Source organism: Zonotrichia leucophrys, chromosome 4, assembly GCF_028769735.1.
Source record: "Zonotrichia leucophrys gambelii isolate GWCS_2022_RI chromosome 4, RI_Zleu_2.0, whole genome shotgun sequence".
Taxonomy (NCBI): domain Eukaryota; kingdom Metazoa; phylum Chordata; class Aves; order Passeriformes; family Passerellidae; genus Zonotrichia; species Zonotrichia leucophrys.
Window position 1 is genome coordinate 46,837,176 of NC_088173.1, and position 60,948 is coordinate 46,898,123.

Consider the following 60,948-nt stretch of genomic DNA (forward strand, 5'->3'; position numbering starts at 1 on the left):
AATGTCTATTGAATTCATTTGGCCCATGACTTTGGGCTGCTTCTGTTGTGGTCATTGCTGTGGGCACACACAAATGCCCACAAAATGTCTGTTGAAATAATTTAGCCCATGACTTTGGGCTGCTTCTGTTGTGGTGGTCACTCAGGACAGGACAGGGGTGTGTGACATGGGGTTACTGGGCACCAAAGCCAGCTCAGCTCACCAAAGTCACTACTGCACTGCAGCTGCTCCTTGTAAGGTTCTCCTCCATGGGTTTTTGTGGCTTCTGTCGCAGTAATTCCTCTAACAGACAACTCAGATCATGGCTTGCAACAATTTCAAGCTACCTTCATAACAGTCTTCACCCCTGGTCCATTTGGGCCGTGTTAATCTGGTGTAATGTTGCAATGAACTGGTCTTCTTCTCCCCAGCCTGGCTGCAGCCAAGGGTTCCTGCTGAAGCCCCCCAGAATCGTCCACATCAGTGTCTTCCATGGGCTGCAGGAGGAAAGCTGCTTCCCCATGGCCTTTACCACAGGCTGGAAGGGAATCTTTGCTTCCCCTGCTCCAGCCTGGTGTCCCAGACACCAGGGACAGTCCTCCTTGCACTTGTCCAGCATTCGTCCTTCCCAAAGGCTGCAGTTCTTCACAAACTGCTCCAGCGTGCGTCCCCCATGAAGTCACAAGTGCTGCCAGCAAATCTGCTCCATCACAGGCATCTCATGGGGTCACATCCTCCTTCAGGCATCCAGCTGCTCTGGCATAGAGTTTCCAGGTGGGTCTCCTCCATTGTCTGCTCATTCACAAGTCACAATCCCTTCAAGTCAAGCTGGGACCCAAGTGCCAGCCTGTCCAGCACAGCAGCCATACCCTGGCCACCTGCCAGGGCAGGCACATCCCTGGCTGTCATCAAACATCCCCAGGCACAATTCAGCGAGGTGACAAGAGGTACAGCACCACAGCAAGGAGTGACAGCCACTAATAAGCACGAGGCTCTCACTGACACTCATGGGAACAAGCCCCATGGCAAGCACAGGAGCCTGCTCATTACTGCCAGACAGAAATTCAATCTGGTACATCCCAGCAGATCTGTCATCTCAAACCCTTCACTGGGCACCAAATAAGGCTGTTGGGGTTTTGGAACAGAATCCCCCAATTCAGTGTCCCCACTGAGATTGTCCCCCACAGCTCGGTCCCCTCCTCTCCCCTGTGACAGGATGGAGAGAACTGGAAGCACAAAAGCAAAGAACAAGGGTTGAGATAAGAACAATTGACTGGAAATAGCTATGGGATAAGAAAAAATAAGCAGTCACATCAACACTGCTAATGAGAGAGGGTAAAAGATACAATCCACACATAAAAACCCCCTGATAATAGACAGTACCAGTGGCTCCCTGCATCACGTTTTCTTGACCGGAAGGAACCCCTTCTTCCCAGAAAACAGTCCCAGCCCCCTGCCAATAATGTAAAGGGCTATAGAAAAACCACTGGGTCCTAGCCATGTCCACTCCCAGCTACTGAAAAAAAAAAAAAAAAACCCTGTCCTGGCCAGAACCAGGGCAGTTATTGCCACCAATTGCCAACATTCCTTCACTAACACAATCGGATTGTTACTTTTTATTGAAAGTTAGTGTTAGCATTTACTTGAGCCTCTTTCTAGACTATATCTCTTTTACTGTTCACTTGATCCCAAACTTTGTCTGCTCATATTTGGAAATTGGAGGAATTCTAAATCTCTTTTGAAAAACTGTCATGTTTGAACAAATAGGAAGATTGAATGCCTTTCCCTGCAGGAATATAGCAGGGGTGTAAATACCACAGCTGTGACACTAGCTAGCTAATTCTTGAACCAAAAAAAAAAAAAAGTTACCTTGTGCTTGGTACCCAGGTCACTGCAGCTTGTGTTATGGTATAATTGCTGATGGGCAGACTGAGATTTCCAGTTGTATCAGTGGAAGATGATTTATCCAGCAAGTCATGCCATAGTCCATACATATTCCAGGAGACCTGGATATTTGTCTCGTGTCTTTCAGAACAAAAAAAGTACACACAGATTTAAGAAATCATTTCTCTGTTTCCACAGAAAAGATCTGCAAATGTTCTCCTTCCTACCTTTCTCCATACCATGAACGCTTTCCAGTTGTGCAGCCACTGCAGATCCTGATGCTATCAGCAGATATTCCAAAAAATTAGGGCCTCTACAGTACCTAGACCGTAGAAGAATCACAAAAATCTGTAACTACAGTTTGTAAGTCACAAAATCAGAGCAACTCTATGATCAGGATGATAAACTGATGCTACCTAAGAGATGACAGATTTCTCATTTCTCCAGGCAATAAATGTACTGTGTTCAATGTTTTCTAGACTAATTTGATGCATTTTTCAGATTGATTTTTATTGCTAACATCACACAGTATCAGAACTCCTGCATTTCACAAATCATCAGCAGCATCCCTCGCATGTGCAGCGCTGTCCACAGACCTTCTCTGAAACGGAATCCTGGGAACAGACAGGGGCTGAGGTCCAGGCAGTGCCTCTGCTTGACCTTCTGGAGCAAGAGGGCCACAAAGGAGCTGGGGAGAGCATCCAGAACCCTGCCTCTGACCCATCCATCTCCCACATTTTAAATGAACCTCTCAATAGATCACAACGCGTTACAAAGGTTCGGGATTGACAGGAGGGGGGGAAAAAAAGAAGCACAAGTGTAGCAGCCTCATTAGGATTCTGCTCTCAGAGACTGCACACAGCTTTGTCTTTTGAAGAGTAAAAGCTGCTTAACAAGTCAGCAATGGCCTGGTCCCCCCCAGAACAGCTATGGTAACAGTGTTCATTGCACAAACACGTTTCTTGAGCTACTTTCCCAAGTCCCTGCTAATGCAAACCTGCGGAGGGAAATAAATGCAAGGCAGCTCTTTTGTCTCCCTGGGTTTTTTAAACACTCCACATGACAAGTATGTCACTCCTGCTTCCTGTCTTTTGCCTTTCTGTTAGAAATTATTCATCAAAATACACATTTCTGAGATTAGGGATGAATAGTTCATGCAGCTAAATCCACAGAATCAGTTGCACAACTGCAGTCAAAGTCAAGCAAAGATTTCAGAGATTTCTGTTCTAGTAAAGACATTTGGCAGTGCACTTTGAGATGTACTTGCTCAAGCCCTTGGAAAAAACTTTTTACAGTTAACAAGAATGCATTAGGGTGGTTACACAATTATGTTAATCAGGGGCCATAACAAAATCAATTTACCCACCCAAAAAAAAAATTTTTTTGGTAGCTCTTTTCATTTTTAGAGGCTGGCAGGCAGAAGTGTTGATTTTCCTCTTCATTCCGATTTTTTCTAAAAATCTGGACACAAACCTCTCCCATCACTTATCTGTCCTTACCTGCAGGGGAGTGCTCTCAGTGCCACATCTGGACTGGGCAGCCACTGCTGCTGCTTCAGCAACTTCATGGCTACTGCATCGAGCCTGAAAAAAATTAATATTTATATTTATTATAAATATTTATAGTTAATATAATACTTATATTAATTTATTTTTATTTTAGATATTATAATTTTATAATTCATATTAATTTAATATTTATTAAATATAATATAATATTATTAAATATAATATATTTAATATTACCATTTAATATAAATATTTATATTTAAATAAAACCAGAGAAACATAACATGTATAATAGATATAATGATGATATATAATAATATATCATTAATATAATGACCAGATAAATCAAATTACTTAAGCACCGTCATAGAGATGTTTAATACCAAAAACTATTTGGACTGCTACTCTTTTGCCTTTCCTAGCCTGAAGGAAAAATTGGGATTGTGTATAAGCAAGGTGCAAGGGGCAGGCTACCTCAGGCCCTTTCTCAGCAGCAGGTTGTGTAATCCTCCATGGGGATTTGATCCCTTCTGTACAACTTTCAGCTACCAAGCTTCAGGGTTCTAATGCTAAAATCACTAAGGCATTAAGCATTTGCTTTAAAACCTTTCTGCTGTATCCTCCTGAAACATGAACCCTGGCCATGAGGGGCAGGAAGCATGAACTTATTAACAAAATGTCTAACAAAAACAAATGCATTTTTGATTAATAAATCAAAATAGAAGCATTAATCTCAAGAGTAAATGAATGAAAAGCACAAAGAAAAGGTCAGTTTTTGAGATTTCTACTGATAAAACTGTATGCTAGTTGTTTTAGGGTATTGATTGTCCCAATCTTTATACATACCCAAGTTGCTAAAATGTGGAATCAGAGACGAAAGTAAAGTGCTTTAAAATAAATTCACACTTGCTTCATACACAATTCTAAACACGGGGCAAATTCAGCCTTTTTAAAAGGGCTGATAATGCCAGTACTGTTCCCCTTCTCCCTGCTCCATCCCTTTGCCCTGGTGAGAAATTTGAATTGAAGAAGCAGAAACTTACTATCCTGTACTATCCTCCCAAAAGCACAACACTGACATAGCTGGTATAGCTTCCATATATAAAACCACACATTTTATTTATAAAGCACTGGAAGACCTAAGCATTTTAGAAAGTCTCAAAATGACAAAAAGTCAAATAAATATACATGCTTAGGGTAGCATTCACAGTGCTGCGTTCATTTGAAAGGTGCTCAGGGACTCACCACTTCAAGAAATCCATGAATTTCTAAAACACATCATCCTTGCCCTTTGAACAGAGACAGAGAGGGAGATGAGCTCATGGCAGAAAGGCTTTCCTGATGAAGTGAAGGGAGACGACCATCCGATTGATGAGCATCGAACTCCGATTTATTGATCAACCATGCACATTTTTATAACTGTGTTAATTAAGTTCATACATATTGCAAAGCCCAAGCTCATCATTGGTTACAGATTAAACAGCAACCCCTCCTTTTGTTTTCAATACCTGTGGTTTGTTATTGAAACCAAGATTTGTGTTCTCACCCTGATATGAAAGGTTCTCAAGGCCTTCATGTTTGTCACTTTTTCTTTCCCATACTTTATCCAAGGACAAGGTATTTACTTGTTATTGAAGACAGGCTTGAGAACTCTTGCTGTTTACAGAAACATGCCTGGGAAACAGGCTTGAGAATTAGTTGCTTACAGCTGCCTTTTACTTCTCCATCAGCTGTATATTTTCAAGGCCTTTTTTCCTTCAAGCCATGTCTGAGCAAAATTCTCCAACACTTTCCACACCCCTGGAAGGAAGAGCACCATTTAGAAGCAGTGGCTGGAGAGCCCCAAGCGCAGGACCCAGCAGTAGCACCAAATTCCCTGAGCAGCACAGAGCTCTTTTGAAAGGAACTACAGGATTAACAAGCCTGATTTCTCATGATTTCATTACTATCTGCTTATATTTAGGAAATGCAGATAGAGGCCTATACACCCCAGGGGTGAGAACAAATTACAGCATAAAAACCTTCACTCAGAATGGCTTGAAGCTCAACATAATTAGTGAAAAGCATGTCTATTTCTTTCTTCCCTTCTCTTTACTTTATAAGCAGAATACATAAAAATAATAAAAAATAACCAAACCACTAACCTGAAACAATGATGTGTTTTCTATCAGACACTGACAAATTGACAGGGAAGGGAGAACAGTCACATTTCTAAGATCACTTTGTGTTATTTTTATATGTACAAGAGAAACATGAGTGATCTGAAAGTATTCTACAGGATATGACTGATTTGACTGGGTGCTGCCTATGCAAAGAAAATAAAACACCTTGCATACTCAGTGAGTCATTCTAGGTACAAATCAAGGAGTGCTTTGGTTTTTTTGGCATCTGATCAGGGCAGGAGAGCCAAAGGTGAACAGTGGTGCTACAGGTCAGCAGCACAACTACAGGGGCATAAATGAGAATGTGTCTACACCTCTAATTAATTAACTTCAGTGTGTTAATTAGTTAGGAAAAAAAATTTGTGTAACCAAGTATGACTATGGAAAGTATTTTCAGTGGAACAGTTCTGATATTTAAAAAGAAAGGGGAGAAAACTGTTCCTGCAAAGACCCATTTTGCAAGTGCTACAGTTTTATGTTGCCCTTTCAGAGTAGACAAGAGAAGGGAAGAAGAAAACCTGTGATTCAGAAATAAGTCTGAATCATTTTTCCTTGGAAGTATGCTTAGAGGACAGTATTCAGCCTGCTAGATAACATCACACTGTGACTCCTACACACAAATATTTCTAATTTGTCACCTAAATTCTCTAATTCAAACATTTATGGTGCCATTATTCCCAATCAATTGAATATCACCATAACAATCTAGTGGAGAATATGATATGCAGACCAACTAGAAATACGCACTAAACTGTGTGTGTATACATATAAATACATATATAAATATATAAATATACTTGGACACATAAGCAACTACACCTGCCCCAGTACATTTTGCTATTTGATGATTCATTAACACAAAGCATAATCATAAGAATATTTTTCTCTCAATTATACATACTTATATTTAATTTCTAAATATTTAAACCCAGATTTTTTTCCTCACTTAGAGCATCTAACACATTTTTCCCTTCACTCGTATGGAAGAAAAATGTTCATAGCCATAAAAATTGATATGTCTTTAGTAATCAGAACATTTCCAGGTAATTGGCAAATACGGAGTCTGTTATTCAGATTTTAGTAAGCCTAAATTAAATGAGCATGAGAGGGGAGATTTGGTTTTGGACCAGGTTAACATTCTACTGAACAGAAAGTGAGTAATGGACTACAGAATTCAGCCTTTGAGTAGCCCAGTGAAAGACCTACGAACAACTATTGTGTCAAAATTTTATTTGGAGAAAGCCCTAAAGCTTCTTTCTGTGTAATTCATGTAAGTCTTGAACTTCTGACATTCATCAACGCAGTGCTTACATACCCTACAAAACAAAATCTTATGTCATGCATCATTAGATGATTTCACACTGCTCCTCCAGTCTGGCTCACTGATGTCAAACACTGTCTTGGAAAATCTCTTAGTACAATTTGGCAGTCTCAATATCACTTTTGTAGTGCAATGAGTCAAAGATAACTTATGCTGTAGTCCAAAAAATTTTAAACTATACCTTTCTTGGTTTGGGTTTTATTCTCAATTTGCTTTTCATATTTAATTTACAATTATTTTGTGCAGAGTCACAGACTCAGCATAGGAGAGGTTATGTGCCCTGCCCACCTATTCAGCCAAAAAGGGCAAGCAGGCTCCACCAAACTTCATATAAGTCCCAAAACCAGTGTATTTGGCTGGTTTCTTCCTCAAGTCACCAGAATCCTAATCCCAAACCAGTTCACACTTAAGGGGGGGATGCTTGATAAGCCACTTGCTGCTCCTCATCAGGAACGGCTCCATAAAAGTGAAGGGCAACCTACTGAGGGAAGGGGGCCAGAATTTCCATTCTAAACAAGTTTAAAAAAGCATTCACGATTTCCACTAGCTCAAAAGTATGGCCATGATTCTTATATGTTATGGAATTTTATTCTGCCCAAAGCTGCCACTCCATTTGAGAGATGGAGGAAAATCTCCACAATGGCCTGTTCTTACTGATAGGAAAATCATTTATAACACAAATCACCCCAAAAGTTCATCTTCTGCAACAGATAGTGCAACAATGCAATTAAAGATGAGTAAACTGAGAGCAGAAGACATTGTTTTTGAACCACAGAAAACCACGTAACTTTTTTTTTTTTTTTTTTTTTTGCTATATTCCTACACAAGGCTTTACATCATGTCTAGTGTAAGTCACAGCTTGGCTTTCCCCATTTCAACTGTCCTGCTTTATAAAATATTCAAATTCAGGAGGACAAAGTATTTTGGGAGTTTGGCTAGAATAAAGGAATGCTCAGAAATTCACAGAAACAATGAAACTATGTTCCTTAACTAATTCCTTATAAACTAATTTCCTTAATTCAACTTTGCTAACTTCAACTTACTTTGCTAAATTCTACTTTACCAAATTCAACTTAACTGAATTCAACTTACTTTACTAAATTCAACTTAACTAAGTCCAGCTTAACTAAGTTCAACTTTACTAAATTCTACTTAACTAAATTTAACTTACTTTACTAAATTCTACTCACTTTACTAAATTCAACTTTACTAAATTCTACTTTACTAAATTCAGCTTACTTTACTAAATTCTACTTAAGTAAATTCAACTTAACTAAATTCAACTTAACTTCTTCACACAGAAGGTATGATTCCCTTTTTTTCCTAGATTTAGTGCGCGACATTCCTTGGCTTGAATTGTTGTAGGGTTTTGTATGTTTTTCTCCTTCGAACACAAAAGTGACAGCAACTCCCAGGACGTACATGGTCGAGTATAAATCTCTCTCCCATATCCCCACCCACTCTTCATTATGACCAGAGCACAGATTTTCTGACCCTGCTAAGAGGATCTCTGCCTTCAGTAATTAAAGTAGTTAATGAGCAGGTCTTTCATTGAGTAGTGTATAATGGGTGGATAAAGCTCACTACTCTTTTAAGTTACATGCTCACTACTCTTTTAACTTAACATGTTCATGTTAAGTTACATCTAAATCATCTACATTTAGATGAATTTGATTTTTTTTCCTTCTATCTTTCATTCTTGTTTCAGTTTAGAATTACAACTGAGCCCACACACGTTTCCTAACTATTTTAATGAGGATGGGTAGCCAGTGAATTATCAAAAGGCTTCAGAAATTGTTCTTGGCTCAATTTTATCCCTCACACTCACATTTGTGTTCAAAGCACAAGTATTTGTCACAGTTCCACAACCTTCATGACACATTTTTGGTGACAGTGCCCGTGCTTCTTCCATCCATGCAAAGAAAAATTCAAATGCCTACTGAGAGACCAAAGGAACCTTACACATCCTTATTGGGATTCTCTGTACTTCAAGAATTGATGATAACCCCTTGAGTACTGGCTGTTCCCTAGTCCTTCATTAGGAAGCTCTGTAGCCAGAAGACATCTTTTTTTTTTTTTTTTACACTGACTAGTAATATGCAGAGATTCTATATTTTTGAGCTAATCTGAGACAATTTAAGATGAATTAACCCAAAAAAGAATTATTTCTTTGACCGCAATTTGAAGAGGCCTTTCAAACACTGAAATGTAAATTTACCACTGGTTAACTCTGACAATTTAAAACAATACATTTTGTTTTGTTGCTCAAATTTAAATTATTCCACAGGGTACAGTTCATCAACCTTAAAATTCTTTAAAGTAAAATCAATATTATCACAGCAGCCCAGCAATGTATTTTATCTTCTGCAGTAGCCTCTTCAAAGAAGCAGCAGTCACCAGGTTAAGACTGGAGGAGGAGCCAGTCCTTCCTGGAGCACATTTTACATTTAATCTGCAGAGATGCACAAAACTGTGGATGTATTCAAACTGAATTACTCTACTGACAGCTAAGGTATTCATATAGTTTATACTTTGTTATTCTTTTCATTTTTAAGATTTTTTTTTCTTAAGTCTTCTATGTTTTCTTTAGCTCCTGTCATCTTCCTAGCCCAGCCCAGTTACACATTCGAGATTCACAAGTGTGCAGAAAAGTCTAAACACCTTCAGCAAATGGCTCCCATGGCATTAATGCATTAGGCACACTAATTTCTCTCTGTTGGTTCACTCCTGTACTGACAGAAAGAAAACCATTCTTTGCTCTTTGCAGAGGTTACTCTGTGTTGTCACAGTAAGTATGCCAACCTACACCGGTGCTTTTCTGCCAGCTCCAACACATTAACAGAGTGTGATGGTTAAATTCTATGTTTCATTGGCTGTTCAGAATCAAATAAGAATCAAATAAAATACAGCACAGCTATATTTGAAATTGTTCTATACACACCATGCATTTTCCTTTTCAGAACACATTGCTCAGCAAACGATGAACATTGGTGCTTATTTGAGAAGTGCAGCATCATGAAGGAAAACTGTGCCCTCATGGTGGTAGATAACCATGAGGAGGAAATGAGAGCAGTCTACACATACTTGGGTAGATGTTATTCCCAAGCCTGAAAAGAGTAGAAGAAATGTTTTCAGACTTCATCAAGAAAAGTGGAATCAACTTCCACTAAAAGCAGGCAAGATATTCAAACATCTTGAGCAGAAGCACTAATAATTCATGAAGATGCAGCTTTCAGCAGCATCCTATGCCTCTGAAGCTACAGCATTTCCACAAACTGCTCTTATGGGGCTTCTAACGTTTATGCAAACATTTTAGACAAATAATTGCATGGCTTCATCCAGTTGTCATGACTCCCCTGACACTGAAATTTTAAAGGTCAAGTATGGTGTGTCTAAACAGTTCAGGTTTTGAAGCACACCAAGAAGAAATTAAAATTTAGAGAAGAAGCAGGGGTGCATGATCTTCCTTTGAGCTCAGTCATGTGGAATTCAGTGATTAGAACCAAGTTAATATACTGAAGAATAAATTAAACTTAAGTTTGTTTGCAAGCAGTTCAAATGATGTCCATCTCCATCTTAAAATAATTTTCAAACAGTTATATTTGCAGACTTCTTAGCATTAAAGGAAATGTATAGCAAAAATAGAATCCCAAGAAAAAGCATTGCTACTTTGCCAATCCCCAGCATGCCTCGTGCTAACTTCAAATTATTTTTCCTGCAAATTCTTCTTCATCCCTATTCTTTTCCAACACATACTTCTAGCTAAGATAGAACAGTGCATTGTTTAAGGACTGGAGAATCAAGGACATACTTCAAGCTGACTAACAGTTGCTAAAACAGGAACAGTTATAAAGAAAAATAATCTTTTTTTTCAAGTGTTTCCAGAATAACACCTGTTTTCCAAGACACGTGGTTCATATATAGATAATTGCTTGATTGCTTGCTTTCATGTCCATGCCAGGAAATACTGGGAATTTATCTTTGACATGATAGAAAAGCACAGCTTTGTTGATATTAGCAATTTTTCTATTTAGTCTTGTTAGAAGACATTCTTAACCTACTAGGGAAAAAAAAAAGCCTCATCAAAACTCACTAATTAAATTACAAGCAAGGTAAGAGTGCATTGCATGAGTTTATTCTGCAACATTTCCATGTGACAGTGTTTACAGGGGTCTGAGAATGAGGGAAGAGATGAGGATCTGACTCCATGTTTCACAAGGCTTGATTCATTATTTTATTATATATATTATATTAAAACTCTGCTAAAAGAATAGGAGAAGGGATTTCATGAGAAGGACAGCTAAGAATAGAAAAAGAAGGAATGATAACAAAGGTTTGTGGCTGGGCTCTCTGAGCCAGCTGGGCTGTGATTGGCCATTAATTAGAAACAATCACTTGAGAGCAATCACAGATGCACCTGTTGCGTTCCACAGCAGCAGATAATCAATGTTTGCATTTTGTTCCTGAGGCCTCTCAGCTTGTCAGGAGGAAAAATCCTAAGGAAAGGATTTTTCATAAAACATGTCTGTGACATTTCCAAGTTATTAACACTTCAGCATTGCTACTCAGTGTCAAACATCTACTTATTTTCAAGTGAGGTCTTAGGTAAAATTGTTGTTTTGTGGGGAAACGTGTTGTCCCTTGGAGATTGACTGTCTCCTTCCAAAGCTGTCATCCTCAGGTTCAGAAAGCACAGCTACATCTCCTCTCACCCACAGCTAGCAGCAATCCCATTGTGTTAATATCATCTCTTTAGAGCATCCCTGCACGTTCATCAATGTGCCCATGGATACAGGCATTGACTAAAGTGCTAAGTGGGGGTAGGCAGGCCAGAGGATGAACTTCACTGATCTGACTGCTGGTCGTGGCCTCTGGGCTGCTCTGCCAGGGTTGGCATCTCCAAAAGCAGCACACTGGCCTCTCGTTTGTCAGGGCTTTGAAGCATCTCTCACTTCCATAAAATCAGTGAGCCTCGGAGGAAGAGCGGGTTGAAATTGAACCCAAGGAAGCCTTCAAGTGAGTTCCTGAAGCAGTTTAGAATTTACCAAAGGGAAATTTTCTCTACGAGATACACTCCAGCACTCTGGTCAGGGAGGCAGGTCAGGAGGTCAGGGAAATGCAGGTAGAGAGAGTAATCTTTCCAACTTTACTTCTGTGTAGAAATGCTTTCCTTATTTATCCACCAAAGTCTAAAAACATTAGCACCCATATTATCTGTTTTGGATGCTGTGAGTAGTTCCATTTGTATTTTCACCTAATCTGTTCTGAATGAAAGGTAATTTCCAGGTGAAAATCTAATTGTTTACCAAAGGATGAAGTATCTGCCTATCAGGGATTAAATAACATGCATTCACATCCCACGTGCAGCATTTCAGCTGATAAATGGGTAGTAAGATGTGCTTCAACAAAAGTAGTGCTGAACTCTGAAAGTTGAAGAGAAGGAAGCATCTGCCAACAATAAATGAAATCCAGGGTCTGTCTTTCCCAATTGTCAGGGAAAAGACCTTGTGGGGTTTGGTTGGGTTATTTCCAAAGGAGCTGATAGCAGCTTCCTTTAAGGAAAAGACTACTGGGCTCATCCAGTTCCACTTGGAGCAGTTTCTGCCTTCACAGTGCTGGCTGCAACGTGCCCAGTCAAGACATGTCTCTGACAAGGAAATGGAAATTGGCCCCAAGCAAATGGAAGCACAGAGCCAATCCTGGGATCCATCTCACACTGCCCAAGCATTAGGGGATATCAAGGGGCAGTTGCAAACTTCCAACATCACCCACGGCAACACACAAAGCCAGGCCACTGGTATCCCTTTGATTCAGCTCTGAATAAGGTTCAAGAAGCCACTTAAAAAAAAAAAAAATCAATGTAGAAAAATTGAGCGTTACCTCCATCCTTCGCTGAAATAGATAAAATCTCTTGCACAAAATCCTTCTCTGATCTACCTATGGGCACTGTCATAATTATTTATGTTTTATGGAATTGATTAAAAGTTCAATAGCAGAAAATTACTCTTGCCCTTAGAATTAAGGACCACCTGAAAATAGTAGGAGACATTGGAAGTTTAATAGATGCATTTTGTCATGACAACACTTCAGTAAACAAGCTGTAACTTAAAAATGAAGGGCTTTCATTTTAAAAAAGGTACCAATTTTCAACTAGCAAGATGATTAATTAACAGAACAGACTGAAAGCTACCAAGGAGTTATCCATATTCAGTATCCAAGGCATATACTTTGAGTCAAACGTGCTACTCTGATCAACCCACACACATTCTGCATCTGTAGAGAAATTGAGAATGCTAGATATTATTCACTATGGAATTAATTGATGAATTTATGCCTTGCTGGATTTAAGGTTATATTTTGCTAAAAGATTTTACTAAAATATTTTACTTAAAGGTGATGTAAGTGACTTCACTGCAGGCAGAGGGGAGAAGGATTGTTTCTCTGGCTGTCTCAGGAGTGCAGGTTGCTGTTAAAGAAAAAGGGCCTTTAACAGTCAGCTAAAACAATATATATATATATATGCTACCACTTCACAATTCACAGACTGTTCCTGTCACCAATAGTCAGTATTTTTACAGTGAGTGAAGCTACTGGTGTAGCAGGCTTCATAATTATTCCAGCTTATAATATTAGAGGCATGCTCTTCTATTCCCTAGAAAAACACTTTAGCCAAAAATAAAGGGAGGAATAACCTTGTTCTAGGGCAGCATAAAGCTTAATTTCCTTCATCTATAGAATGTTTTTCCAAGGTCCAGACATGGAAAAGCATCCTATAAATGAAGGAAATTAAGCTGAAATTAACATGGCTGAGAGATAATTGAGACATTTTTGAAATGAGAAACAGGGTGAATCTTGTGTGTCAACATCAGATATATAAAACAGATCAACAGAACATGCTATATTTTTTTTTTTCTGACAAAGGTGATGATCCTCAGAAAAAAAAGTGCATGATCATCATGCACCAACTTCACCTGTATTAAATTAGATGCCATCTGATAGAAGATTCAACAACTCTGCCTTGCTCTTCTGCACTTAAGGTAACAGAAGTTTTGGTACCATTTGGGTAGTAGTTCTACAGTTAAAAAATTTTGGTTTGTTAAAGGTAAGCAACCTGTTAACTATTTTTTGCAGGTAGATTAAACAGGCTCATTTAACACAAATTTACTTTGTTAGGTTACTGTAAATAATACACTAAAAATTACAGGAGGATGTAGTTACAACAGAATTCAAGAAAACATTAATATCTTCAAAGGGAACTGACTGTGATTGCCAGCCTGCAAACAGAGTCACAGAATATTCTGAGTTGGAGTGGACCCACAAGGGTCATTGAGTCAACTCCAGAAAATGGCCCAGATGGGGCTGAAACCCACAACCTTTGCCTTATTAACACCATGCTCTACCCAGCTGAGCTTTTGTTCTCATGTACTGCATGCGTTCATCTTCCAGACTGCAAAGAAATCAGTGTTTTACATGAATCAGTAATTCTTCTGGCTACACAACAGCACCTTAATCTTTCATCAGCATTCATGCTCTTGCAATTGTATTCAAAACATATTTTTGCTCATGACTAATACCTAAGAATACTCTAATGATCAGAAGATTGTGTCCTAAAAAATATGCCAGGTCTCCTCTTTCATTTTGGAGTGATAGATCTCTATAATCTTTTCAGATAATAATTTAACTATAATGTAATAACATATTTGCAACACAGTTCACCTCTATGAAGCAAATTATTTAGATTATGCTTTTTTTATTTATGCTTCTTTGGATCAAGACACATCTTAGTAAGATTTTGGTCAAGCAAGTGGACTACCTTGATATCATCCTGAATGTTTTTTCTTGCTCTAAAGGAAGTCCATTAATATAATAAGGATACATATTCTTTATGTGAAATTATTTATGTGATTTCCCATGCTCATTTTTAGAAGACGGGTAACACTATAAAGAGGTTTCTTTTAAAGCTTATTTTATCATCTTCTAGTACACAAGTTGTTTTTTTTTTTTTTTTTAGATAAATTTGACCAGAGCAAGCAATTGTTATGAACTGATGCTTTTAACAGTTATGGACAGCTACGGCCTTTAGCATCAACCCCTGCTGCTTTGCAGGTTTGAATGATGTACTTCAATACTTCCCTGCTCTATTTTGTGACAGGAAGAAACTTACCAAGTAGTAAAAAGCATCTTCCCTAAGGTGAACAACCAATGACAACTGCAAAATCTTTTTGACATTTTGAGAGTTGTTAACATGCTCACATTCTCCTTAGCATCTTGAACATGCTAATTATAAATTTCATTACTGAAGGAAAAAAAAAAGCAGCAACCAGTAAGTTCAATGTTTGAGTTTCGTTGCATCTTCTTCTTACAGCATGATCACATTAGAATGATGAATTTGGGATAAAATAACGCCTCTTGAGAACACTACACCATTGTCACCATCATATTTTCTAAAAAATCCTCTTTGCCCAGGATTTCTCTCCTGGGAAGCTGAGAAGCCTCAGAGAAAAAAAGGAAAGCAATATTTTCTCATTTCCTTCTCCTCTGTTTTGTTTTTGTCACCATTGTATTTTCTGAAAAATCCTCTTTGCTAGGATTTCTGTCCTGAGGAGATGAGAAGCCTCAGAGAAAAATGAAAACAATATTTTCTCATTTGCTTCTCCTGTGTTTTGTTTTTGGTTGTCATGACAACACTTCAGTAAACAAGCTGTAACTTTTAAATGAAGAGCTTTCATTTTGAAAAAGGTACCAATTTTCAACTAGTAAGATGATTAATTAACAGAAAAGACTGAAAACTATGCTGCTTTGGAATGTGGTTGGAGATTGTTTATCCAACATGTGAATTGTTCTAACTTAACGACCAGTCATGGTCAGGCTGTGTCAGACTCTGGAGAGAGAGTCATGAGTTTTCTTTATCATTCTTTGTAGCCTTCTGTCTGCATCCTTTCTCTATTCTTTAGTATAGTTTAGTATAGAATTCTATCATATAATTCAACATCATACTATTTAATATCATATAATTTATTATAATAAAATAATAAATCAGCCTTCTAATAACATGGAGTCAGATTCATCATTTCCTTCCTGCCACGGGGGACCCCGAAATTACCACACCAAATTTAGGAACTATGAAGCTCCTTAAATGGGGCCTATTTTTCCCCTGGGTATCTGCCCTTAAGTTGCTGTAACTAAGTGACACATGATTAAATCATCAGTCATGATGTTTCTTTTTGCACACTTGGCAAAGGGCACGTTGCAACAGATGAAACTGGCAACCTTACCACATTTTACTTAAATTACCTTCAGGACAGACATTTATGAAAGGTTCCTTACCAAAAACATTTACCTCCTATATATGCATGTGAGCCATGTATTTATATAATTCTGAATTCTGTTCCACTATATTTGATGAAAACATATATTTTCTAGATTAAAACAATTTTAGAAAGCATATAATACAATCAAGCTTTTTAAGCAAGAGACAGACATGCACAGCAATGTGCTGTTCCCACTGAGTCATGAATGTCTAAGTGATGCAGGGTGTGGAGAAAGCTGAGCAGAATGAGCTAATGTAGCTGAATAAACAAGTCTTCCTGCACAGAAGCTGTTCTTTGGGTCTGAAACAGAAAGATCCTGCTAAGAAAAAGCTATCCAGCTCATCTCCAGGAATAGGAGGTTGGTATTATTCCTTCTATTCTAGGCCTGAAGAAAAGCTTGCACAGATCTGGTGCACATAACCCCCAAACTTCTCTCATTGACAGCAGCCCTTTAAAGAGCATGTAAACAAATGTCCCTAGATCTTCACTTTGACTGGTGTCACTGTAACCCAAACAAGGTCAAACATAAACCAATAATTGTTACTCTATCAGAAACAATATGGGCTTTTTAAGAACCACATTGACAACCATTTCATGAGAAGTTATGTCTCCCCTTTGGAGGGGAGGCACGAATAAATAACCAAGGGCAAGGCAACATCTTCTACTGCATCAAGCGCAGGTTTTGTCAGAGGTAGAGGCAATTTTCATCACAGCATTAGTATGGGGCTATGTTTTGGGTTTGTGCTGAACATGTGTTAATGATGCAGTGGTGTTTCTGCTATTGCTTATCGCCAGTTAGGGTCTGTGTACAAATCACAAACAAAACGGGGCTGCTGTTGAACTGCCTTGAGTTGTTTCATTTTCCAGCATCACTCTCATTACATGGTTATGACAATGGGAAGATGCCACCAGCTCACATCCCAGGCAGCAGATCAAGAACTTAATGTTACAACTTACTTTATAAGCTTTTTGACCAATCACACAAAGCAAAAACACATTGACAGTAGTTCCATCCAACCACTATAAGCACAGGTACCTTTGGTTAAAACACTGCTTGCTTATTTCAAATACAATACCTGCTTGTAAGCCTTAAACACAACGCACAGAGCTCCATTATTAAGCTTTAACCTTCCTAATATCTTGCTAGATAAACTCTTCTGTAGTTTAGAGAGTTATTCTAGACAAGCGTTAATACACAGACCATTGCTCTATTTGTCCTTGCTTTTCTGCTTTTAAAATAATTTTTCTGCTGACCAACCTCATGGCTGCTGCTTAGCTCTGATCACAGTTCTGCTGTCTCTGTGGCCTGCCTTTTGCAGCTTTCCCAAAACCTCTGATTTTGTGGATTCCCACAATTGCTAAGCAGCACATACACAGAGGCCTTTTCCCCTCCTTACCTCACCAGTCACTAAGCTAGAGGTGTTCAAGGAGTTTGTAGGGGACACAGCTGGAAAATCTGATCCCAACTGACCCAAGGAATGTTCCATGTGATGATCCATATGGCATCACACTCAGAACAGAAAGTCAGGGGACCATTATGTGTGGAAGCCCTGCTTTCCTGGGATAGCTGAGCCCCTGCCTGCCCCTGGGAAGGGGTGAATTTATTCCTTGTTTTGCTTTGCCTGTTAATCTGTTTTCATCCCAAGTCACTCGTTTTCTCACTTTTTCCTGCTGGAGAAGAGTGGGCCAGCAGTAATAGGACTGAGTTTATTTTGGGGTTAAACCACAACACATCATTAAACTGTATCCCAAAAAACAACTTCTTGTCTGCTGCATTCCAACACAGAAGGACTGAATCATGAGCTCCAAGGGGAATTTCTGTGTTCCCTTTGGTTTTAAAATCCAGCTTTACTACATACAGTATATAGAGCTGATTGTTATTTCCTCTTATCTGCTAATTGCCACAGATTGCGATGATCTATTTATATCTTCAAAACTACTCCTAAAATGTACTGCAGAATAGTTGCCTGAGGATTCCAAGGCCAAAAGTGATCAATCATTTGGCACATATTGTATTTTTCTGCACAACCAAATTATATTACTGTTTCTCATTAAAAAAAAAAAATCACTACAGTTTGTGGAGAGAAAAAAATGGAAGGAACTATATGAGGAAACCTTTGTTTTTAAAACTAATATAAAGGGGAACAGTACCCAGCCTGTGGATTTTTAGTAATTCCCTCTGGATGTGGCAGGTATGCCCAAATTTGCCACTGTGACCATTTCCTTGGGTTTCTTTTACTTAATTTCTCCTTTCCAAGAGCCTGCTTGTTGTCTCACTGTTTCCATCACTTTTAACGGAGGCTGTCAAATTTCTCCACTCAGAGAAATGGCAAACACTTGACTTTGATTAGGAACATCAGGTTTGCAAGTGTAATAGCACTAGTATCTACTTGACTGACAATAGCTGAATCTATTCAGCTGTATTGACAGGAGGAGGTCTGGTACCCTGCTTTACATACTCCCCTTTTCCCTCCCTAGCAGCTGTAAGGTTACAACAGGCATTTTTGGAGCTTTTCAGTGAGAGAGAAAATGAGGCATGCAAACAGGTCAGCAGTTCAAAATGCAAATTATCTGCATGTTTTGCTTTAGGTGATAGGCTGCCACTGTTTCTAAAGTAGTCTAGTTCTTACTCTGGGTGTGTAAAAGGCAGAAAATCACAGCTCAAATGAGAATGAAGACAACTATTTTAAGGATGCGAAAGACACAGAATACAGATGCATTTTTATTGCTGAAGCATTAATTAAAACTCTATTCTCCTACCACAAGGCTGAAGAATCACCTGACGACTTTGCATCCTCAAAAATGTCTTAGAAGCTAAACTACAAACATAAAAAATTGGACATTGGACTTTCAAGCAATCTTTATGTTAACTTCATATAGCTCTTCAAAACTTAAGGGTGATTATTATGTCACATATTTTTTTAGTGTTGTCAAGATTCTTCTGTACAGATTCTGAAAAACAAAAAGGTATCTTAAATGTCTGTATTATTTATTCTGAAAGCCGAGAGACTTTGCAAGTAACAGGATGAGGTCTTTCCCCAGGAGCTAGTTTTGATATCAGAAATCAGTCCTCCTCACTTGGTCTGCAAAATCTTTCTCACTTGTTCTGCAAAATCTTTCTCACTTGTTCTGCACTCATTAGCACTGTCAAAACTTGTAGATGAAAACCCATATTATTCTGTTCCTCCTTCTATGGCAGGACAACAAATCTTAAGATTTACTGACATGATCCATCTTTCAAATCTAGTAAAGTGTCTCGAGCTTAGTAAAACTGGGGAGGGAATTGAGTGGGGCCTTACAGCTTTATTGTGTTCACTGCACTATAATATTATTCACCTCTCCTGCACAACTCAGCGCTTTCTAGCATGCTTTGCCTACATAGGAGAAAAAAGTGCCTTGTTAATTAAAGATAAAAAAAATCTTTTATAAATTTAACTTGGGCAGAGTTTCCTATCCATACTGGATCTGGCTGGAACAGAATTAACTTTCTTCACAGCAGCCTGTATGGTGTGGTGTGCTTTGAGTTTGTGGCTGAAACTGTGTAGATAACACAACATTGTCGTGGCTGTTTCTGAACAATGAAGTGGACACAAAAAAGCTGGGGAAAAGGAAAAAAAAAAAAAGGCTTTTGTGAAGCCATTCAAAAAAAGGCCTTTATGAAGGCTTTCTCTGTTTCTTAATATCTTCCCCTCCTCTCCCCAACAGGTAGGTTGGGAGTAAGAAAGGAGGACACAGGACAGGTGGGTTGAGTTGGCCAGAGGGATGTTCCATCCCATGCAATGCTGTGCTCAGAGCTCACTGCCCTCTCCCAGTTGGAAACCAGAGAGAGCAAAAGTGCTCATGGACCAAGACAGTTTAAGAAGTGAAGGAAAATGGGAGAGTGGAGGGGAAAGACAACCAAATCACTCAGCCAATCTCAGAAGCCAAACCCTCTCAGCTTCTTAACTGATAAAAAATCAAGAATGTGAAATTCTCTCCAATCAAAACTGAGATGATTGAGAATTATGCCGATTATTGGTTCTCTGTGGCACAGATTCTTCTTTTGCATATGCATGCTTACATTTTACCAAGCTGTAGTTTTTCCAGGGTAAAAGCTTTGTGAAGGACACTACATCTTACCACACTAAGGCTTTTTAGAAGGATAAGGTCTGAGGGAAAAGAAGCATTTGATTCAGAAATAAACAAATTTGCACATTCTTGTCCATGTGATGAGATGGCAAACCAGTCATTGTACTGTCAGGCTCTTCATAGCATCACCAAGGTCATTTAGAAGGAAACAATGCCATTTGAATCTGATCTGAACAATCCCAAATACAATTAGAAGCCATTTTAAAATTGCATCAAGACCAACAGCAAAACCTCTAACAGAATAGAGAAACTTGTTCCTAGCCATCTGCCTAGTCTGTAGTTTGATAGATTCTTGGGGATAGTTAAGGAGAAAACTCCCTAGGTACTACAGCATTGATCTGTTCAGCTCTATACCAGCTCACAGAAATTCTCAAAAATTGAATTGGAAGTCCACACGATATATAAATTCATACAATTAATTCAACCAAGCAGGCTACTTCTACCCTCCATTTACATGGGTGTTTTTTTGGGTTTTTTTTGTTTGTTTTTTTTTTTTCCCCTTTATGACCTCAAGAAAACCGCGACAATTTGCCTGGAAAAATTATTTATTCAATTCAGCTTAGAAACATTATCTCCTTCCCTCTCATTTGGGCCTTCTCACATCTGACTGCTGCCAGATGTTACAGGTAGAGGCAGACAGAACACGCCATCTGCACCCCTGCACAGCTCAGACACATCCTAACAAGCTGTTGGCTTTGCCTGAGCATTAATGGCTGATGGCAGCGCAGCAGCTGCACTGGAGCACCAGTGGGAAATGCGCTGAGAAGCCCAGAATGGGCTCAGTATTTCAGTGCTAGATGAAAGTTGGGAGCTGCAAAAAACTTCCATACTCGGTGCGGATTAAAAGACGTTGAGAATGCGGTTTGAATCGCGACTTTCATTTCCAAATCACCCTGAGTGGTGTTAAATTTTTAAACCAAAAAAGTCTGTTGTGTTTCACAGGTGTAGGAAATCAGTTTATAAACATCCTGGTAATTATGTTTCTGAAGTGCATGCTAATAGCTTGCTTGACATGATGCAAAAAGGTCCAAGAGCATCAACTGGGAGATAGCAGGAGACAAATATGAATACACACACTTGTACAAAGAGACATTCCTTAGCTGGTTTTAAAATACAAAGCTACTACAGATAAAGGGCATTCATTACACTTCTGTGCTATTTCTAAGCAAATATTTCAGGTACAAGTGCACAAGGCCCTACCCAGCATAAAACAAGCAGCATAACATCCAAACTTGGGAGGTTTTTAATCACAATGTAATAAAAACTTACTTCTATGAGGTTGTATCTGAAGTCTATAAGCATGGCAAGAACAACTCACTTTATTCTTGATGCATCAATGTTATTTTTTTTTATTTTTGCTGTCCTTAAATCCCTCTGTAACTAGTACCACTTGTTTGGTTTGCAATTAACTTCCTCCCCAGGATTTGCACCCAATTATTTCACCACAGTATGTTAGAAAAAAGAGTTAAAAACTTCAGTTCCTCTAAAAAAACATGAACTATATCCCATAGGTCTCAGGAGAAATATATATAGATGCAGGCTTTGCTCTGAGAGTTTTCTAGTGTGAGTAGTCCAATAAGTGTAGCAAATCACATCTGAACTCTGCTGACATATCACCAAAGCCTCTTCATGTCAGCATACCTGCATCTGCTGTGAATGAAATGTCTTTGGAGAATGAATAAATGAATAAAACTAATCCCTCTTATTACTCTCTTAAATGTCTGAGATTAACACGGAGACCTTGAACTATGTGGAAAAATCCCAGCTGTGTTATCTGATATGCAATGTTTTCATTTCCTTACCAGCAACTGAACCAAGACCTGCTCATTTCACAGAGAGAAAACTGTTTGTTTTTAAAGATCACTGCAAATAGTTTCCTTAAAAGGCTGAAGTTACCATAACTCGCTGTTCTCTGACCTTACCAACTACCCAGCACAGCTAAAAGAAAAGAAGTTCACATCAGAACCATAATTTTAAAGGTCTTTGTATGCCTACAAATCTTAAGCAGAGAATGTGAAAGACATAGGTATAAAATAAAAAAAAGACTAGACAGAAATGTGATGAACAAAGTGATGTGCCTGATCATTTCTGCTCATTAAAAATTTAATGACTCTCTACTTGCCTCTCAGTCCCTAAATTAATTTCAAGTTTCGCTCAAGCACAGCAGGTAAATTCAAGTTCAGACCACAAACTTTGTGCTGCTCTCCCAAAAAAGGGGCAAAGTGGCAGTGACAGAGCACCCACAGATCCCTTCCCCAGAGCCACCACACAGGTGGCAAATGCCAGAGCCCTGGGCACATTTCCACTGGGATCTCACCTGGGGAACAGCTGTGCATGCACACACACACTTCAGCTGCTGCCACCAGCAAGTTCAACCGCTGAGACGTGTTACTGGTGGAATAATGAAATAATCTCGTGCCACCCTGGTTTTTTAAGATTTTCTAAGCCTTCTGACATTGACATTCTTGTAGTGAACTTTCTCACACACTTTTTGTAAATAACTCATTGTTTTGCATTCTTTTATAGAGGAGGAGAAAGTCGATAGACTGTTGGTTTGACCAGTGTCATTGGAGAGGTGACACGGTCAACCCTCCAATCTACTGTTATTCTTAGAAAACTATAAACGTTGGAGTTAGAAAACAAACTTTTCTTTTTCTTTACTTTGAGAATAGCAGTGTGCACTTGTGTTCTTTCACGAAAATCTTGTTTGCTTTGCTGAAGGAATGGTGAAGATCACACCAAGCTCCATCTGTTCTGCATCACCCAAGTGCTTCATTGACAAACACACCAAAATGCTGGAGGACTCTCTGTTGAGTCAAACCGAGGGCTTCAAACAAGGGAGAAACAGATAATCAAACTCCGTCACAACAGCTGAAAGGTTTTGAAGCCTTTGCTTGCTTTCCCCATTTAGTATTTATTTTATTAAGCCTTGACCAAAACCTAAAATTCTGTTCTGTACTCCCTTGAATATATAAAGTAAATAAGCATTTCCATTCAAAAAAGCCAAAGAGGATTAATTTCCCAGACACAAAACATTTCAGATGCTCTCCAAGTGGATAGAAAAACCTTGTAGTTTGAGGTGGTTTGTTTGGGTCTTTTTCGGGTTTTTTTGGTTGGTTTGTTGGTTGGGTTTTTTTGAAATTTAAACTCCCTAAAGCTTCCAACTACTTTAACATATCTCATTCAGTAACCTAAAGGTTTGGCAGCCTGTATGCCTATCCATTTCTCAACATTTCATTGAACAGAACACAAAATGAGAGGACAGAGTGCTAATTCCTTAAATCACAGCTGGATTTGCTAATGCCAATAGCTCCCTTAGAGTCAATGAGAGCATTTCTTTCAGGGTAGTTCACGGGTTTTGTTTACTTTTCTTTCAGATAGATAAGGGTGAAACAAAGAGGTTCATTAACTTCAAAATAGCTCCATAGGGTGTCAGGGATATGAAGTGGATCCATTGTTTAGCATTACATTTTCTGACTCCTGCCTTTATGATCCTTTGAATAATTAAAACCATTGAAAACCTGTTCCATGAAACAACTAACTTTCACCTCTTTAGTTGCTTGGATAACTCAAAGGCCAATTGTAATATGAGCTACAGGTAGTTTTTTGAAAAAAATGTTCATTTTTTTTTTTAATGTGGACACTCACAAACCCTGTCTACAGAGATCTATACAGCCTATATTACTGAAATACAGTATTAATAGTAGATTTGAGTTCAGCAGCAAAATTCCACTGATATAAGTGTAATCTGATACTGAATTAAGGGAGATGAGGCTCTTAAATTTTAAATTTTTTTATGTCAATAACATTTGCAATATTTCTTTCCACTTTAAAAGGATACTTTTAATTTAGCAGAAGTGCAGATAATATTTTTCTTTCAGTTGAATCAACATTAAGGCAGGTATCAGTTATCATCTTTAGAAAAAGCTTGAGCCCAAATGAACAAAGGCAAAACAGGACCTGATTCCTACCAAGAAAAAGGATCAAACAGGAATAGTATTATTTCTTCTTCCTTCCTTAGAAACTCTTACAGTCTATATATCATCATTAGTGAAGTGAAAAAAAAAAAGGGTACCAAAATATCATCCCACACTTTCTTTAATCATATAAAGAAGCCATCACATAAGCATTATTCATTCAAAAACTGTCTCATTTTTAACAGCCTGAGGCTAAAGGGAGATACAGATGGAAGAAAGTTAACAGAACAATCTACAGAGAGGAACTCGTCACGCAAAGTTTCAAAGGAAATAAAGGAGATGGAAAGAGCATTCTGCACTTGATCCACTGCTAAATATAGGCTGGAAGATTGCCATTTACATGCATTTATTCCTATTTATATGCACATATATGCCAATTACTTCTGTAAATTTGTTTCCAAATCAAGCAGCTTTGTAGGACCGTACTTGCACTAAAAATGTGAGAAGGTTAAAGAAGCTTCCACTGCGGAATTTTCTTTCCCCTAATGATTTACTTAAATAGCCCAAGATATTGGATCTCTTTTTAAGCATTAGTTATGAACATTCTTCAACATCATTATCTTTATGGCTTTACGAACTGAACTGTTGCAACATCTTTGAATATTTAACCAGTAGCAAAAGATGTGGCTTTTGAGAACACAGCTGTGTGACATCTCCATTGTCATAGCGGCAATATGTACAGTACCAAGTCATGTCACCCTTCCAAGATCTGTGTGTCCAAACATAGCCCAGGAAAAAACTTAAACTGGAGAACCCAATGCTCAAAAGGAGTGTTGCTGAGTAAAACATTTCATATCTAATGTACATTTCACTATTACAAGTGAGATATAAACCCCTTATTGCTGTCAAAGACTGTCACAAAATCACTACCAATCCATGCCAATGTTTATTGAGAACTCTGTTGTGCTGCCAGCTCAGAGCTCAACATCTCCCATCTTCTTTCATATCAAAAATTGACATTATTGGAATAAAATTCTGTCAGGTGAGACCAAGATCAATCTACAAAACACAAGTACATACAGGTAGCATAATCTGCAATTACCTAGCCAGTTTTAAAATACCTCTTTCTTTTAGAGACAGGGTATTGTTCTGTGAAGGACAACATTTCAGGCAGTACAATCACATATCCTAAAAGCTGAAATTAAGAGGAGACCCCTGTTAATGAGGAACACTTCACAGTATAACAAAAACTGATTAAGAACAAGCACAAGCACAGAAGGAATTCCCTTCCCAAATACAACAAATAATTTCCTTAAAAGCTACACCCAAAAACCAGAGCTGTGATCCTTCTGGGGAGATCCTGCTTCAGAAATCCTGACCCAAACCAGACATGAACTCTTCACTTGCCATTCTTCATGGGTTCTGACCTCAAATTGCTGGTTTTTCTCAGAGAGGTCTTCCAAATATAATTTCACTGATTCTAATAACTAAGTTAGACAGACTACAATATATAGTCTGAAATAACAGTAAAACAAACTTGTAATGTTCATAGTTATGTGCACAGGGGGAAAACTAAGCCTCTGTTGTGGCTTTTTTACTCTTACTCTGCATATCATAGCAGGATTGTTGACATCAGTGGATAAAACCCAAAGCCTACAGCAGCTTTCACTATACTCAACATTGCTGAGTAAACTTATAGCAAAAAGATTCCTCACACAGTTTGCTTCTTTTCTTTTTGACCCCATAAATTAGCTGTGATGCCATTTTTTCCAATGCCAGTCTGTTCCTACCACATGGTATGTTATAATACATAACGGTTTTTATATCATGGTATGTAATAAGAAAATGTCTCTCAGGCCAAACTCTTTCATGAGGGCATCTTTTTAAGTATGAATGATTTGAATGCAAATTTAAAACACTTCAGAGGTCCATGCTTTGACACAGACAGCATCCCCCCACCCATGGAATTTTCATGCCATCCTCACTGGAGAGCACTTCCAGCTGCATGGAAGAGACTGAGCAGTGTTTGTGTGTATTGGAGCCATGCAAAGAGATGCTCAGCATGGCCTGCCTGAGCTGCACCCTGTTGCGGTGTGTTTCAAACTTTCAGGTCCCTTCCCCAGGTACCAACACCCTCTTCCCCTTCCCCCCCCTCGTCCCTTGCTGAGTGAGTCCTGTCAGTCAGGCTTAACATTCCAGCAAAGGCGTCGTGTGGTTGGTCAAATTCAAAGGATGACCCTCAGGCCCAGAGGTCATTGGCCTGTCTAGGTGTCCCTCATCCCTTGAGACCCCGCCCCTCCCACCTGGTTGGTGGCTCACCTGTCCCCTCCCCTCCCCCTGAGCTTAAAAGGTGAGTCCAGCCATGTGGTCAAGCATTCTGTTGGAGTTCTTCCCAAGATTCAGACATCTGTAACTATGGAATAAACTTCTGGATATTAAACCCTCCAGCAGAATCCCTCCTTTGTCCTCACCTTTGCCTGAAGCCTTCTTCCTAAGGTAAACAGAGTCCCTAACAAGCCTGGACTTGTTTAGTGCCCAGCTGAAACCATCAGCAAGCTAAAGGTGTCTCTGGGGGGATACACCACAGAAGCCGCCTTTGGCTCAGCAGCGAGGGTCAGACTGGCCCAGGCACAATCTAACTGGTAATATTGGGATTCATATTCCAATAGCACCCCACATTCTGCCAGCTGAAAACATCAAAAACTTGCTGCCATCTGAATTCTAACATTACATCTTGCTCCTAAGCTCCCCTTGATAGACCAGGGCAGCTACAGGATACACAGTGCCTTCGGGGCTAAATTCTCTCAAAAAATAAGACTCTTTTTACTACTATTTTTTATTTCTTTTTGCCAATGCACAATATGGCAGCTCAAGCATATAACCAATTTGAATATTACACCACTGAGCAGAACAAGAGAGCATTCCCTTGCACTGAAATAAATTTGCTGAAGAAGGACATAGCAGGGACTGAAATGCAGTGCATGCTCCAGTTTGCAAGGAAAGCATGTTAATACCTAAAAAATGGTGGGGGGAGAAACAGTAAGTAAAATAAGAAAAAAAGAGAAAATATATCCATTAGAAAGATCTTGTTCAAGTGGTGTCAGGGGAAGATCAGCAGGACCTGTAGTGATCTGCTGAGTAAATGCAGGTCATGCAAGCTGAAACTGCCAAAGAGCAGCTTTTCAGTGACATATCCAATTTCAGCATTTACCATGCAAGAGATGTTAGAATTCAGCCAATATGACTCTTCATGGCAGCCCTTTTCAGAGCTATGTGCTGACTAAAACTTTAATACAGGAGAATATTTTGTTTGCTTTTTGGTATACATTTCTCAAGAAAGAGAACTAGATTGTAGTACAGACCGAGTGAGATCCTGATTGCCGCAAGAAAATATCCAAACCCAGACTGTTTATTCAATATTCCTATTCACCAGCTATCTGCCCACCAACATGACTCCTCTTTGTGTTATTTTCTTCAACACACAGGGACATAGAGGGTATGATTTAAAACTAGTAAATTAAGATTGGCAGGCGTTTTTGTCACTTGTGTCAACCCCATAAAGTTAATTCCTGTGAAAACAATGGCATAAGCACAACAGATTTCACTTAAGGTCCAGGTTTCTCTCTTGGAAGAAATGCAGTGCATGAGCAGAAGCCAAGAATGTGTAGAAAAGTAATTAGTAGTTCTAGATTTGTTGGGCTTGTTGGTTTTGGTTTTTTTTAGCAGCATTTTTACTGTCATTTATTGGTTCACACATTAAGTGTGGTTTACTCAGAGGGCCAAATTGGTTTAAGTTTGGGTTCTGAGGGAAAGTCTGCCTATCCACTTCTTGGGATGGAATTTTTTTCAATGATATCAGTACCTTATCCAAGTCATCAGAAAATTATACAAAAATTTAGGAATGAAAGTGTAGGAAAGCAGAGTTTTGGGTAGGACTTAATGAGAAAGAGTAACTTCCAGACTTAACTAGTATTCCTAATATTCTTATTCTCCAAAATTTTATTTCAATGTATTTAAGTCCAAATATGGACTAGAAAGGTCATTATCATTGAATCTGTTCAGCTGTGGTGCTGAGTACTCCGAAATGCCCATAAAAGTCACAGAGTTATCCCAGTTTCATTCAAACAGCACATTTGTGAAACCACCCCTTTATTTGGCACTCTGCACCAAGAAATGCTTAGCAAAACAAAATTTTTGTAATGGACTGTTCAGTGACTTGTGTCAGGCCAAATTAGGTTTTAATTTTCAGAAGGGGAAAAACTAACTGCCATAACCTGTGGGTTGGGAAGAGCTACCAGGGTCAGTAAAAACCTGAATTCTATTGTTTCTTGCCTCTCTCTACAGCACTACTCTTCAGGCTAATGGAATACCATGCACCTCATTCTAACATTTTCTTTGGGAAATTCAGCAATTCTGCCACAGCTTTGCTTATTGTGACACCAAGCATTTTCCCCAAGCATCTCACATCGTTCTATTTTGTACTTGTCAATATTGGAAAAACTCTTGTATATCATCTAGTGACTTAAACACAACATCATCGTGCAGGGGATGCCCCAGGTCCTTTCAGCACACATTTGGTAGGTTTCCCCCCCTCTGCTTCCCCTCTCCAGTGGGGTCAGGGTATTACCAGCAAAAGATTTTTCTCTCTTTGCAGTCTGTGACCTTTTGAACAAAGAGTGGTTGACCAATATTACTTTACCAAAACCCCTGCTATGATACCAAGACTGACAGAAGGCCAACACCTAAAGCCCATCATTGCTTAATCTAGCAGACTGATTCCTTTCTATTTCTACTTATCTTACTATGGCAACCTTTAACTTAAATATTTTAGAAGATGTTTTTCCTCACAACTAGTGTGTAAGAAATTCAGATTTTACATACAGTGTTTACTCTCATTGTGTCTCAGCTTGAATAAACACCCAAGTGAGTTCTTTCACTTTTTAGATTAAGACCAGAATCATTTTTTTTTTATCTATTTAGGAATAAGTTTGTATGAGTTCTATTAAATACAAGCAGCTGCTGTCAATCTTCCCCATGGGGACAGACTAGAATTGAACATTTAACACATGGCCTAAAGGACAGCCAGAAAAAAACAGCAACAAGTTGTTAAAAAAGACCTAATTCATTCAGAGTAGTCAATCTCCAGCCAAGCAGTCCAGCCAAGCTTGATCAAGAATTTAAAACATGGTTGCCATATTTCAAGTGGCCCATTTCAGACCCATTCATAAATGCCAGACAATTGTATCACCAGCTGTAATTTTCCTAAGGAATATAGGAGACCACTAAAATGGAATGCCTGGAAAATGGACAACCATGCAAATAAGACCACCTAATACATTAAGATATCGTTAGGATCATTCACACTGTACAGAAACAAAATAATATTGCTCAATTTTCTTTTTCATTCTCTGAAAACGACTATTTGAACACAGCACTCAGATAGTGGCAAAACACATTAGTACCATGCACAAATTCTTCTCTTTCACCCTAGCCTGTTAGAAATACAATACAAATAATAAAAAAAAAAAAAAAAAAGTTGGGCTGGCTCTACTAAGATCTTCACTCTTTAAAACTTCCAGAAAGCGTAACCAGTGAGCAAGCCCTGTAAAAGCTGCTGACACTGAGTAAAGTGACATCAGTTTGCACAACAGCAACTTTACATCTCTTAAAGAGCCTTGTATGACTAAGTAGAATGCTCCAGCACTTTTGGCATTTATCTACACTGACTGAAATACTCATGCAGATGGTCTTGACAAAGAAAGGGCACACTGAAATATCTTGGAGATACTTGGATGCGGATGCACTGATTGGGAGCACATGAAGTTAACTAATGCCAAAGCATTAAAATGATGCCACTTCATCTAATGGCACAGAAGGAGATTCACACTGTCACCACTTCAGGTGGGTGTGCAGTCACCCTAAAGCAGGAACAAACAAATCACCCAGAGCCTGTAATGCCTCTTGCTCAGCAAAGCGATGTTCAACACTCTCTGCTTTCTTTATGGGTACATGATAATCACATTTTGTACAGAACTGCTGCTGGTGTTGCTAATGTTGCCTGTACTTAGCTTGCAACTATTGGATTTAGAGCAAAGAGTTGGGAACAGCACCCACAAGAGGAGAACATGGAATTCATCACACCTTTTTCTATTAAATGCAGGCATGCAAATAGCTGAATACATTAAAACAAAAATGGCCTGTGGGCAGTAAAATATTCACATTTTTTCCAAGTAAATTTTGTGTTAAAAATTGTTTCATTAAGCAAACATTCACTCTACAACTGGAATGTATGGGTTTGAAAAAAACCCCACTAAATATATGCTTTTTAGTGCACTTACAATTGGACTGCAACAACAAATAAAATTGTGTCCACTTTTAGAAGTCACTAATTTCTCCTATGGGCTGCACATTGGCCTGCCCATGAAAACAGTAGGATACTTTCTTTGTCCTGTTGAGAAATGCTGTTTCTGACATACTGCTGATGAAATAGGAGAAGGAAAATTCCAGTGTGACTACATTCCTACTGCCTGCATAAACCCGAAGACCCTAAAGCTGATAGAAATTGCAGAAGGAGAAAAATCTGGTCTTCTCCCTCTGCTTTTTAATAGAAGTATGTCTTGGATACAGAGATGAGGGGGTGGAGTTTTCAGTGCTGTCTATTCAATTCTTAATTTATCTAAAATATACATTCACTTAGGACAGCTACAGGACATGCCTACCAAATGAAAAGAATTCTCTACTGTATGTGAAAGGTAAACTTTGTCTTTGATTCACAGCAACAATGAAAACTACCATGAAATTTCATTAGAAGTGAAACTGACTTGTTTGTAAGAGCTGAAACACACATGAAAAAAATGCCTCCACAGTGGAAACTAAATATTAGCCGTGTAAGTCTTAGAAGGAATTGTAAAGAACCATGATTTTGAAAGCTCAACTCCACACTAAATCAAATCAAAATGCCAACCCACAAACAGAAGAAAATTGTTGTTTTACTTCTCTGACACAAACACGTATTCCTAATAGGCATATCCCTCCTTTAAAATATTTATCCATGTTTTCAAGCATTGGTAACCAAAACAGAATTCTATTGTTTCTTGAGGCTTCTGTGATGCATGTTTAGCATATTTTAGCAGAATGAATGTTTCTGGTGTACACTCACTTGTCTTTAATTTAAAAAGCACACGCACACACACCTTTTATGTATTATTTCCCCTAAAACAACCTCAGCCAGTCTGGATCCAGCCCTGCCACTGCTGATTCAGCAGCACGGCCACTCACGCCAAAGGCTAAAGCAATTAGAGATGAACCAGATGAAACAACAGCACTTTCCATTTTCTAAATGATGCTGCAGTGTTTTCATAGCTTTGTGTGTTTATAACTGCAGGCTCCCCGTGCCTTCACCCTCCTGCCACTCTGACTTGTAGCCATGTGCAGAGGAACAGATTTTAACCTTGATAGTCTGATTATCTCCGTCGTGCTTCTCTGTGCTACTCTATAATTTTACCAGTGATGCCTTAATGCTGGCAAAGGGATGCATTCCAGTTAAACTGTCTAAACATTAGTTGTTCCAGAGAGGAAAGAGTTCCCCAAGCATCAGAGTGTAAGGAAGACAAATCATTAGATACCAACACCAGGCAATAGGCAATGAAGGAACGGCAGGAAATAGGCAATGAAGAAATGGCATGCACACAGACTATACAAAATATACATATTTTTCACAGCTTAAATAGGTTTTTCGCTATAATGTTAAAAACCTATTTTAACATTATATGTTAGTTTCATTTCCTCAGCAAACGTAGGTGTTCCTTCCAACTTTGAGTACAGTTGGAAGAATGGCTCCAATTTCTTGTCACGCAAAATTCAGGGATGAGGCAAAAAATACACCAGGTGTGCAAAAATTACAACAGAACAGAAAGAAAATAATCTCTGATTACAACAGAAGGCAAACTGAGGATATTGTGTTGAGAAGTAGAGGTTCTTCTAGCAAGGTCAGTTTGCTTCCATCACAAATGCATGGAAGAGATTTCAGTTTCTTGAAAGCCCAGGTGAGGGAGATTGATGTGCTCGTGTCAAAAGAGTTAAGAATGAGACGTTAAGTCTCTGTTCAGACCCAAAAATTTGACTTTCACTTGCTAATCTATTATTTTCTGAGTATTTCAGGCACTTTACTTCTTCAATGGCATTGATAAAGGAAGGTTGCTGAGAAGACAAACACATGGAGCAGATGTAAGGCTGAGCACAAACCATGGATCCCTCAGCTTTATCTTTGGAAATGATTTACTTATCCATTTCTCCCTGGAAAAGACTTACTCATCCATTTCTGCCCTGGAAGCAGTGGATTTTATTTTCTGCTCAAATAGCAGGGGATTGTGTGGTGGGGTTTTGGTGCATGAAATACAGACTTGCAAAGGAAAATATTAAAGAGCCATGCCAAAGAGCATGTCAATATGAAGTAGTGTCCAAGAAAATAAAAATCTTTAGGATATTAATTCATCCAACATTTTTCCTTTTCTTTATTAATTCATCCAACATTGTTGCTTTTCTTGTCTGCAGCTGTTACAAGGAGGTGACATAAGGCAAACAAACTGCGAAACAAATTATTTGTAATTAAATTAAATATGAAGACATAAATTAAGAGGCAGATAAAGATATTCTGAATTATATGATAATTGTTGCATCAATTCTTTTAAGTATTTTGAAAATGGTGTGGCTGCAGAAGGAAATTAAAAGCTACAGAAGGCACATCTGGATGATATCCTGGCTGGACAAACAGGGATTTTATCCTAGAGCTTCTTAGGAGCAACTCTTATGTGCACTTAAATTAGAAAACAAAAAGATACTGGAATAAGACCAGATGCAAAAAAATGGTGCCCAGTACGCCAAAATAAGAAAAACAGAAGTGAGGTTGGCAGAGTAAGCTGGGAAGTATCTGATGTTGGTATATGGAGGCATCTCACAAACCTGCAGAGACAGGAGAAGAACTTGGAGACTCCTTCTTTGACCTCTTTTTTCAAATGGGGGAAAAAAAATATTCTTTGAGAAGACTCTTATCCCAAGAGAAACAGACCAAGAAAAAGATGAAAGCAAGAAGTTGAGCACTGGGTATTAAAGGTAAAGAGGTCATTCAAATTTTTTAAGTCTAAATTCATTAAGAAAAAAAAAAATCCTAAAAGTATTCTATAATATGTCCAGATGTCAAGTTACAAGAAAAAGTCACTGTATCTGTCCAAGTTTGAAATAATATATATTATATGTTTGACATAATTGGCACTGTAGGTGAGGTAAATCATATGATAACACTATTGAATCATTTGATAATATTTATTTGGAGAAGGACTGAGGGGAAAAAAAAGAAATAAAGAGTGGAATAGGTGCTCTGTGAGGCCCAGTCTGAAAGAAATGAGAACTCGATTTTGGATCACTGATCACTCAGGAAAAGGAGATTAAATCAAAATATCTACAGATCAAGATATTTTAAATCTAGTGGTATGTTTTGAGAAATGATCACTAAATCTCAAGTAGGAGATATAACTGGTATAATTTTCATATATTATTTTTATATTTTAAAAGATTCTGAGGAAGTTATTATATCAGCTGAATTTTGGTATTTACACTGAAAATTCCTGTACTAGAAAGAAGATGCACTAGGATAGGTTCAAAACAAGGATTTTGGCATCATTTGACTCCAATCACATCTGTTACAGATAGGTAATAAAAGCAAAGCTCAGTCTCAGAGAGGAAGAGCCAGCAACATTTCTGGTATCAGCATCAGCAGGTTCTAGACTGCAGAAAGAAACCATACTGCAAGAAGAAAATATTACCAAGAGGAAGCAGGATTCTTTAAGTGACTGGAGGCTCCAACCTCGTCCAAGGGCTAGTTCAGTGTTTTTCCCTACCATTGTTTAATAAAAACATGCATGTGAAATGAAAGCGACTCCTTTATTTTCTTTTCTGAAAACAAAAAAAGAGTGACTTTTTAAACAGCAAAATAAATCAAAGCATAAATTTGAATATGAAAATTTGCATATGAAAAAACTAATATTAAAGAAAAATACAAGAATTAATCTTCCCTCTCTCTAATGATGAATGAAAGGAGTAGGGGTTTTAGAATCAGGTCAGCAGTATGCTATTTCTGCAGCATTGGTGGGCAAACAGAACAAGTGAAAACAAATCCAAGTTCTCTTCTGAACTCCTCATGGAACTCCTGTAGGTGTCCACCATGCTCTGAAGAACAACAAAAAAAAAAATCAATGTCTGAAGGAAAAAGCTTCCAAACTTTTATGCAGCCTTTTTTCTTAAGTTCAGACACCAAAGAAGGAAGCAATAAATTAAAGAAACCTCACATTTTCTAGCTCTTCCTACAAAACAGCCTCTGACAAACTGAGATGTTAATTCAAAAAGACAATCTTCCAAGGACCTGAATCATCAGTGTAATACAAGAGGAATTCATCTGAGCTTGGTTGCTCTTCATTCTCTTGGAAGAGCAAACCGGCGCTTCACTCACAACGTGTTTGACTGGCAGAAAAAGCTCTTGTGCAGCCAGAACACTAAAATGCTGTTAAAATATTCAAGAGAGTCTTACATGAGACATGCAAAACCAGGAGCTTATAGCAGTGATTTATTTGAAAAAATATCTGTGATGGTGTTCACAGGGGTTCTTGGATGAGGGAAGAGATGAGGATCTGACTCCATGTTTCACAAGGCTTGATTTATTATTTTATTATATATATTGCATTAAAACTATACTAAAAGAATAGAAGGAAGGATTTCAGCAGAAGGCTGGCTAAGAATAGAATAGCAAAGAATGATAACAAAGGTTTGTGGCTCGGCTCTCTGTCCGAGCCAGCTGGGCTGTGACTGGCCATTAATTACAAACATCCAACATGGGCCAATCCCAGATGCACCTGTTGCATTCCACAGCAGCAGATAATCAATGTTTGCCTTTTGTTCCTGAGGCCTCCCAGCTTCTCGGGAGGAAAAATCCTAAGGAAAGGATTTTTCATAAAAGATGGCTGCGACAATATCAAACTCCCACTGTTGCGAAAAATTCTAACTTCATCTGAAGTAAGGCAACTTTCTCTCGTAGCACCACCTCGATCAGCTACACAAGAATCACACTTTGACTCAGTCCCAAGAGGGATTGTCAGGATTGTCTGCATCCAGTTCTCTGAGAAACTGAATCAAACATGTAAAAGATATGCTAATTCTGAAGTATTAACATTTTTCAGAAATAACCTATTTCTACACTTCTGAAGCTCGCATACCACTTTCTAATGCCCCTCCCTCCCTTCTGTGCTTTAGTATTTTCCTTACAGCAACTAATTAACACAACAAAGTGTAGCAAAATTGACAGGTAAATTATCCTTTAAGAGCATTAAAATATTTTCCAGATAAACAGTCGTATCAAAATATGTTTAAGTGATGATTTTTCTGTGCTAAGTCACGAAAATTATTTCCAAACATCCTCATTGCAAATTTGCATCCCACCTTGAGGGTTGTTTTTTATTTTAATTTCTTTCACATAATGTACTTTTAGAGTAAGAGAAATCTTCCTTTCCTGCTTCCCCATGCATTTCCTTCTAAAACCAACAACATACCAGCCCATACCTGACAGGAACAGCTGAACCCAGCTGATTATCATCAACTTTTTGGTGACTTTTTATTCCTCTTTCCTCATCTGGCACCAAAGGAAAACCTGCATGGAGTGCCAGGATCCTTCTTTACATGTTCAGGCTTTCACCTCTGTCAAACTCGTTTGAGTTTGTGCTAAAAGCACACATGTAGAGTATGTGCACCTTTTTTGTTTTGAATCCAAGATAAAATAGTAAATACATGGTTTTTTGTTGTTAGATCTCCCAAGCTAACAACCATCATATTTCTACAAAAGGGTAGTAACAGTGGACCATTTTTTCTTTTAAACTTCTAAAATATGACAATCTGCACAGAGCTGTTTTCCAGTACTAAGCTATTTTAAGTATAGCATGTTTAAAACCATTTTTATTTTTTCTATGCTGCACTATACCTTTTTCAATTTTTTTTTTGTTTGTTTTCTGTGCTGCGCTATACATCAAAAAAAGCAAGTAAGGCCAAGTTTTACCAAGAGCTAAACAAAGCATGCTGGTAAGAATTACCAAAAAAAGTTGCTGTTAAATTGAGAGAGCAATTTCAAGTGCCTTTCACTTCAGATATCCAATTTAAAATTGACCTCAGACATTCAATATAAATTAAGTTTGAAGACAAATAGAAAAAATAAAAAGGTAACTCCCACACATCATGGGCTTCTATATTATCTTGAAACAGAACAAAAAAAACGCTCATATCTAAAAACCAGAAGAACATCACTAAGCCATAGCCTCAGAGGCACTCTGTTACTCTTTGCAGCTGGAACTGCTGTCAGACAAACATAAAATTGTAATAAACACACATTTACCCACTGAGACACATTGATGAACCCTGCTGGGCCATCAGACACGTCCCACAGCCTTGCCCATATCTCAAGGGAATTCTATTAACCAAGCATTGGTTCAAGATCATGTCTTTCCAGCATTATTTTGTTTCCTGCCTCTGATCTGCCCACAAAAGAGCACACAAACAAGTCAGTAGAAAGCCTGCAACACAGCGAGAGGCCTTTTATTTTTGTTTTGTTACACCACGTGAAGAGCAAGCCTAATTAAAAAGATTTGCTGAAGTAGTGTAATTAATTATAGGACCATTACATAGAACAGTAACTGTTATTGATAATAAAAGATTGCTGCATGTACCAAGCTAGGAGCCAAGCCAAATACCAAGGAGAAAATACCAAACTTGCATCTCAAACCTTCCTTTTGAAGAAAGGAAAAGTCTGCCCTTTCTTCCCTTTCTAAATATTGAAACAAAGAATGATGTAGAAAAAAGAAAGGGCTTCCTAGCTGAACAGCCGAAGCCCACAGAGAAAAAAAAAAAAATCTCACATTGAAAAGTGCTTCAGGATGTGTCCAATAATATTCCAGGAAAGGCCTCAAACCATCCTCACCTCTGCTGTCCCAAAGGAATCCAGGTTTCATTTGGAGCACAATAGCTCCAGAGCATGAATCTCACAGCAGGCACAGGCAAAATCCTCCTGAGAGGTGATGCTTTGAGTAGCCTCAGGTGAAGAGAGCTGAGCCCTGCATTGCCACAGCTCCAGTATTGTGCTTTAACAAACCAGGCACTGAGTGAAAGAACTGCTGCTACAGGCTGCTACAGTTATAGCTCATAACGTGCAAAAAGTTATGAAAAATCTCAGTTCTTCCCCTTCAAGAGTTAATTTGCATGGAGGTATTTCCCCACAGCATAACTTGCTGCCTTGCAGTCTAGAGGACTGGGTTGCACTGCAGAATTGCTGGGGTGAAACGGCCTTTCCACCAGCACAGCAAACATGCAGGTGCCTGACTCAGAGGCACTGAGAAATCCCAGTTATTTGAGCACAAGGCTGCGTTTAAAGAAAGGCAATACACCGTGTCACAATATCTGTGTCACCCTCCCCAGATCTGATTCCTGACATTTACACTGAGTCCCATCCTCTGCAGGAAGGAATTTAGAGCGCACACGGATTAATCATTTCTGCTGTTCCCAAATCCCTCTCTGTGATCCAATACACACAAACAGCTTTGCTACTCTGGCATGAATAACTCAGAGCAACTAAAAACCCTCTAGCTCATAAATATATGACCAAACCCTATTCCTATCTCCTTTTTCACAGTCTATTCCAACCAGACCCAAAAGGTACACACAACGTTGCTCTATGAAGAGGCCCTGTCATGACAGCAGCATTTTGCAATTAAGGTTGCAGCAATTCATGGCACTTAGTCTGCTGTGGGAATCCACAAAATCAGAGGGTTTTGGGAAAGCTGCAAAAGGCAGGCCTCAGAGACAGCAGAACTGTGATTAGAGCTAAGCAGCAGCCATGAGATTGGTCAGCAGAAAAATTATTTAAATTGTAGAAAAGCAAGGGCAAATAGAACAATGGTCTGTGTATTAATGCTTGTCTAGAATAACTCTCTAAGCTACAGAAAAGTTTATCTAGCAAGATATTAGGAAGTTTGAAGCTTAATAATGGAGCTCTGTGCATTGTGTTTAAGGCTTACAAGCAGGTATTGTATTTGAAATAAGCAAGCAGTGTTTTAACCAAAGGTACCTGTGCTTATAGTTGGATAGAACTACTGTCAATGTGCTTTTGCTTTGTGTGATTGGTCAAAAAACTTATAAAGTAAATTGAAACATTAAGTTCTTTGTCTGCTGCCTGGGATGTGAGCTGGTGGCATCTTCCCATTGTCATAACCATGTAATGAGAGTGATGCTGGAAAATGAAACAGCTCAAGGCAGTTCCACAGCAGCCCCGTCCCGTTTGTGATTTGTACAGAAACCCTGGCTAGCATCAGTCTGCCTCTCTGCAAGGTGAAAACCATATCACAACCTCCCCCTTTGGTTACAACATGCCTTAGCCTAGCTCTCTTAACAGAAAACAAACCAGACTCAAAAATCACCCAAAGCTTTGACATGATTTTCAGTCTCCTGGGAAGAATGCTATGCATCAAACTGCTGTCCTGCTCTGTAAAGAAGCGTTTCCCATTGTTTTGTTCTCTTTGTTCAAGAGTTGTTACTCTTTAAAAGTCTTGTTCAATTATTAAAATCCCAACTGCAAATATAAAGTAACCAGTGCAGGAACTTACCTTGGTAGAGCAGTAACTGAACAATAAAAGATGTAAGATTTGCCATGGAGATCTATCCAAAAAATTATTTCCAGCATAAGCAAACAGCCAATAATGAATTATATACAGATTTTAGGTTTAATCAACATTGGGTTTTTTGTCTTTCAGAGCCTGAAGCAGTCTCAGATGCAAAAGATTAGGGCCAGGAATGATGGATAGTAAAACTGGAGAAGATATTGCCACAAACAGTCCACCTTTCAGTAAGTATATTTTATACCTAACCATGCCTTCCATCACTAGAAATCCTAACATCAGTCTAAGGGTTAGAAAAGAAAGTAACATGCAATGACAAGGTGTCGCAAAGTTCAAAAAACTAATTTAATGAATGAACCAATGGTCTTTTCCCACCCACCTTTGAGAGTATAAACCCCACCCAGAATACTATTAAAAGACAAGAAATTCACCATTTGAAAATGTTTGAATTATGCTGTTTTAGAGCTAATAACATTCCTTAAAACAAATCTTTAGAAAACTCTGAATATGGAGAAGTGTGCCCTTTTGTACCACCTCAACAAGCTCTGTGGAAGACCAGAGAGCCCATACAGTTACTGCCAATTTTTTTGCATTCTGCATTTATGGTATATTAGAGATCAAATATAGATTACCTTCACAGTGCACGTAATTTATAATTTGCATTTATTTATTTTATGTTTTACTCACACCACTGGTTGGAGATCCACAAAATAAAACTAGTTTCAAAGTTACTCCTTAGCAAGACAATCAGAATTTTTTCTTTTCCACCTGCACACACATGCCAGGTGGTGTGGGTGTGTGTGTGTGTCAGGAACTGCTATCAGGTCCTCAAAATCCTGACTGCATCCAGTGTTCATTCATGAATAGATACAAGTTTGGATCAGATACCAGTTTAGATGTATTTAAGTCCTTAATGAACCATAAGAACCCTGCCTCAGCTATTTTTTTTTTCAGATCAATTGCTTTAGTAATGGATAATGTGATGCAGGATTGCAGTAACTGATATAAAACCAGCACACAGCCTCCCCAAGTACTGATCCAGCCAGGAGAGCACTGCTGGACCCCACATCTTGGTAGAAACGAAACTCTTGTATTTACTCAAAAAACTCATCCACAATCATCTCATTTTTCCTGAGAAATTGAAAGGGGAGACATAAATCACTGTCATAGATAACACACAGAGGAGCCAGGTGAGATAAAAGCTTTTGCCCACACACTTGTCCAGGTCTGATCTCTGAGTGTTTGGGGTCATATCTCTAATTGTGCAATGAGAAAAACCCACACACAAACTGGGCTTTTCACTTGCTCTGTGTGAGCCTTGCTTGGGATTCTGCAAAAGGGTTTGGCAGAAAGGGAAAATTAACTCAGGATACTGTAAATCCTAACACAGCTTTTAAAGAGACAACAACTTTTGACACCTGTATGGCATAGTCATCCTATGGAAGAGAAGTTCTTACACCAAATAAGCATAGATTACATGCAGCAGTACACAACCACTAAAAACTCCAAATTTTTGGCTTTGTGCCACACAAGTTTTTGTTGCCCAAGCCTGAAACTCTGGCAGATCTTACCCCTGTAGATTACAGCTGCCAAACCTGAATTCCCACACAGCCCCCTGCTTCCTATCTACCAGAGAGGGGGAAAAAATGAAAATGATCACTCCAGATTGCAGCTTCCTCACATGAAACCACCTTAATTGATAATTTAAAATGACCCTCCATACTTTATAACGAAGTGTATACATTTCTCCACTATGCCTTGGAGAGTGGATTGACAACAGGAATGAAGTGGGAAGGGGAACACTAATCACTCCAGCAGGATTCTCCAGGGTTCGCCAGTTAGCAACCATAGACAGAATTATCTATTGCAGTCAAAAAAGAAAAATATTATTGTGATTAATGGGAGATTTTAATAGCCAAGGTGGATTTTTTTTTCATTTAAAATTAAAAAAAATAAAGCCAAGAATAGGGTTGTGCGTGAAAAAAAGCAAGCCACATCTCTGGAGACCTGGGTGCAGAGAAGCACTCCTGTAAAGGAGACACAGGAAAGGTTTTGGTAGGCATATTTCCAAATCTGGTAAAATCATAGCCCTTCTCTTGATATCCTTAAACTAAGCAAGGCTACCCTTCCCAGATCATGGCAGATGAAATCAGGATTTGAATTGTGATAAATAAGTATGATTCGTGCTGATAAAAATTAAAACAATAATCAATACTAATACAATAATTAATATTTACAAATAATAAAATAATTAAAAAATTGTAATGCCAAAGAAGCCTCCACCCCCCCTTCCCAGAAAATATTTTCAAAAACCACAAAAAAACCTAAAGATACAGTTGCTAAAAATAACCAAAAACCTAATTCAATCCCAAAAAATACTTATTATAAAAAAAATGTTACCTTAATATATAAATACAATAATACATTAGTCTTAACTTGTTATACTAACTTAATACACATGTATAACCCAAAAGTAAATTAAAAAACAAAAAGTCTTCATCCAAAACAACCCCCAAAAACTTGTACAACCACCAAACCAAATAATAACGCATGCATAATAAAAATAATAAAAGCAAAAAAAATAACAAACCAAAAATGAAAAAAAATAACATTAACACATAACATAAAAACAATCTTGAATTAGCAAGCTTATACTTAAAATAACAAAAAAAAAAACCTCTACCCTCCGTACCCTGCAGTATCTTTTACTTATGCACTATTATTAAAACCAAGTTATCCCTTATTTATATATTTCCTAAACGATTCAATTAAAATTACTACTACCTTAAATATTTTTTAGGGGTTTTTAAATAAAATAATTAAACAAACATAACAGAATGACTAAGGAAAGCTATAGAAATTAATGGTATCAACATCCAATCCTGCTCATTGCTGGAAGAGCCTGAGGTGCAAAAAGTCCCTTGTTTGAGCCAAGTGTTTTATGCAGTCAAATTCCAACTCAGTTGCACATGGCCTCTTTATCCCACAGATTCAAAATATCTTATTCTCCCATTTGCCACAGATAAATCTGTCTGGGAAAGATGGCATCCAAGCCCCCATAAATCTTATCTACAACAGAGCCAAACCTGTGCAATCTCAGACTTAAACACAACACTGGGCATAGCCCAGAAATGGGCCCTGGGAACTCAGCTGCAGTGATATATCCTGATGTCTTACAAAATACTCTTAGAGATCAAGAAAAAGCTAACAAGATCCTAACAAAGGACACTTCCAGCTCCTTCATGGACTGCCCATTCCAAAACCAAAGAATTACACCTTCAGAAATGCCAGGACTGGCATTAGACGAGCAATGTGTAAAGTAAAATTGAGGAGGGAATGCGTTTGACCTTAGATTAACTTTTTGGCACACAGACTTGGATTTAATGCCTGCAAAACCACACTACATGCCTACCTTGTTGCATCTGCAACATTCCATAGGGAGTAAGGGGGTGTTTGAAGAACGACAAGCGTGATGACAGGAAGTCACTGGCAGCTGCTCTTGTTCAAGGGTGAAAACTATAAAGTCATTGACAAAATTTAAGGTATAGGAGTCAGCCCTCAGTGTGTGGGTTTGTTGGGGGACTTGGGTTTGAGATTTTTTTTTTTGTTAAAATGTATGATGTTTGAAAAGTCTGAATGGCTGCCTACATCTTTAGAATGACTGGTCTTGATTAATACTGTTAGAATTAGCCACCAAATCACTCCTACAATTTCTAAATAATTTCTGCTAGCTCAAGAAGAGGCACAGCTGAGCTGTGGCACCCTACTATTAAATCCACCAGCTCCCTTTCCCACCAGACACCCCTAATTCAAAGGGCAAAGCAAGCTTCAAGCATCAGAACCTCATTCCTGCAGACAGATCCTCACAGACACACGGACCCAAGCAACGCAGGCTGACAAATTTATTCGTGCACTTGCTCTTCCATGGAGCTCTTGCCCATGCTCACAGCTGTGCACATCAGGAATTGGCAGGCTTTAGGCCCACAATACCTTCAGGTAGGAGCAGCAGTCAGATTTTGAAGTGCAAAGTCTCTTACCGAGACCCTGCGCAAGGCAGAATTTTAAATTGAGTTTTTGCTTATGCAAATCACATCTTTCATAGTCAGAATCTGACACTGTAGGATGTAACAGCATTGAGTGAAGTGCTTCATGGGGAGACTTGAATGAGGAGGCAGATAATGAAACAACTGCTGTCACAAGGCAGCTGATGATCTCTTTTGCAGTATTCCATGTATCTCTCAGCATGTAGAAAAATGTTTTAGGCAAGCTTATCCTTGTAGCAATAAATTAAAACATTTAGGGAATCTTGTTTTCCAAGAAATTTTAATAAACAGTGACACTTCTTTGATAGAAGTCAGTTTAACCTAAATCCCACCTGCTGGTTTGCAAATAGTGACAATTCAAGAGGTTAAGCTTAGTAATACATTTGACAGCCTTGATTCAAAAATAATTTTACTCAAAACTACGTTTCACAAAAACAACTATTCCTTGCTCCTGCCAAGTCCAGCAGGAGCATTGGAGGAGCAAGATTTGGAGCAGAGATTGGAGGAGACTGCAGTCTCAAAACCTTTCAGGCCACTACATTTGTTCTTTTCTATATATTTTCTGTCTTTCTTCTTCTAATTCACACTTCCCAGAGTTTTGAGTAACTCAAAAACGGATAAGTTTGGAGTTTGCTGAATTGAGTGGGCTAAAGTTAATATCTCCTCAAGTGTTTTATGTTGATTGAATGCTGCTCTAAACTTTTGTCAAGTCTCTGATTTTCTCAGCTTTGCCAGTAAAGTTTTTTGTTGTTTTTTTTTAAGTTGGTATTTCTCCTGTGTGTCTAACACAGAGTACATGAAAAGCTGTAAGTCCTTTTAAGAGTCCTGTCAAGTGAGTTTTTAAGGGCCTTACACCAACATAATTAATGTAATTTCCAACCAGTGTAATAAGAACTGTTTCAATTACCTTACTTTTCCATTATTCTCCATATCTTCTCTTTTGGAAAGACTAGACTGTCTTTTTATTAATAAAATGTGTTAAACTGATAATGATGATGCAAAAAGTCAGGGCAAGAGGGGAGGAACTGTCTACACAGGAAAAATTGTATCATACATTATTTACCCTATTTCTCTCAAACTCCAAAGAAAAGGGAAAGACAGAATAAGTGACTTAATGTGAATTTCTGGATTAGACACGCGGATGAGTTATAAGGATTAAGGTCAAAGGATAGATAAAGGGCATAAATCTACTCAACATTCATTAAGATGCAGATGTTTTATTTAAAGACACTCCTAATTCAGACCAACATTAACAGAGAAAAATCTGTTAAGACCAGCACTGCCAGCAGATATCTACTAAAAAGTTATTTCTGAATCTTTGCAATGTGACTTAAGCTAGTGACACTGAAATGCAATTAGATAATTAGACAGACTTTTTTCATTAAGTGCTTAAATCCCATTTCAAGTATGGAAGTGTGGAAAACACTGTGTACTATTAGAAGCACTATATCAATCCTTTATAGTTAAAATTGCTTTTTTCCAAGAAAATCCCCTTACCTCACACAGGCTATCAGCTAATTACTAAATATCCACATATCCAGTTAAAGTTCTATGAGAACACTGCACCAGCACAAGAAATAACATGTACTGTTCTGAGGTTTAGTATATTTTGAAAACAGCAACACATGGAACTCAGCCACTTGTTCCAGCATTAGATTTGTGGCAATTAGATATTAGAAAGATTTTTGTTTTAATCTTAAACAAAACACCCTGCTTCCATTTCTGCTCTTTTAAGTGCTGCACATATCTCTACAAGCCACAAGGTACAGAGTATTTTATTTCATAAAATTTCTTCACTTGACTTATGCAGGATTTAAATATGCAATGATCAGCATGCATTCCTTTGAAAGATTTATTTTGTTCTAATTATTTCATTTAATCTTCTATGTCAGCACTTTAGAATGCACCCCATTTGTTTTTTATTGCTATTCCAGAAAAAGTCACCATCGACTTACTTACATAACTTTCTGTGCTGGACTTCCAGTTAGAAGAGGTCAATCTCATTTTATGGGCTAGATGTTTGGCAATGTTTTATTTTTCCTGTGTCATCAAATAAACACAGATAATATAGAACAGAGAATTAAGAAAGCATAAAGACCTCCAAGAGCAGGAATTGGGACAAAATTATGAGAGATATTTTCACATCCTATTCTTGTTCAAACAATTGTTTTAGAGATAAAACAATATGTATGAGTGGCACCTCAAAAACATGCTATAGATTTAAATGTCTGCTCAAATTTTCGTGGTAAGCCCTGCTTTGTGCAGCTAAAGACTTGTCAAAGTTAATTTCCATCAATATGAAGTCTGGCACAACAGTCTGTAATTTATGTGCATCTCCTCTCTTCTAATTTTGAAGAAGAGTTGATGCAAATTGTTCCAGACCTTTCCAATATTATGAGAAATTCATAACTTTATTGCTTTTCTAACTAAGGGAAAAAAGCCAAGTAACAAAGAACTGATGTAATCAGTTGAATGGTTCTTACTTTTTTGGTTTTTAGGAGTAAAAGGAGTCTCTTTGAACTATATTAAAAAAGCTTCTGAAAGCCTACACAGACTATATTCCAAAACTACAGAATCAACTACGTAGAATCAAAAGGACACACCATTTAAATAAAAACATAAATATCCACTATGGCATCCCTTTCTTGGCTAAATCTGCTTTTAATTTCAGCCTAGACAGTTTCAATATTAATTCCCTGGTCACTCCATGTCAATAGAAGCTTTGTAATGGACAATTCCTCTTACAGTGAGCCAGTTTTTATTGATCTTTAGGTAAGGTCTATAATAGAACTTCAGTGTCAGCTTTGTGACAAAAAAATCCTCACCCCACTTTTGGTGTCCATAACATGGGAAAGAGTCTGAGTCATCCTGTTGCACACGCCAAAGGAACAGATCCATGAAGAAACAGCTATTGCAAAATTCCTCAAAGCTCCTCCACAGAACACACTGAGTTGGGAAGCACCCAGAAGGCTCCTCTAACTCTGGAGTGAATGTCCTAGACAGGGATCAATCCCACAATTTTGGCATTATTAGCACCATTCTCTGATTGGAGCTAATACCAGAGTCAGTCTGTCCTGCCTTGCCAATGACCTAAGCAGACCTTGAACAGCATCCATCAGAACACCAGGAACTCCAACATTTAGGGATCAGCAGGTTGGAAACCCTCTTTAAAAAGCTTTCAAGCGCAGATTTTTACTTTGCTTCAGTTTGCACAGTGCTGTGGACGCTGGGCTCCTTTTGGGGCAAGTTAAATCAAAGCACCCCTTGTACTCCTGTCAAGCAGATAGCCAGCCCATGGAATCAGATTAGAATGAAACCAAAAATAAACAAAAAGGACAAAAGGCACATTGATATGCTTCAAGCATGCACATGAGGTCCTCAGCTCCTCCCAGTGTGTTCTGTGCATCCCTCCCTGTTGGTTCACATCACTTCACACAGTCACAGCAGCCAAGAGGAGAAAACCCTGCCCTGTGTAAGAAACCTCATTCATTTTCTCATTCATTTAAATCTAGCCAAAGCTGTCCAAGATTTACAAGATCTCTTCCTGTCTGTATTTTAATATCCACACAGGAAGAGATTATGTTAACCACAGCAAGCAGGCTATGGCAGCAGAGCCCTCAGAGCCATTCACTCACAGCCCCACTGCCTTGCCAACACTGCTATTTCACAGCTGAACATCAACACCTGACCCAGTTATCAGCAGAAAACATCTTAGAACAAATCCACAAAATGTGCATAAAAGACAAATGACAGACAGCCACTCAGCTGTTCATCCAAATGGTCCTGAGGGAATTTGAATACAGCAATGCTGAACAACTGCATCCTGTAACTTGTCACCTGCAGAGCACAAACAGAAGATGATTCGTGTCTGTTTGCCATGTAAAAATCTTTAAAACTGGTTTCAAGAGAACAGTAAATTTTAATCCATTCCTTGCGTGAAAAGTAAAAATGAAAACCCACTTATTAAAAAAAAATTATTAGCAGACACGAACACAAACCAAGGAAAGAAAACTGATGTGTTTGGGATAAGAAATCAGTTCTCAGTTCAAGCTGAAGCCCTTCAAAGGGGTCATGGAACACAGGGATAATCTTGTCAATAAAGTATACTCATGTTTCCTAGAGGCTTTTGTCACAAATCCTCATTAAAGGCTCCTAAAGAAACAGAGTTGTAATTAGATGAGAGAAGATCCCACCCTTCATTTCCTATCTTTTGATCACTTATTAATGAAAAAATAAATTGCCCTTTCAAAGCAGTTGCTAAGTTAGTCCTTGAAACATATATATGGTTCTTCAATGCTTAGTGCACTCAAGTGATCAAGATGGGGCAGAGAGAAGATGATGCACAAAGAGAAAAGACAAGAGGATATAGAGTTCATAGTTTAAGAGCTGAGGATTACTGTGACAGGTTGGAGAGTACCTTAAGCAGATGAGTAAAGATGAAGACGAATGCAAAAATGTACATTGAGGAGGAAAAAATTATTTTTGCATCACAAAAACAAATTAAGGAGAGAGTTACCACTCCAAAAAATACTGGAATTAGCTCACTATTCAAAAGCAGGCAAATAAAAGGTTTGAGATTATCAGGAAAAGAACAGTAAACCAAAAAACAGCAAGCCATTCTGTCTCAGACATCCTTTTATGGAAAATCCTTTCCTTAGGATTTTTCCTCTTGAGAAGCTGGGAGGCCTCAGGAACAAAATGCAAACACTGATTATCTGCTGCTGTGGAATGCAACAGGTGCATCTGTGATTGGCCCATGCTGGATGTTTGTAATTAATGGCCAATCACAGTCAGCTGGCTCGGACAGAGAGCTGAGCCACAAACCTTGTTATCATTCTTTGCTATTCTGTTCCTACCTAGACTTCTGGTGAAATCCTTTCTTCTATTCTTTTAGTATAGTTTTAATGTAATATATATGATAAAATAATAAATCAAGCCTTGTGAAACATGGAGTCAGATCCTCATCTCTTCCCTCACCCCTGTGAACACGGTCACACCATTCCTCCTACAGACCATTTATGAACCCACACTGCATACAATCCTATTAATCCCATTTCAGAACGATCGAAAAAGTAGAAAATATGCCAAATGTTGTTGTGAGGACAAAGACACGGGAAAATCTTCTTTGGAAGAGGATTAAGTAGATGAGTTTGCCATCTGAAAACTCGGGGCAAGAGAGCAGCAACTTGCACAACATTGCACATAGCATAAAGAAGCTGAAGAGGAGATTTACCCAGGGCAAAGGGGCAGAAATAGGTACCCCCAGCAGAACCATCATGAGCCAGGTGTGCCCAGGTGGCCAAGAAGGCCAATGGCATCCTGGCTTGTATCAAAAATGGTCTGGCCAGCAGAAGCAAGGCAGTGATTGGCTCTCACTTGAAGAAAGAAATTGAGGAGCCTCTCTGGAAAGAGCAACAGAGCTGGTGAAGGGTGTAGAGAGAAAGTCCTGTGAGAAGCAGCTGAGCTCAATGAGTGGTTTAACCTGGAGTAAAGGAGGCTCAGGGGAGACCTTATTGCTCTCTACAACCCCCTGAGAGGAGGTGTTGTAAAGTGGGGATCAGCCACTTCTCCCTGGTAATAAACAGCAGGATGAGAGGAAATGGCCTCAAACTGCACCAGGGGAGGTTCAGGTTGGGTATAAGGAGGAATTTCCTCATGGAAAGGGTGGTTAAGCATTGGAAGGGGCTGCTCTGAAAGTAAAATCACCACCCCTGGAAGTGTTCAAGAAACAGCTGTGTGATGATGTTCACAGGGGTCTTAGGATGAGGGAAGAGAAGAGGATCTGACTCCATGTTACAGAAGGCTTGATTTATTATTTTATGATATATGTAATGTTAAAACTACACTAAAAAGAATAGAAGAAAAGTTCTCAGAACTTAGCTAAGCTAAGTTTTTCTCTTAGCTAAGCTAAGAATAGAAAAGAAAGAAATGACAACAAAAGGCAGCTGCCTCGGTCCAAGCCAGCTGACTGTGATTGGCCATTAATGACAAACATCCAACATGGGCCAATCACAGATGCACCTGTTGCATTCCACAGCAGCAGATAATCAATGTTTGCATTTTGTTCCTGAGGCCTCCCAGCTTCTCAGGAGGAAAAACCCTGAGGAAAGGATTTACATGAAAAGATGTCTGCGACACAGCTGGATGTTGCACTCAGTGCTGTGGTTTATCTGACAAGGTGGTGTTTGGTCAAAGGTTGGACTCCATGATCTTGGAGGTCCTTTCCAACACTAATGGTTCTAAAAGATGGCCTAGAAACACTTCCACTTGGCCAGTTCTTGTGCAACACAGAATTCCACAGCCTACATAACCTTCCAGGAGGGTTGGTGGAAGTTATTTTTTCCTATTCAATCCAAACTTTCCATAAAACATTCATTAAAACTAATGTTAGCATGAGACATTTGATGACTGCATATGTTAAAGTTTTAGGAAAAAACTCAAAAACTGGTATTGTATGAAATACATTGCCAGGTATTTAATTATTTGCACTTAGGTAACAACTCTTTATTTTCTACACATTTTAGTCTTTGTGTTCAAAACTACTGACAGTCTCTGCTGCTCTCATGAGAGGCAGAAGGAAAAGCACAAGTGTCAACCTCAGTATCTCTCACCCACTGACCCCCTTCCCTGTGCATCAATTCCACTCTCCAGGGAACTAATCAACATCCATAGAAACCAAGAATTGGATACCTAGATATAGATGCATCTGTTCCCTGTGCGATGCAAAATTTCACCTCATTTTGATCCTATGCCAGCTAAAAAAAGGATAGATGTGAATAGAATAAAAAATTCAGAACGTGTTCTGCCCACCTCTATCAGCAACCTAAATGCTGAAACTGGTCAAATAACTGTTTGAAGCCAGCCTGCAATTTCACACAAATGCTGGACTATAACATGCAAATAATAATAAAAAAAAATAGAATCAACCAAGGCAAAAAAACTGGCAAAAAAACTGGCAAAAAAACATCACAGGACACTAAAGCAATAACCTGTCAGAGAACCAGCAGCTGTTAGACAGATTTCTTAGAAAAGGCCTAGCTATGGACTTACTTGGAGTAGCTATAAATCAATGCGCCATTTTCACAAACAGTCAGGAGTATGTACACCCATTAATCCATAGATTACTGTAATAAAATTGCTGTGGCTTATTCTGGAATTCATGAGCACAGTAGTTTGGTCTTTCTTCCCATCCAAAGATTAGTTGGTGCCATTTTGAGCAATTATTTTGAAGTAATGCATCAATTTATATAAAACATTGATCTCTTTCACAACTTTTTTTTTTTACACTAAGAAGAAGATACTGAAAAGATTAAAGATCAAGGACCATTCATTTAGTACAAAAGGAGTCCCTCTTCAAAAATCAATTTCACAAGGATTAGGAAAATATAAAAGCATTCCACACACTATTCTGGTTAAACTGTACTCCTCCTACAGCTCCCTAAGAAAGCAGAACAGAGAGGCATGACTTTCATCAGCGGAAAAAAAAATAATATATGAAGACCAAGCTCCAGCTCGACCTTTATCTTCCTAAGTGATAACTCTCAAAAGTGACCAAAAGGTTAACTAAACTCTAAAAAGGTCATCTGTCTTTAATCTGGCTATATAGATCCTTTTCTGATGTTCAATAGTACACAGCTACTGTTCATTAAATATCACCCGTCCATTCTGTGTTTCCACCTCCTGTTTCCAGCAGCAGCCAGATTTTTGTTCTGTCATATTAAATAGCTTGCAACTTTCCCCAGTCCAGCACATCTTCTGGGATAAGAAGTGGTTTTATGGTTATGTAAATAAATTCCCAGCAGTTCTCCTCCTACAACCATTCTGTAATGTCAGATATATACATATTTGTTCTGAGTACATCAGTGCCTTCTTTGCTCCACTACGTGTCCTTCATACTTTTCAGAAATAACAGTCACCTCTTTTGCTCCTCACAACTGCTGCAGCTCAAGTAATTTTCAGCTAGGTCTTATTTCAAAGCAATTATATAACCTAAAGTTATACCAGAAATTAAAGACTGAACTTCAAATTCAATGTACAAAGTAGTGTTATAATTTGGATCAGGTTCTTCAGATGTCTACAGAGTTCAGAATGAACTGTGAATAAGAATTTTTTTCCTTAAAACATTTTATTGCCATATTTGCAAATACATTCTGAAAGTTCACATGATCCTATTGAATAACACAGGTTATTCTTGTTGCTTTCTTCTCTTTCCTGTTTGCTATTTTGCAAGTACTCATGTTAGTAACTACTAGAGTTACTAACTACTACTAAATACTCTAGTTATTCCAGTAAAGATCAAAAACTGCAGGGAATGAAGCTTACCACTTTTTCCATCCTTAAAAGAACAGCAACAGGTCTAGCTCCCTCCTCTCTTCATTAATTATAACCCAGTTGATAAAGCATCAGAAAAAGCAGAGTTATCTCCTAATTTTTCATCAGGTATGTAATGAAAGCCATGAAAAAGACTCTAGCACTCCTCTGGCTATCTTTCATGTTTTCTGCACATCTCCCTTCAAGTCAGTCTGAAATACAGTGAAGAAATGTTTGTTTAAAAATTAATTATATATTTTATCATAGTAAACAGAATCTAACAAGCATATGTAGCATTAAATAATAATTATAAATTAATTCTTCAAATTACCACCATTAACCTAAGCAGAAGCAATGTATCAGGTCACTCAAACATCTTGTTCCTGGATGGGCTTTTGCAGTCCTCCTTGCTCTTGGAATTAAAGAAGATAAGTGACCCACAGGCAGATAGGTCACTTATATTCCTTATATAATATATATTCGCAAAATAACACATACAAAATAACGCACGCTTAACTATATATATATATGTTATATATATTCTTTGAATGCTTCCTATTCTCTTCACTAAGAGCAATACAGGAAGAACCAGAATCAACTTCCCCATCTAGACTAACAATCTTCTTCCATCTCTCTCCTAGCTATAATATAATAAATATAATACCATTGTTGTCATATTTAATAATAACATATTGATAAAACATTGATAGATTACTATAATAATATAATTAGCCCCCTTATTATTATGTGCTCTTGGCTGGCAGTGCTGAGGTAGATCAGAAGGGTGCCAGGGTAATTAAGAAGTCTTTCATGGCTCTGGGTTAATTGGTTGGGGGAACAGGAGCCCCACACAGGTGCTGTTCTGCTCAGTCCCTTCAGCAGCAGGGATGAATGATGAAAGGAGCAGGAGAACCCACACTATCAATGAACAGCTGGTGTCTTCAGTGGAAATTTGGGTTTTTTGGATCATGGGGCAATTAATTCTTTTTTGGCACTGCTAGAATCAGCTGGCTCCATCTGACTAACAAGGGCGAAAGGATTCTAGACCATGAATTGTTGGGACTGATGGAGAGGGCTTTAAACCAGGTTCTGCCTGTCCCAGGGACTGACAGACATATGTAAGTCCATATTTCCTGGGTGAGAAGCAAAAAGTGGTTCTGAGGCTCCAAGCAAATTGAGGGTCAGTGTGCTGAGGAATGCTCACAACAGCACCTGGAATTCTGTCCTCTCTACTGCTCTGAGTGCTGTACAATCCTTAGCATGGAACCTAATTTCTTAAGCAGCATATCAGTCTGATTTCTTCAGAGAACAGTGGAACAAACATGCTAAATCCTGTAACTCTCACCTGCAAAGGGATGTAAATTCTTTCACGTTTATTCCCAGGATCTGGGAATAAACCACAGTTTATCTCCTGAGACAGCAAAATCAACAAAACTGGTTGATCCCAATATAGAAAAGGGTTCAGCTAAGCAAGCTGTAGGCATCCCACAACCCTGTATGCCCACAGAGGACACCTGGTTAATCCATGCAGCTGCATTTCAAGGGAAATGCTGGTTTGTGGATCAGTGGGTGCATGAACCTGCCTCACCACTCCTGCCTCTCACTAGAGACACAATTCTCATGTCAAAGATAATCCAGTCTCATAAGTCAAAGTAAAAGGAAGGATGGTTTATCAAAAGCAAATGAGCAGAGGAGAGATGAAAGGGATCCCAGACCTCATATCTAAGTTTAATGTTGCTAAAAAACAGTAAGAAAAGATCAGAATAGATAGGCGTCGCAGACATCTTTTATGAAAAATCCTTTCCTTGAGATTGCTCCTCCTGAGAAGCTGGGAGGCCTCAGGAACAAAATGCAAACGTTGATTATCTGCTGCTGTGGAATGCAACAGGTGCATCTGTGATTGGCCCATGTTGGATGTTTGTAATTAATGGCCAATCAAAGTCCAGCTGTGTCAAGCCTTTGTTATCATTCTTTGCTATTCTATTCTTAGCTAGCCTTCTGATAAAAATCCTTCCTTCTATTCTCTTAGTATAGTTTTAATGTAATATATATCTAAAAATAATAAATCAAGCCTTCTGAAACATGGAGTCAGATCCTCTTCTCTTCCCTCAACCTGAGACCCCTGTGAACACCATCACAGATAGAGATAGCTGAAGAGTTTTATATCTGATTCTGCTGTCTACAAAAATCAGTCTAACAGTAAAATTACCAGGGTTTCACTTCTGTCATCCAAATCCAACCCTTAACCATTTTTCCTGCAGGATCTGTAAGAAATGGGACAAGGTTCAAGGGATGAACAGCACACCATGTGCTACAGGTCAGCATATTCAAATGCCTTGGGTGCATTTGAAGTTAATTATCATGAGAAAATTATTTTAAAATGAAGTATCTACAAACCCTGGGCCTGAGCCCATTGGAGACATCACCCTGCAAGAGGGACCTACCAGCCCACCTGTTCACATTTTGTTGTAAGAGGGCAAGGAATCAAGAGCTTTAGTCTTGGCATCTCCCTTCATATCTATGCAGTTCTCAAACACTGATTTTTCAAAGAAATAAATCACTGGTGAGGGAGATGCAAACATACCAGCCCACACAGCCATCACTGTGGCATCCCTAAAATATAAATATAAAGTTGTCTCAGCAATGAGAAGGCCTGCAATAATTAAGCCACTTTTTGAATCTTCCAATGGCAGGCTTGTTTGCCTACATCTCAGCTCCTGAATGGAGTGAAGGAAGACAGATATTAAGCAAGAAGCGAACACTAGGGAAAATAACTTCCTCCCCAGCAAGATTAAAGGCATTTTTACAGAAAAAGACTTATAAGAAGCAGTTTTACTGTATGCAACAACAATAACGAGGTGCCTTATAGACAGCAGTATGAAATGCAATTTCTTTCAAATTAAGTAAGGTTATTTTCATCAGAAAAGTTCAGAGACCTTAACCTTTATGAATTAAAAAAAAAAATCTGTAAGCAATTTAGAAGTGGACTTTTTCTTAAATAAAGAAAACCAAGATTTTTACGCATCAAAAGACACAAAATTGCCTACATAAAAAATAAATGGTTATGTATCTGTAACTTAAATTTCCAAGAAAGCATCTTTGCTATTGACAGAGATAATAACCAATTCCTCAAATCAAATTTCTGCTCCACGTTCAAAGAAAAAGAACAGCTTGAAACAAAAATATCCATGATCATACCAAGATTTGAACTCAACAAAACTTGGAAGGGTGGCTGCCTAATCCTTTTATGCCTCTTCCAAGAGAACAGGCTCACAGTCTCGAGCAGTATTGTCTCAGAACGCATCCAGATGTCCTTTTGTAAAGCAATACATAAGCAGAAAAAAAAAAAAACTAAAAACCCACCCAAAACTAGAAAAACCCACTCCAAACTAAAAAAAAAAAAAAAAAAAAAAAAAAAAAAAAAAAAATTAAAAAAATAAAACCAAAAAGAACAGGGGGTTATCAGAATAAGAACGAGAAATATTTCTCTCCCTCTACTCAGATCTCTGAAATAGGGGTAGGGGTCTCTCAGAGTCCTGATCAGTAGCCCAACAGCTTTCAGCACATTCTCAAGTTGAGCAGCCATCAGACAAACCTCTCTTAGGTCTTTAAAGTCTGTGTCCCCTGCTGCAGCTGGGCTTGGCCAGCAACATCCCCATTTTCTTCCTTTCTCATTGCCTCACCACTTCACTTTGTCCTCCAGAGCCTTGCTCAGCCTGAGAACACCAGGAAAGGAGCAATTTCACCCTCCTTCTTTGCCACAGAAAGTGAAACATGTCCAAGAGTGCAGCAGCTCCCAGGATATCAAATACAATTTCCCTTCCCTGTGCAGCCATGACTTAATATTACATACATTTAATATTACATTCAGCTCGCCTGATCAGCAGTATATTTGTCATGCACCCTGACTGCACTACTCCAGATGCTAAGCAACAAACCTGTTCCTTGAAATTTCACCTGAACTCACTGCCAGCTTGCATGATAATTGTCTAAATCAGAACCTTTACTTTCCTGTGTAATATAATATATATATTTATATATTATATACAAATATTTAAAATTAATGAAATATATAAATATACATTGTATATATTATATATATTATACATAATATCATATATATAATATATATATTATATATATTTTAAATATATATTTATTTTATAAATAAAAATAAACACTGGTATATCCTCTTTTCAGTCAGCATTTCCTGCCAGTTGACTGGAGAGGTCTGCTGTTCAGGAATTCCACTCTGGAATCCAGTTTTTAACAAGCTCTATGTACCACATAAGTCTTTTGCTTACTGCACTAAGCAGAAGCTGTCAGGAACCACACAGTCTGCAGGCATCAGTCTGTACAAATCAGCTGAAATATCTCAAACAGTATCAATAAAAACAGTCAGCACAGCGCACTGTCCTGCAAAAACACCAGTTCAGGTCCCAGAAGTAAAACAGCAGCCACAGAACCATTTGCATATATTTTTCTGGGTTTGCATCTATTTTGGGGACCAAGGAGGAAAACTGCTTACGGAGGGCAGGATTTCATGCTGGGGACAGCTGGGCAGGGCTCAAGGATCCCTGCACTGTGTTAGAGTGGGCACAAAGTGTTTTCCTTTCTTATTTCAGCCCTCTAAAACCCACCCTGACCACACCAGCTGGATTTTGGGAGGTTATAGAGCCAATGGGCTGCTGAACATGGAAATACTCCTTTTCTAATTACTCATTTTTCATTTGATAGTGTGAGTGAAGCTACTACACTCCTGCTGGGAGCAAGGATTCACTTTCATAATGAAAACACACAACCTATTTCCTTCTCATTTCCATGAGGATTTTCTAAAGTGTTAACCCAAGGAAAAACTTTTAAAAAATAACTTCCTTGACTAAAAGCAAGAATAAAACCAAGTAATTCCAAGACATGAGATCTTATCAGAGAAATCATACTTGTCACTTAGCTCCCTCTCTCTTCCCAGTGCCAGAAATGTGCTGGTTACAGGGAAGAAGATGCATTGTTCATACCGGTCTTCTTATAACTTTTTTCACTGCAAAAGAACAGCTAGAAGCAGGGAAAAGAAATAGCATCTAAAAATGAAAGCAGAACCTAAGCCTGAACTTCAGGACACCAACTTGTGTCCAGTTTCCCAGAAATTAATAGGTCTTGATCTCAAGATCCCTTCAAAAAACTTCAAATATTCAAGATTTCAGCTATTTTTGTAGTCTAAAAACTTCATTAAAACTTGTCTTGCCTTTCAGAACTCTAGAAGATAAGATCACAGCAAAGGGTGGAACTAGGTTCATTGAGTATTTCCAAGAAAATTCAAATTCACTGGCAGTGAGAATTGAGTTAAGATATTTATGACCACACAAAGATGATAATCTAGTGAAGAATTTGAATACAGAGGAAGAGGGGAAGGACATGAGCTTGTTAGAAATAGGACAATGAACTGCACAGTCATAAAAGCACTTCAAATTGTGCCATTGCTTGTTTCTACCACACAGAGTTAGTTGTTTTACTTGCTCAACTATCAAGATGCTCTAAGTCAGTGGCATTTTTTCATACATACCACTTTCATTTCCTTCAGCTCAGCTACCATTTATCCTTTCCTGTTCTCCTTTAAGCCACTGGGACAATCCACTGGTGTCCACAAAAATAGTTCTTGTGCACTTAATTTTTTTGAATATGATTGTTTCTTCTTTACCTTACCTTTTGCCCTTTATATTTTTGTGTACATTTTGTGACGTCCATAACAGCACAGTAGTGCATTTGTATAATTTATAACACATACATTTTTCCCTTTTACAGACGTGTAGTCAAAACATTTAGAGAGCTGCTCTAAATGGTTCATCCACCCAAGAGTAACAATCTTAATATCTGTAGGGTATTTACCCTATTCTCAAACATCCAAAACTACCACAATTTTCTGTTCCACCTCCAAACCATTTCAAACCACAAACAATTCAATATTAGTACCATTTAAACACATATGGCTATAGTACAACTCAATCCCAGCTCGTGTTCAGTCTTCTCACTGTTTCTTTATAACCTCTGAACTGAGATAATCCATTTTCAAGCACTTGAGGAAAGTGAAGCTTTCTGTTACAGCCCTCAAACTGGGTAGATCAAGGCAGTGGCTTTCTGTGGATTGAATGAAAAAGGGGGATATTTCTAAAGCTTCTACACAACCACCAGTACTCAACCGTGGCAGAGAAAGTTTCTTAAATTCTTACACTTCAGCCTGTCTTTAGCTGAAGAAAATCTCTTACTGCTTCACCCTTAAAAAAAAAAAAGTTTTTATCAATATGCATAGAGAACTTAAAGATTCTGAAAATATTACCTTTAGAGCAGTTGTTTCCTGCTCAGCTTCATTTCATCATTTATTATGCTTTGATTATTTTTTTTAGCATTTTTAGAACACTAAAAATAAGCAGAGAACAGAGACTGGCTTTCGTCAACCAAAAACAGTATCCCAGTTTTCAGGTTCAATATTTGGTACTGATTTGAAGGGAAATGCATGCACAGCAATGCTCCAAAATACCATCCTACCGTGCTCCAAGTCTAAATTTTCCCTCTTTCAGTTTAAAGCCATTCCCCTTTGTTCTATTGGACAGAGATCTTTTATGAAAAGTCCTTTCCTTAGGATTTTTCCTCTTGAAAAGCTGGAAGGCCTCAGGAACAAAATGCAAACATTGATTATCTGCTGCTGTGGAATGCAACAGGTGCATCTGTGATTGGCCCATGCTGGATGTTTCTAATTAATGGCCAATCACAGTCAGCTGGCTTGGACAGAGAGCTGAGCCACAAACCTCTGTTATCATTCTTTGCTATTCTATTCTTAGGATTTCAGCAGAAGGCTAACTTCTTCTATTCTTTTAGTATAGTTTTAATGCAATATATATAATAAAATAATAAATCAAGCCTTGTGAAACATGGAGTCAGATCCTCATCTCTTCCCTCATCCTAAGACTCCTGTGAACATGGTCACAGTCCTATCCCATACCCTTGTAAAAAAACCCATCTCCACTCCTGTTGGTACTGGAAGGTCTCCCCAGAGCCTTCCCTTCTCCAGATGGAAAAGTTCCATCTGTCTCAGCTTGTCATGATTAGAGGGGAAATAAAACCCCCCACCTTAACAAAGGCTTATAGGGCAAGAGGAAACTACTTCCAGTTGCTCCAGGAGAGGTTTAGATTGGGTATTAGGACAAAGTTCTTCACTGAAATGGTGGTCAGGTATTTTTCCAATCTGCCCAGGTAAGCGGTGGAATCACCATCCCTAAAAGTGATCAAAAATATATGTGTGCCTATGTGGTACTTTGGGACATGTGAATTAGTGGTGGATTGCAGCTTCCCTGGAGGTCTCCTTCTCTTGCCTTACTCAGCCCCTGCTCACCTTTTGATAATAAAAAAGGAAAATATAGGTTGATAAGCTGTCCCCAGGCAGTGTTCCTGTGCCACCCAAGTTTTCCTCTGCAGCTGAAGAGATCCTTCTAAGAAGTTTCCAAGAGGTGGTGTGGTTGTGTAAAGAGCTGTTCACCCCTACATCTAATTTTAGATGGACATACATGCCACTTTCATTTCCTTCAGCTCAGCTTACCATTTGTCCTTTCACGTTCTCCTTTAAGCCACTGGGAATTCAACGCTATTCCAAAGCATAATTATAGCAATCTGCATATAAAAGGCTGTATGTCCTACAGAGGGTTCAGCTACACTAAAAAAAAAAAAACAACCTCTTCCATTGAGGAAAAAATCAGGAGTTAATCCCACAAGTAGGATTCAGTAAAGTTATATAGTTTTCACCTGATGTGAACAGCCTATGGATTCATAATGCCACCAGAAAATTGTCTAAGCCACTGCATTAAGTCAGTCTGAGTGCATAAAGGAATTGCAGCTGGTACAAGGAAGCCATGGCTGTGGCAGACATCTCTTATGAAAAACCCTTTCCTTAGGATTTTTCCTCCTGAGAAGCTGGGAGGCCTCAGGAACAAAATGCAAACATTGATTATCTGCTGCTGTGGAATGCAACAGGTGCATCTGTGATTGGTTTCATGCAGTTGTTTGTAATTAATGGCCAATCACAGTCAGCTGGCTCAGACTCTGTCCAAGACAGCTGCCTTTGTTATCATTCCTTCTTATTCTATTCTTCTATTCTTTTAGTATAGTTTTAATGCAATATATATATTAAAATAATAAATCAAGCCTTCTGAAACATGGAGTCAGATCCTTATGTCTTCCCTCATCCAAAATCCCCTGTGAACATGGTCACACATGGCTCTAAAGCTTGCTGCAGGCTCAGGTGCTCAACCAGGGTCCCAGGCAAAACCCAGTAATGAATGGCCTGACAGTATCATATCACACTACTATTTAACAAAATTGAGATACAGGAATATAGCCACGTGCTGCATCACAGAAATCACTTTTTTCATAATGTTCCTTACACTGAAGATGCAGAGTTAACCTCAAAAATGCTCAAAGTCATCTGGGTGTTTTTTATTCACCTTACTCCATTTGCATACTCACCTTAAAATCTGTTGTCTTATATATCAAGAGTTCTATTACCATTATAGTGCAAGGACTCCATATTGCCAGAGTTCCATACCTCTTTGATGTTTCTTGTAGGCAGCTCCACTGAGCACTGACTGTTCCTGGTCCTTGCAGCAGCCATCTGACTCCAGATCCCACCAATCCACTCTTTTATGCCACTGTTCTTATTGGCCACAGGTGTGGCCTGTTAACATCAGGCCCGCTCCAAATCTTTAGTAATTGTTTCAGCTGCAACTCACTGGGGGATAAGATTACATTCTATACCACCTTCATTTACCCACACTGTATCCCTCTCCAATTCCCTCTTTTTCTTTTAATTAGAGAGTTGCAGCATTTCTAGAAGCACATATTCAAATTATGACACAGTCATATATTTCATTCAGAACCAATAATTATACAAACATTCAGACAACATATTACAGTACAAATATATATTTCTGAGTGTTAGTTCAGTTTTGCAGCTTTTCTCAGTTTACCAAGTACTTATCTTCAAAATCTTTTATACTCCTATTTAAGAAACGCTAATAGCTGTAATTGATATATTTTACCAATAGTTTAGTAGTCAAGTCCTTGTCCTCAAGTTCACAGGGTTATAAGGTCAAATCCTGTTTCCTCAAACCCACAGGGCTACATAGTTTAGTCCCAAATCCACAGGGCCATCCCAAAACCATGGAGTCATATAGGTTAGTCCCAAATCCACAGAGTCATCCCAAATCCACAGGATCACATAGTCAAGTCCTTTTTCCTGAATCACATTGGGGCCACCATTTATTGTCATTATATTGCAGGAGTTCTATTATCAGTACATTGCAAAAATTCCCTATCACCACAGTTCCATACCTCCTCAATGTTTCTCGCAGGCAGCTCCTCTGAGCACTGACTGTTCCTGGTCCTTGCAGCAGCCATCTAACTCCAGAGCCCACCAATCCACTCTTTTATACCACTGCTCTTATTGGCCACAGGTGTGGCCTGTTAACATCAGGCCTGCTCCTGATCTTTAGTAATTGCTCCAGCTGCAACTCTTTAGGGGATAAGATTGCATTTTATACCACCTTCATTTACCCACACTGCTTTTTGTCTCTCCCACTGCCTTCTGCCAAAGCTGCCAGCCAGGCCACCCTCCCCAAGGGACACACTGCAGGCAAAGC

The 60,948-nt window shown here is 38.5% G+C and overlaps 2 long non-coding RNA genes across 2 annotated transcripts; both read right to left on the reverse strand.

Annotated features, from left to right (window-relative positions):
* Nucleotides 1-1,854: 1,854 nt before the first annotated feature.
* LOC135447499 (uncharacterized) lies at nt 1,855-3,456 on the reverse strand. The gene is made up of 3 exons (XR_010440172.1): nt 3,363-3,456; nt 2,091-2,185; nt 1,855-2,004 (listed from the first exon to the last, which is right to left on the reverse strand). It is a non-coding gene; the product is annotated as an uncharacterized LOC135447499 (long non-coding RNA).
* Nucleotides 3,457-34,202: 30,746 nt separating this feature from the next.
* Nucleotides 34,203-60,697, reverse strand: LOC135447522 (uncharacterized). Its single transcript, XR_010440181.1, has 3 exons — nt 60,641-60,697; nt 59,856-60,038; nt 34,203-34,434 (listed from the first exon to the last, which is right to left on the reverse strand). It is a non-coding gene; the product is annotated as an uncharacterized LOC135447522 (long non-coding RNA).
* Nucleotides 60,698-60,948: the final 251 nt, after the last annotated feature.